Source organism: Sebastes fasciatus, chromosome 9, assembly GCF_043250625.1.
Source record: "Sebastes fasciatus isolate fSebFas1 chromosome 9, fSebFas1.pri, whole genome shotgun sequence".
NCBI lineage: Eukaryota > Metazoa > Chordata > Actinopteri > Perciformes > Sebastidae > Sebastes > Sebastes fasciatus.
In genome coordinates, this window is record NC_133803.1 from 16,187,954 (window position 1) to 16,257,856 (window position 69,903).

The 69,903-nt window shown below is 41.4% G+C and overlaps 6 protein-coding genes across 9 annotated transcripts in view; 3 read left to right on the forward strand and 3 right to left on the reverse strand.

Moving 5' to 3' along the window:
* Nucleotides 1–1,707, forward strand: part of mertka (c-mer proto-oncogene tyrosine kinase a) — a 16,628-nt gene extending 14,921 nt beyond the window's left edge. The window contains exons 18-19 of the mRNA XM_074646276.1: nt 1–79; nt 891–1,707. The exon at nt 1–79 is cut by the window's left edge and continues 58 nt beyond it. Coding sequence (XP_074502377.1) covers nt 1–79; nt 891–1,353 — 542 coding nt within the window. The 3' untranslated portion in view covers nt 1,354–1,707. The remainder of the gene's footprint in view (nt 80–890) is intronic.
* Nucleotides 1,708–3,362: 1,655 nt separating this feature from the next.
* tmem87b (transmembrane protein 87B) lies at nt 3,363–13,786 on the forward strand. Of its 2 annotated transcripts, none has more exons than XM_074646278.1 (19): nt 3,363–3,568; nt 5,452–5,512; nt 5,601–5,692; nt 5,777–5,911; nt 6,008–6,061; nt 6,283–6,454; nt 6,740–6,801; nt 7,176–7,359; nt 7,442–7,541; nt 7,644–7,737; nt 8,143–8,225; nt 9,648–9,745; nt 9,905–9,963; nt 10,057–10,160; nt 10,232–10,305; nt 10,418–10,491; nt 10,645–10,697; nt 10,803–10,833; nt 11,889–13,786. In XM_074646278.1, exons 1-19 carry the CDS (start codon nt 3,419–3,421, stop codon nt 11,928–11,930), a joined length of 1,722 nt encoding a protein of 573 aa, XP_074502379.1. In that variant the 5' UTR covers nt 3,363–3,418; the 3' UTR covers nt 11,931–13,786. The 2 variants fall into 2 exon arrangements, with proteins under 2 accessions (XP_074502379.1, XP_074502378.1); XM_074646277.1 differs by lacking the exon at nt 8,143–8,225 and adding an exon at nt 8,483–8,554 and having other exon boundaries at nt 3,364–3,568; nt 9,637–9,745.
* Nucleotides 13,787–16,724: 2,938 nt separating this feature from the next.
* On the reverse strand, nt 16,725–34,089 carry fbln7 (fibulin 7). Its single transcript, XM_074646279.1, has 8 exons — nt 33,740–34,089; nt 31,572–31,734; nt 23,233–23,409; nt 20,993–21,118; nt 20,707–20,844; nt 19,958–20,095; nt 19,398–19,536; nt 16,725–17,886 (listed from the first exon to the last, which is right to left on the reverse strand). The coding sequence occupies exons 1-8, from the start codon at nt 33,815–33,817 to the stop codon at nt 17,514–17,516; spliced, it is 1,332 nt and encodes a 443-aa protein (XP_074502380.1). The 5' UTR covers nt 33,818–34,089; the 3' UTR covers nt 16,725–17,513.
* Nucleotides 34,090–37,044: 2,955 nt separating this feature from the next.
* On the forward strand, nt 37,045–45,816 carry zc3h6 (zinc finger CCCH-type containing 6). 3 transcript variants are annotated; one of them, XM_074646282.1, is made up of 13 exons: nt 37,045–37,505; nt 39,974–40,184; nt 40,282–40,392; nt 40,484–40,715; nt 40,815–40,957; nt 41,850–41,978; nt 42,086–42,200; nt 42,303–42,412; nt 42,507–42,739; nt 42,822–43,228; nt 43,323–43,511; nt 44,107–45,222; nt 45,253–45,816. In XM_074646282.1, the coding sequence occupies exons 1-13, from the start codon at nt 37,417–37,419 to the stop codon at nt 45,666–45,668; spliced, it is 3,501 nt and encodes a 1,166-aa protein (XP_074502383.1). In that variant the 5' UTR covers nt 37,045–37,416; the 3' UTR covers nt 45,669–45,816. The 3 variants fall into 3 exon arrangements, with proteins under 3 accessions (XP_074502383.1, XP_074502381.1, XP_074502382.1); XM_074646280.1 differs by having other exon boundaries at nt 44,107–45,816; XM_074646281.1 differs by having other exon boundaries at nt 43,326–43,511; nt 44,107–45,816.
* Nucleotides 45,817–48,447: 2,631 nt separating this feature from the next.
* Nucleotides 48,448–55,464, reverse strand: LOC141774020 (uncharacterized). Its single transcript, XM_074646284.1, has 6 exons — nt 54,089–55,464; nt 49,884–53,117; nt 49,632–49,808; nt 49,371–49,543; nt 48,833–48,950; nt 48,448–48,703 (listed from the first exon to the last, which is right to left on the reverse strand). Exons 1-6 carry the CDS (start codon nt 54,311–54,313, stop codon nt 48,515–48,517), a joined length of 4,116 nt encoding a protein of 1,371 aa, XP_074502385.1. The 5' UTR covers nt 54,314–55,464; the 3' UTR covers nt 48,448–48,514.
* A 2,157-nt stretch (nt 55,465–57,621) lies between these two features.
* The window catches only part of itga9 (integrin, alpha 9), a 51,472-nt gene continuing 39,190 nt past the window's right edge, over nt 57,622–69,903 (reverse strand). Inside the window, exons 19-28 of the mRNA XM_074646285.1 lie at nt 68,334–68,420; nt 68,133–68,212; nt 67,838–67,921; nt 66,708–66,816; nt 66,482–66,589; nt 65,088–65,213; nt 64,795–64,914; nt 64,610–64,705; nt 60,756–60,875; nt 57,622–58,378 (exon numbers count right to left, since the gene is read on the reverse strand). Coding sequence (XP_074502386.1) covers nt 58,280–58,378; nt 60,756–60,875; nt 64,610–64,705; nt 64,795–64,914; nt 65,088–65,213; nt 66,482–66,589; nt 66,708–66,816; nt 67,838–67,921; nt 68,133–68,212; nt 68,334–68,420 — 1,029 coding nt within the window. The 3' untranslated portion in view covers nt 57,622–58,279. The remainder of the gene's footprint in view (nt 58,379–60,755; nt 60,876–64,609; nt 64,706–64,794; nt 64,915–65,087; nt 65,214–66,481; nt 66,590–66,707; nt 66,817–67,837; nt 67,922–68,132; nt 68,213–68,333; nt 68,421–69,903) is intronic.

Consider the following 69,903-nt stretch of genomic DNA (forward strand, 5'->3'; position numbering starts at 1 on the left):
GCATCCAGAACCATGAAATTTACGACTACCTTCTGGAAGGACAGAGACTGAAGCAGCCAGCAGACTGTTTGGATGCGCTGTGAGTGTCGTCTCTTCTTGACACAAGTGTTGACTTTGGGTTTGAGGGTGTTGGAGGCAGTGGTGGAAGAAGTACTCAGATCCTTTTTTTAAGAAATAATACAGTCTGAGAATACTCTGTTGAAAGTAAAAGTCCTGCATTCAATTTCGACTTGAGTAATAGTATTACCAGCAAAATGCACTTAAAGAATCAAAAGTAAAAGTACTCACTATGCAAAATGTTCCCTTTCAGTGTTTAATTATGGAGCCTCCAAGGTCTGCAAATATTGTATATTGTTTTAATCTTATGCACACAAGATAAATTATTGTGTGCTACAAGATAAAAAAATATATTTTGGGGGGACTTCAGGGACTCTCCCAGGGTTGTGGGCCTTTAATCCATAAAAATGCATTGTATTTAATAAGTCGATCATGTTTTATTTGTGAAATCAAAGTAACTAAAGCTGTAAAATAAATGAAGTGAAGTAAAAAGTACAATATTTACATCTGATATTTAGTGGAGTAGAAGTAAAGTATAAGTACCTCAAAATTGTACTTAAGTACTTGAGTAAATGTACTTATTATTACATTCCACCACTGGTTTGAGGTGACATGGCTAACATCCAGTCCAGCAAACAACGTAGTCTCAAAAAATTTTCTTTATTCACCACTGCCATGTGCAGTGAAAGTAAAAACTGAATCTACAACTTGCAAATGTGTTTTTCAAAGTTGTGGTTTTACTGATATGAATGTCTCTATCTCCAACAAAGTATCTTTAAAAAAGTATCAAGATTTATGAAATGAGTTATTTCCTTTTATTTACCTGCGTCTAGGTACGAGCTCATGTACAGCTGCTGGAGGGCCGATCCGCTGGACCGACCTGTCTTTCCCCAGCTGCGAGAAATGTTGGAAAAGCTCACAGAAAAGTTCCCGGAGTCTTTCAGCAAGGACGATATCATCTATATTAACACCAGCTTTCCTGAAGAGGACCTTGATGGAGAAACACTCGCACCTGCAGTCCATCCTCTGTTCAACTCGTCACCTTCCTGCAGCCATCAGGCGGCAGAAAATGCAGTGGTCACTGCGGACATACACGGGAGTCTAGAGGAGGATGAGGAGGACGAGGAGGACGATGATCGTTATGTGGTGGTGATCTCCACCGATCCTTCCCTGAGATCTCCTGCAGCGGACACTCCTCTTTTGTCAAGAGATGCTTTAAGTCAAGCAAGCAGAGACACGGCTACTGATGTGATGAGTGTGGATCGCAGCTCAAGTGACACTTCTTTGCTGCTGTAAAGATCGGTACCCAGCAGATCAAAACTGTAATAAAAACTGGTTCATCAGTACTAAACCGTATGCCTCATTGCACTGTGAGCACCTTGACATTTCCTGATGTGAACTTTCTGTCGTATTGTTATATAAGCAGTTTATGCTTCAGCCTACATGTCAGTGTTAGGAATGTTGTCAATGTTCCATAAGCTTAAGATACACTGAACTGTGAAATTGTTTTACTGTATTGACTTTTGTGTTGCAATGTAAATATAGAAATGTACAGAACATTTGTAAAGTGATCTTATATACTGTAAAAACAAATACATGATTCATAGATTTCTTCAAAACTCTATTAAAATGAAATACATTTTGCCAAGATTTGCAGATTTCCTCATATTTGTGACAGTGTTTATACAATCATGTAAATTAAATAATTAAAAAAGTTTAAAAAAAAGTAGCAGCTACAACAACAGGGAAAATATTTAATTCCAAGTATAAATATAAATCCCAACTAGAGACTGAACTAAAAACTAGGACCATACTATACTCAATGAGTGCCTAGTAATACGCAAGTGCAGGAGATGCTGTAAATTGTCTTGTATTTTTATAGCAAGGTGCTTCATTGGAATTTCATAGATCAGTATTGAGAATAACTATACAATGAATCTATATCTATATCTATGTAATGCACAATATGTATGGGTATATACATGTTAAGTATGTAGGTAGTAGCCTTTAGACCTTTTAAAGCTTGACAACATAAACTTTCTAAATGTGTCCCTTTGTATTTCCTGTTGCAGTAGCTGACAGGAAGTAATCTGGGACCAAGGTTATTGCCGTAGCAACAGAGTGGCAATGAAAAGGTCTATGAGTAAAGTAGACATAAGTAGCATTTTGTAGATACACTACAATAGAGTCAAAAGCACCATATCCCTCTGCAATTTAGTGGAGTAACATTGTCACAAAATCGGCATATTCGACTGCTATCAGGCCATTACATAGGTGTTATCAGTCGCTATAAGCACCACAGATGTGGGTCAGTAGGGGCCTACTACGCTTACTACATTGTAAAAGTGAAAATTAACCTTAAAAGCAAAACGTTCTAACAAAACTGAATGAAACGTCACGTTCTGAACACAAACAAAAAGGCTTTCCTTAGGTTTAGGCAAGAAAACTACAACTACTTTAGGTTTAGGCAACAACACTACAACTTCTTTAGGTTTTGGCAAGAAAAAACAGTTAGGGTTTGGCAACAAAACTACAACTTATTTTGGTTTAGGCAAGAAAAAACAGGTTTAGGCAATACAACTACAACTTCTTTAGGTTCAGGCAAGAACAAACAGGTTTAGGCAACAACACTACAACTTATTTAGGTTTTGGCAAGAAAAAACAGGTTTAGGCAACAACACTACAACTTATTTAGGTTTAGGCAAGAAAAAACAGTTAGGGTTAGGCAACAAAACTACAATTTATTTTGGTTTAGGCAAGAAAAAACAGGTTAAGGCAACAACACTACAACTTATTTTGGTTTAGGCAAGAAAAAACAGGTTTAGGCAATACAACTACAACTTCTTTAGGTTCAGGCAAGAACAAACAGGTTTAGGCAACAACACTACAACTTATTTAGGTTTAGGCAAGAAAAAACAGTTAGGGTTAGGCAACAAAACTACAATTTATTTTGGTTTAGGCAACAAAAAACAGGTTAAGGCAACAACACTACAACTTCTTTAGGTTTAGGCATAAAACAACAACAACACACGTATTGGATCTCAACCCAACAAAGCATCTGAACAGTGTTAGCAGAAGCTTTTGCTAACTTGGATAGTTCGGTAAAGTGTGAAAGATATTCACAGATTCAAACTTCCCGGATCAATAACTCACAAGAGAAACATAGTTATTTCATGCAAAATATCCATCTTCTCTTATAGTAACTAGGTTGTGAAGTTTAGCTGTTCACCCTTCTGTCTGCAGAAGTACAAAGGTGTTACTGAACAGGAAGCGTCACACTGATAGTCCTCCCCCTCCTCCTCCTCCTGTGGTCCACAGCTCCTCCTGCAGGAGGAAGAGTTGTTCACACCCCTACACCGACATGGCTGCTGCAGTCAGGATGAGGACGTGGAGCTGTCCCACCACAGCTGCTTTATACCCATGGACTGTCCTCTTTCTACTGCTACTCAGCACCATAACGTCGGTCTGTGCAGCGCCGGAGACCGGCCTGTGGGAGATCACAGTAGTCAATGTGAGTGATGATCTAAACCGGAAACACTGTTAATGACTGACACACATGCTAGCAGCTAGTGTTAGCAGCTACATTAGCCTTGTTGTTATGCTCTCTATCAGCTGTGTGTGTGTAGACAGCCGTGTAATCTGTCTTAGTTTAATAGTTAATGAACACTCTTGACTGTGACTTGCTGTCTTTAACAGATTAGGATAATAAAGTGTGTCTACCGAGAGAGCAATGTGTGTTGTTAAGCTAATTAGCATTAGCATTGTGGCTAACAAGCTGTTCAAGTTAGACAGCTGTCTGAAGACTCTCTGCTGTTTAGCTGAGATCCCCAGAGAAACCATCATATATATATATATATATAATATAATATATATATAATATATATTTATAATATATATTATATTATATTAATATATATTATATTTATAATATAAATATATATATAATATATATTTATAATATATATAATATAAATATATATATATAATATATTTATAATATATATATATATTAGCCATAATATATATATATATTTATAATATAAATATAAATATTATATATATAATATATATATATTATATTTATAATATATATATATAAATATTTATAATATATATATATTATGTATTATATTTATTATATTATTATTATTATTATTATTATATAATATATTTATAATATATATATATTAGCTATAATATATATATATTTGTCTTATGGTCCTTTATCACAGCCTCCAACACATCACTGCTGTAATATGGCTAGGTGATATAACACACCCTGATGGTTGATTTACAGTCTTGTAAAGTGGAGTCCCTCCTCTTGTTTACCAGTACAGTTACAGTTCCTAGACTTTATTTATTTATTTATTTATTTGCACATATATAAAACTGCACAAAATCCAGTCAATGGAAGAAAAAAAAATATCAAATGTGTCAGGAGAGGTCAAGAAGCCACAGGCTTATACAAAGGACTTCCCCCCAACCATAGGAGAAAAAAAGACAATGACAAAAAAGGAAGTAAGATCTAAACTAACATAATTTTAAAAATACAACAAAAGTTAAACAACAACAAGAAGTACACAAAATGCTTATGGTCCTTTTATCACCAACCTTTAACACATCACTGCTGTTATACAGCTAGGTGATATAACACACCCTAATGCTTGATTTACAGTGGAGTCCATCCTCTTGTTTATCAGTGTGTTACAGTTCCCAGACTCAATCCTAACTAGAAAAGCCTTGATCAATAATTTAAACAACTGAGACGTTTCAGATTCCCTCTGTTGTTGCATCTGTCTCTATATCTAGTTGCAGTATTAGGTGTGCTAAGAGGCCGGGATGCAATACCTGGAAGAGAGGTCACCAAATCTGTTACAGACCACATACAGACAGACATATATATATATAAAAAAAAAAGTTTGGAAACTTTCTCTGTTGTTACAATGCTAATTGACAATATATTTTACATCGTTGGAAAGCCTGTTTATTTACCTTCACAATGATGTCCAACTTGTAAGGATCATGCATTTGTGGGATGAGCAGCACAGCTGATTATGTGGGTAGCGCCCAAGAAAAATTTGCCAAAATTCTCTGCCAATGGTAAACAGTGTATTCTCCTGTTGGTGTTGACTCTTGTTTTGAGTTCTTTGGTGGATTGGATGATTGAACTCTCTATCAGTAACAAGAAACAAACAAGACATATTGGCAATTTTACACTTTATTAATTTAATACGGGGTCAGGAGCCTCAGTATCGGGTGGAAGATCCATACGCTGCCACAACAGCCTGGCACCTAAATGATGAATCAGTTCAAACCAATTATATATTGCTCTGGAAGAAAATATAATCCATTTGTTGCACTCCAGCTCACAAACTTTATTTATCCATCCCGCAGACTTCAAGACCACTGCTGTTAAAGAAATCCATGTATAAAGACACCAACATTGAAATGAAAGGTGAGACGTGGAAAATATGCTCATGATGACCCGTCACAAAATGTGTCCCTTGTTTTTTTTTATCATCACTTGTGTCTTCATCTTTTAGTTGTGCATTTTGGCTGTCCTGAGGCGGTGAACTTCACTATTCGCTGGTATTTAAAATACTACCCCTGTCACAATGAATTCAACAATATTGAAGTAAGTACAGACGTCATACAAATCTATCAGACAAGTCTATCTAGACTTGATTGTTTTCTGAGTTGTGACTGTCCTTGTCTGTAGGAAATGTATGGGAGAACACCGCTGAGTCGCGGAGAGGGCCTGGATCCAAATCCCCTCGGACAAGGAGAGTACATCGAACACAAACACGCTCCCATACCATGTATCAGTGGACGCAAACCCTTTCCAATGTTCCAAGTAGGTTTGTCACAGCATAGTTACACACACACACACACTTTGCATCATGGCATTTATTATCTATTACCATGCGGTAACTGTGTGTGTTTTTTTCAGAAAGCCAAGGCAGAGCCGCATACAGTCAAACCACCTGTTGAGGGTGCAGTGTCTGTAAGAAAACATAAATGCTCTTTGATTTTAATATAATAATGTAAGATAAAGTTAGCAAAGATTGAAGTATAATCTCCCAGAAAAGTAACAGAATAAACATAATTGGCCTGTATTCATTGTCTTTAACTATCAAAGTGTTTTGTTTATGTTTAAATGGTTTCCACATATAGTATTAAATGATTTTTGTAAAATAGTGATGAATCACTTTTGTTATACTGCAGGATGAAAAGGAAACCAGATGGATTACTGAGGAGTACAACAGTAGCAGCACCGCGAACAACAGTAATGTGAATATCCATGACAACGTCATAGCCACCACGTGGAAGGACGGGCCTTACCTGCTGGTTGTTAAGATTGTGGCCAGTAAACCGGAAGCCAACTGGAATTTAACGGGTGAGCTTTTTTTTAAACAGATAATTACATCATGAGCAACTAATATACTGTGTGACTGGCATGGAGGAACTTTAACACCCTGCATTATTACGCGTCATGGAAACGGTTGGTGGTGCATTACAGTGCAGAATTGACTTCCCTGATCAGCAACTGTCTCATAAATGCGAAGCTGTTTTTGCAGCCGACAACGAAGTGTCAGATTTCAAAACTTGTCACCACCACAAACAAATAATGTTAATGTGTTGTGCTCATTTATCTAAAGTCTGTTTTTTTTTGTTTTTCCAGTTAATGTGGTGATGAAAGGCAGCCATGGCTACATTTCTATCACAGAATGGCCTCTCATGATTGTAAGTAGATGATTTAAGGGATCGTTATAATGAAGGGTTGTATTTGACTGTTTTGGGGTTTTGTGGTTTTTAAATGACAGAGTCAAAAGATTTGTCCACTAATTTAAAGGGACAGTTCACCTAAAACCTAATAAAACATCCAGTTGGAGCTCTGTTCAGCCCAGTACAATCCACTCCAGGGAATTGAGCTGATTCATAAACTCAACAGCAACATTTGACTTTAGCGAATCACGCTGAAGCTGAAAGAGCAGACTGTACTATGAAGAAGAAAAAAAAAAAAAGTTTTTGGATGATCTGTTCTGTAATTTTCTTTTTCGGTCTCTAGCTAATGAAGAACAACTGCTCCCACATGTGTTTCCCTGTCTGTTTTGTAGTTCTACATGGTGATGTGCATAGTGTACATCCTGTACGCCCTGCTGTGGTTTATCTGGGCAGCGTGCTACTGGAAGGATCTGCTGAGGATCCAGTTCTGGATAGCGGGGGTCATATTTCTGGGGATGGTGGAGAAGGCCGTCTTCTGTGCCGAATATGAAAACACCAATACTAACGGCTCTGCTTGTGAGTGTCCACAGATCACCTTTTTCATGTGAGGTAGTAAGATGTTTTGTGAATATACGTTTTGTTTTTTTCCCCCCTTCAGCTCCAGGCTTGTTGATCTTTGCCGAGCTGGTCTCTGCCCTCAAAAGGACTTTGGCTCGATTGCTCGTCATCATCGTCAGCCTTGGCTACGGCATTGTAAAGTATGTCAACATATATTTGAACACACACAGGTACTTGTTTGTTGATACATTAATTATTATTTTTTTAAAACAAAATCATTTTCTTTGTTTCTATCGTGTTAGGCCTCGACTGGGGCAAGTGATGCACAGAGTTGTGGGGCTCGGCATCCTCTACTTTTCCTTTGCGAGCATTGAAGGTGTCCTGAGGATCACTGGGGTGAGTAAAAGATCAGTGCATGCAGATGTCAACAATAACAGATGACATACAGAAGTTAAAATTCAAATTGCTTATTTGATTTGATCAACAGTCATAAAACCCTCAAAGATATTAACAACAATTTGAATCGGAGGAAAGCAAACAAATCCTCAAAAAAATGTCTAACCTGCTAGTGTTATAACGACAAACAACTGTTCAATGATCAAAACGGAAGAATCTGATGATCAGTGAGTCGACTTACTGTTTCGCCACTGCTTGATTGTTTATATCCTGATGTTAAAGCTAATTAAGAATTAGCAGCACAGTATTAAAGCTCTGTGTTTTGTTGTCAGATTGTGTTTCTGAAGTAAAACTGACATCACAATTTGTGTATTTTCTTGATTTGTCCGGGGGCTAAAAATGAAGGGTCGAGACAATGGCCCCGCTCTCATTACAGCTATTGTTCTGGCTGTGCTTGACTCCTGCGCCATCTGGTTCATATCCTTCCAGTGTGCTCCTCAGCAGCACCATTAATCACTAGTTATTATACCCTCATGTGACAACAACGTGGACGTATTTGTTAATTAGAAGTGATTTTGACTTTTCTCGCCTTTTTGGGTTGGATGTTTTGGGATTTTTCTTCTTTGCACTTTGGTGAATGGTTCTATTTTTTTACTGGCCGTGCTGCCTTTTTATTTCCCATCCTATCCATATCTTTCTCCTCTTCCTCGTTTCCCTCTGGTCCTGCTCTGTCCTTCCCTTCCAGGCGAAAGACTCTGACTTGGCCCTGCTGGCCAACATTCCCCTGGCTCTGCTAGACTCCTCTCTATGCTGGTGGATATCCTTTTGTGCACCCACAACCTTCCCCTGTGTGGTTATCCCCTCTGCTCCTCCTCACCTCCTTCACACGAGACCAAATTAGAGCAGGAGAGGTTTATCTGCAACCGTCGTCTTCCTTTACCAGATAATAAGCAGTGAAAGAGCACTTGAAGTACAAGTTGGCAGAGAGACATACAGCAACATACGGCATTCATCATTCATTTGCTACTGAAATGTGTAACAACTCTTTTTGTTTCTGGTTGATGGTTTAACTGCTCTTATAATCCTCCATTCTCACTGCTTCTCTTCATGCAGAAGTGATTGATTTGCATGCCCACCCAACTTTACAGGTGGCCCTGTCTAAAAAATTCTATATACTGTATATGGGTACATTTTCTGCAACATCAATTTAGAAATTGTTAATGAAAAACTCCAGGAGTTGTTAAAGGGATAGTTCCCACTGTTGAAAAATGTGTATATATATGTGTGTATATATATATATATATATATATATATACTTCACAGTATACACAGTCATATCGCCGGACCCCTAGGTAGCACTTTGACAAAGACTTACATTTTTGAACAACTTATGTTGAATACACCTGTGAAGGTTGAAGGAATTCTATGAATTAGCCAATAAAATTAAAATAAAAGACGTGTAAATCAAATCCTATTTATATATATTTCAGTTGTCCACATTATAAGGTACACCTAGATAGGACTGGGTGGACTAGATAGTGGTATGTTTAGCCTGTTAACTTCCTGTTCGACCTTTTCTAAAGAAAAGGCCACATTTACACTGTTAACTTCCTGTTACACCGTATTCTTAAGAAAAAAGACTGTTACGAAACCTGAGTAACACCAGAGTGTCAGAATTGTGCAACATAGGGCTGTTTCTGACATCAACCACTTTCATTTGCTGAGTTACAGTGTGTAAGTGAAGTTACCACTTTGTTTTATTTACATGTGACTCAGTGTCTGGAGGAAAGACTTAGTATAGACTCTTATGTAGAAGTTGTAAGGGCCCATTGATTAAATTGTAATTTAGTTTCTATGTAATGTCTGCCACATGTTATGTATACCTTGACTGCCACTAACATCTTTGTCAGCCTGGCACAAACCATCAAGACTCTGAAGCTGAGGAGAAACCCCGTCAAGTTGTCTCTCTACAGGCACTTTACAAACACGCTCATATTTGCTGTCATTGGTAAGTGGTACGCTCGCAATCATAATACTACGCTCTCTGCCAGTGTTCATGAGTTATTTGTATTTTCATCCATATAAAACCTGTAAAAACAGAATTCGTCCAGATTCGTGGGAGTATCCCCAGAAAACAGAATAAAAGTTGTGCCCCTTTCTCCCTCAGCTTCCATCATTTTCATGGGTTGGATAGCAAAGAAATTCCGGCTAGCAGATTGCCAGTCTGTGAGTACGGTGTTGACACTTTCATCAGTAGTTTAGCGTTAAAAAAAGAAATGCAATTACATTATTGATAATTGGAGCTGTTTTTGTGTAAAGGATTGGATTGAGCTGTGGGTGGAAGATGCTTTCTGGAGGTTCTTGTTCTCCGTCATTCTGTTCGTCATCATGTTTTTATGGAGACCTTCTGCAAACAACCAAAGGCAAGTAGTACATTAGGACTGTTGACGTCAACAACATGAGCTGGACTGGACTTAATTTCACATGTCCACAGGTATGCTTTCACACCTCTCATGGATGACTCTGACGATGAGGAGATTGAGGAGTTCCTCGCCTCTACACACCTTGGTACGGTAACATTTTGGGAGCGCTTCTTTTAACCAGAACACTGCAAAACATCTGGAGTGTGTAATAGTGTTGTTATATTTATTTTTCTTTCCTGTGTTTTTTTTCTTCACAGCTGATGGCATAAAGTTGAGGGCAACGAAAAGTGAGACGAATGGCACCATGAAGCCTGCAGACACAAACCCGGCGGTCAGTAACACAACCGCACACTTGTTTTGGAGTATTTCTGTGTTGATTAGTGGAATTCAGTGTGGAAATGCAGCCGTACAAGTGTGACATGTTTCAGCAGATGGCAGTATTTACTTTTTTTCCTATCCTCTTTTTTTTTTTTAACTTGTCCAGGAGGAAGACTTGAAGTGGGTGGAGGATAACATTCCTAGCTCTCTTACTGATGTGTAAGCATCCTATCACATTAATATGTATTAATCCTGCAAGGTGTTTTCATAGAAGACATTTGTGATTCTAACAGAGTCTCTCTTTGTTCCTGTTTGTCACTGCAGAGCGCTACCAATCCTGCTCGACTCAGATGAGGTATGAATTACTTACTAAATTACTTGCTACTTATTTCTTTAACCAGAGACAGCTGTTCTAGATATGTGGAGATGAGTAACAGTAAGAGGGAAACAGTAAGAGGGAAAGCGTTGCTTGATAATGTGAGGGGCTCATTGTGGAGTTACTGTATTAGCAACAATATGGTGAATGACTTCAGGACACAGTGACAGGACCCATGGTGAATTCTTTTGGGGCTTTTAGGCGCATTTGTTTATTCATACATACCTACATTGAAATCAAGCACCTACTAACTGACTGCTCGCTAAACCCCTCCCCCAAACAGGGATTGTCCAATCATAGCTTAGCAACCGTAACTAGGCACAGCAGGTATGTCACGCTTTGGATTTCTTCACATGTGAAACGGTGTGCATGGCGCTGTAGTGAGAGCAATGCTCTGCATTTAAAGAGTAACTGCAACCAGTCTAACAATTACGCTTTCCCTGCCAACTAGTGGTGACAGCATGATTTGATCACAGCCACAGCGTTGTAGCACTTCCGGTTCCCTCGGCTGGAAGTCAACAGGTTTTTTGAATGGGTTTTTGGTTAGATGCCGGAAATAAGGTCTGTGATTAACACAAGCTTAAGAGATTTAAAAAATATGTCAGCCCTGCACCACTCTATAGTACCACGCGATATGACAACTGGGTGCGATCATGAGTACATGTAGGTAGCTAGCTACAGCTAATAAAATCTACCAATGGTCGACAGTCGCTGGTTAGAAATGAGAAGCCTGCTTTTGTCTACCTCTGTCTGAAATTAGGAACCCATTGTTTAAAAGAATTACTAAGATTTTTGGGTGGTACAGTTGCCACTGTTTGTGTGAACTGCACATGTGCTCTGCCACAATGGAAAGCTTGAGGAGGCGTAGAAGCAGTAACTATGGGGAGGTGAGGCTCAGTGAAACAGTTCATTGCGTCTGAATAATAGCATGCAATAACATTGGTTTTCAGGAGGTTTCTGTCTGAAACTGAAAAGTAAATCTTGATAGCCTGGACAAAAATGTTTAGTTTGTATTTTGCACGTTATTTTTGCAGGAAATCATGACGACCAGATACGAGATGTCCAAGCTGGAGTGAGGCAAAACCTTTCCAGCGATGGAGGGAAAACATAGCAGCTGTCCCTGACTCTGCGTCTGCAGCAGGGTCTTCTCCAGGAAGGATTTCCAGTAGGGGTGGTGGTGGAGAAGTGCCATTTAGTTTGTCAGGGCACCTTCCCGTACGGCTTCTACTTCGCAGGGTGGTGCAGGTTCACAGTTTATGGGGAGCTCTGCTCATTTCCTTAACGTCTTAAGAGCAAAGGACTCTATCGGAGGTAAACTGTCTTTTCACTGACCAACTGGTTCACTATTTCATTGATTATGATCAGTTTTGAGCCTTTCTTTCCAAAGAGAATGTTTCATTTTATATTAAGTGCTGTATTTATTTCTGTTTATGTTCATGTGAATTTATTTTATCAGAGAATTAAGAACAGTGGGCCTCATGCATGAACATACTCTCAAATAAAGTGTCTTTTTTTGCGGGCATCTAGATGTTATTGGTTGGTTGTAATAAAATAAGATGCTTATTTATGATGGGGAAAATGATCAGTAATTAACACCAAGAATGATTTATCTAAGTTATTTTTTGCAGCCAGGGGAGGGACAGAAAATTTGACTTCCATGTGTTCATTAATTCCAACAGAATCTTTTCTTTATATATAAATGTATGATTGTCCATTTCGGTTAACAGTATGTATTTTTCATGTGACTGCACGTCTGAAGCACACTTCTTTTTTTCGTTTTTTGCCAACATTAAAATCTGAAAATTCAAACACACTGACTTTGAATAGAACATTTGCTCTTAATGCACTTTGAAGATTACAGCTTTGCCTACATGTAGTTTCTTGTATGAGGCCTAATCTGTTCAGGTTATTGAAATCAATATGTAGGAAAGTGTCGCTCATGTCTCCGGCATCCTCAGTATTGGTGTGAATGAGAGTGAGGGGGATGAAGAAGCACAAACGATTTGAATTTCAATGTAAATGGGTTAGAACTGGGGGGTTTGCAGTCGTGTTTTGAATCTGCTGTATGTGTGTGGGGGTGGGCAGGTTTTTGTGTCTTCTGAAATAAGGAGCAATATACTGTATGTCAATATGGAGTTAAATAATGTCATTATTTATTTGTGTTTCAAAGTGTACTTATAAGTTGTTAAAAGTGTGTCCGCCCATGTTTACTCTCAAGTGTGTTTACAATGCGTGCTTCCATTTATTTAATGCACAGCTCGTTTCTTATTGCTTTGCATTGTTTTGCTTTCTTTGCTGATAAAAAGTCATTGTGATGGTTTCACAGACACCTTCATAATATTCATGTTCTGTTAAATAAGTCTTTTTTTTTCTTCTGAAAACGGCTGTCCCGGTGTGTTTTTTTTGTCTGTTGGAACACTGTCATTGTCTTCATGTGTGATGTCTTGAGTAAATGTAACAGCAGGACCATCCCATATTATGACACATTATTATACAGTTGTGTGGTTAGCATAAGCAAACGCTGATCACTTGGGTTTAGAATGTCACTGTTCCGTTTTTGTATTGGTTGGAAACCTGGAATGATTGTGCTTATGATGGCACGCTGTCCTCCTGTTATATAAAACTGCAGACACCTGCAGTGGACCTTGATTATTTGTACAGATGGGTATTGGCTGATTCCTGTTATTGCATAATTCCACAGGTGGAGAGGAGAGGTGTCTGGATAATATGACTCCTCTTATTTTTTTATTTTTTCATAGGTGTCACGATGACCTGGGCTTAAACTTTTTCGAACCAGCAGTTTTCGTCTCTTTCTTCCTTCTCAGGAAGTGTGTACACTTAAGATTAAATATTAATCGAAAACAGGAGAATGTTTTTTTTTTCCTCGTCTATGATTTTCAGTATTCATTTGGTAATAAAAATACATATTTTACTACGGTTGTGATTTTGCTGCGTTAGTTGAAATCTCTTTTTACTAAATACCAAGAGGAAATAGGAGAAGAAACTGGTGAGTGAATGGCCTATTGTGAGGAAAATGGTGATGAATGATAATGAAATGCAGACTGAAATCCTGAAAGGAGAGTTTGAAAGAAGCCCAGTGGATGAAAATATAAACCCTGAAGTTTTCTCTCAAGTCATTAGCCCTCAGTAGGCTTGTGGCCAAGAAGGCTGAAACAAACAACCCAATGTATTTGTCGTGTTGACATTACAATTTGTTTTATGGAGTCCAAACTGGTTAACCCTTTTGAAATTAGAGTGCCATTTACAGTATCCAACATGGACATCATTTTATACCAGGTGTTGGGCTTGTTTGTACCATTTTCCATTAAAGAAAATGCTAAGAAGTAGGCCTCTGTTGCAGTATTTGGGTCTAAAATACCTCAGCTGCAACTATTCAATTATGAAATCACCAATAAAACCATCATGATCTCTCTGTGGAGCCAAACAGGAAAAACATGGCCTCATTTTGAGAAAAGCCCCGTTGGCCCCAGAGCCAGAGAGACCTGGTTCCTCCATCTGAGCAACCTGCTACAGCAATTCATTCATTTTTACAACACTTTTCTTGTCGATCCATCATACACAGTACGCTTTGTGCCGATAATAAGACTGCATCAGTGATATTTGTCTCAATCATAAAAAACGTCATTATTTTATGGCCTGTTATGGCAGATTATAGGCCACTTCAAAGTCAGAGACAAAATATGTGAGTGCTTTCCTATACACTCACATATTCCTGCATTTCTTCCAAACGTTTATCCCACGTGAAAGATGATCCACAGGCGACCTCTCCCCTCTCCTGGATCATGAAAGTACAGCAAAATTCCTCTAAAGTGCCTTTCATTCTGCATTAACCCACCAGCAACGCACGTGCCTCTTTTCTGTTTTGATGGAGATCCATAGATTTATAGAGTTTCTGCTGTTTCACTTCAAAATGACTTATGGATTTAGGAGGATTTAAGAGGATACTGTATACTAGGGGTGTAGGAAATTAAGAGTATCCCGATATTATGTTTTGTGATACTGTATTGATTCTCAAAAAGACTATCAATTTTTATATAATATGCAAAGATTAATTTGCAAAGAGATGCACCCTCTCAAAATAGTGCTATGATACAGGGACTGTGATAAATGCACATGCAGATCCCACTGATCTGATTACATAAAAAAAGTAAATTTTTGTTAGTCAAAATCACAATACATGGCCTTGCTTAACCCCTGCATCATGATACATATATCACCAGATTATTGCCAATACACAGCCCTACTGTATATTGTATAGTAGCTTATGAATTTGCTTGAACTTAATTGTGCCCATTTCAACCAGCAGTTCAGCAATGACAATTACCAATGCACAGGAAACTTGCATTGGTTAAGGGGAACAGATAGATCCAACACCAAAGACAGAGGACGCTGAATTTAACAGTACGGCATCACTTCTTAAAGGGGAACTATGCCCATTTTCAAAATTCAAACATGTTATTCCTATGGTCTAAGACAGTCCAAAAATAAATAATAAAATATTAGTAAACATGAACAACTCTCTCCCAAATCCAAAAAGTAGAGTGCTAAAACTCAAATTTGTGATGTCATAGGGTATAAAGTGAGGAGCTGCTCCATAGACTATGAATAGGGAGAGATGTTATAGATGACGCTGAGAGCACTACAACAGAATAAAGCTCATTTGGGCACAATGGAGCAGCTCCAGACGTTATACCCCATGACATCACAAGTTTGAGACTTACTTCTTCTGGTCTCTGGCTTTGAGAGGGAGTAGCTCATGTTCACAAATATTGGTTGAACTTTACTAGGCCATGGAAATAACATATTGGAATTCTTAATTTGGGTGTTGTTCCCCTTTAAAGTGTCAAAACCACATTATAAGCTTCATCTAATTTGTATTTACTGCATGCCACTGTGTCCTTGTGTGTATCTAATGTATTATTTTGTCCATCCCCTATGAATTTTGCATTAAAATCACCATAAGCACTAAGAGTAAGACACAACAGAGCACCAAATTCACCATGTGTCTGTGACTCTGACGTAAAACCAGTGTAAACCCCTCTGTGCTGGCTTTGCCTCAAGGCCCTTACTGTATATTTTCTATCATTACTCTCCAGCAAATGGCTTGTGTTATGCAGCTCAGCAGCTCTCTGCAAATTGTCTCTGGCAATACGTCCTTCCGCCTGAGAATGGAGGAAACATGTGAACATCAAACAGCCCGAGCACAAGCGCTGGAAACAAAGGCTGCAATGTGAGCCCTGCTGGTACGGTTACTGAAGGAAATTACGCCTGCCATTAAGGCACGTTGTCGTTTTTCAGAGCAGTGTGTACCGTTGTCGGGGCATGTGTTTTGATTCTCACCATCCACTCCCTCCTGGAAGCATGCAGCTCCTCTGGCTCATTTCATTGCAATAAAGTAAACCCCTGGATGGAGACGTGAGAGGAGGACAGAGTGAAGAGAACACATGTGGTGAACATTAGTCTCTTCTTTCTCTAACAAGTAGACACACTGAGATATGTTTTCATAATGTGACAGTTGCTGTTCCTTGAATTGAAGTCAAATAGAAATACTGTTAAACTCCTTTTGTTTTTGAGACATGTGGGAAATGCTGCTTTGACTTGTATCGTCTGTGAACTTCTGCCCCAGGGGTTATATTATAAAACACACATTCCTCCTCTCTAACCTTTCATCCATTCAGCCAGAGAACCTTTTAGCCATCCAGCGTTCATTCATCAACTATGCGTTGGTTTGAATTTCGCTCATTAAAATGCACTCATAAAGGATGTACTGTAGAATGAAAACAAGCACCGCCACAAGGACATTTAATAGCACGCTGCTCAACGTCAAGTGAGGTAATTCTAACAAATACTGAAATGTTAGACCGACTTTATTTCAGTTATGTATAGAGACAATTAAAATTCCAGATAAATTGTGTAGTGCATTTGCAAGCTTGCCAAATCGTCTTTGATTTTTAGAATATAATGATTTCTGGGTAACATACAGAATATGAGTAATAGAAGAAATATGCCCAGGTACATCTTTTTTTTAAAAAAAACTCCCTTAGTATAGCAGATGGTGCCTTAAACAAGGCAAGCTAGTACAAAAAACAAAACAAATATACAGTATATGATTGAAGATAAACATTGCGTACACTATGTTACAATGTAAAAACCAGCAATAATATTTCCAATAAATTAGAGCCACAAGGGCCCTAATGTCTTATAGGGATTTATCATCAAAGCGAGGGCAGTGCATCAGCCCCGGGGCCGGACCCTGAGCTACAGACGTGATCTACAATGGACATAAAAATACAAACATAAAGCAACAGAAATGACAAAAACAGCCATCCCTTCCGACCCATTCATGCCTTGTTTAGCTATCATGCATTCAAACACGCTCAGTCAACCATCAGTCAAAGCTCATACTGACACTACTTAAAGAAGCATCTATGATGTGTTTTGCCGTATATTATTAATAATATAACTGTTAAATATTGGCTTGTCACTCTTTTGGTAATTTGGCCAATGAACAAAATGCTGGCCTGCCTCAGACAAATGAATTTCCGATAGGGGATGAAGAAACTGTATCAGTAAACTCAGTGCCCATTCTTCCTCTTCACCTTTCTGTCTCTAATCTTCCTCCTTCAGCCAGCTCGCCCTCAGAAGTTGTGAGGTGAAACCAGGATGTTAACCCTGGCCACATGCTTGGCCTGAAAGGTGCGCTCGCTGTACTCGGACATGTCCACGTCGACGCTGATCTCCTGCGGCCCGCGCAGCTGCTGGACCAGTATCAGCTCGCCGGTCTGCCTGTCTGAACGCTGCATGACGAAGATGCCCCGGGAGTTTCCGCCCACTATGCCGAAGCGCAGGCTGTCCGGCCCGGTGCGCCCAGGGGCGGCGGCGGTCGCCATGCGGAAAAGCGTTGCGGGAGTCTTCAGGTTGGAGCTCAGAGACAGGTAGTGGAAGGACACGGTCTTGGGAGCCAGGTGGCAGGAGCGGCTGTCCATGGGGCAGGGGTTTCTCTCACACTGACTGCAGGACAGAAATGCAGCAAATATTAAGCACAACGTGGTACATGTTTTCCATTCTCTGTGTGTTTTGTCACTGAGAAAACAATTACATAATTAATCCATCCCTGTGGGAAAGTGTTTAGAACTGGTTCTTTGTGACTTAAGAGAAGTGACACACATGCATACAGTACATATGAGGTCATGTGCCCTGAAGTCTTGGAATCGTAGCAAGCTGTGAACTTTTTTCTGTGCAGTACTTCCAAACTTCCATCTCTGTTCACTACAATCTCAAAACCTGCATAACATTTTTATGTAGCATGACATGGAGACACAGCTACTGCCTTACTCGATTCCCTGTTTTCCCAAACATTTATTCATCCCCTTTGCTTGGCAGCGGAGCAGTATTTCACCACATTGATGGTTCAGTAGAAGCAAACAGAGTTTTGTTTCAGGCTCTTAAATGAGGCAGCTTGCTGATGACGGGCAACTAGGGAGATGGAAGCTGTAATGTCTCCAAACATTTGGCCGGGACACAGACGCTCTACATGATTTTTAAGAAGAAAAAAACGTCATCTAGCTAAATTCTGCTGAGCATGCATGTTCTTTGTCAGGAACGATTTGCTTCACTGTGTTACAGCTAAAACCACAACTCTTATGTTTTATTGTCATCATTTCTATTGGTTATGAAAACATTGTGCTCATTAAAGTAAGATCGGGGAGCGTCTGGTGGCATCATCACTACAACAACGTCAGAATCTCGACCAGTCAGACGATCAGGTTTTAAACAAGAGTTAACAGTTTAGCCAGATTATCTAAACCACTTTATTTGATGGTAAATCTGAAAAGTGAGTGCACCCAAAATGTTTGTAATAATCTCTCGTTGCACAGGAATACTGTGAGCACACAACTACAGCAATTACAGAAGGTCAAAGCAGAAGCAGGAGGTTGGTTAGTAAACTATGATGGATGTTTATAGCGGTTGTAGTAATGGTAATCATCTGCAGCCTTTGATTTCTTCTCCAAAAAAAGTTTGGTTAACTTGGCAGTTAGTGGCGTTGCAGCGTCGCCAGATCTCAGCAGTTACCATGCCGAGCTGAACGTTATTTCTACCAATAGCAATGATGGCCAAAACTAAGTCCCAAATTGTATGAAACGTGAATTTCCCTTTACGTAGTTCTGCTGGAGAACACTGAGGCTGCAACACCTTGCTCACCTCTTCAATGACAGTTTATACATGTATTTTAATTGCGCATGCTGGTTCACTGGCATGGATTACTGGCACACCTGAACACAGCAATGATCCATTATATTTCAGTTTTTCTTGCTATTCAAAGTGTAAATGTTCGCCAGGAGCCCATTACTGTCTCACAGTTGGGTCTGATTTATAATGCACAGGGTCATTTAAAAGTTGATGACAATTTCCTGCTGGCACGTGGAAGATGTGATCCTGGTTTATGTTTTTTCTACAGCTTTTCACTGACAAAACAAATGACTAAGAAAGCAAAATGGTCACATTGGGGTGTATCCGCTTACAAGGGAGATGTCTTGACGTAGCTGATGTTGCCATGAGAACGGGGACACTCTGGGTTGACACACTGAAAGCCTCCCCCCGTGTTGATACACGTTGTCCCTCGGCTACAGTTGTGCTGCTGGCTTAAACATTCGTCCACATCTGGAAGACAAAACAGCGGAGGCATGTAAGAATGAGAAGCGGGGAGAGAAACTTGCCAGACTGACTCGCTGCTTCCTGGTTACCACAGTCTGAGCAGGGGGTGCTGTGCTGTGATTGTTTATTTGGCTTTTTTAGTTTAGTCTCTCAAAACGCCTCATGTACCAACGATCCCTTCTGCTGGGAAAGGGTGAGGTCACTCATTCCACTGGCAAGCATTGTAAGCTCCAGGGGTGCAAATGAAAGTGGTAACGGGGTTTGGGGCCGACAGACACCTCTGCGGAAACAAAAAAGCTCCGCCGCTAAAGGCCCCTCGTCTTTTTTAAGTCACAGGTATTCCTCTCTGGAGCTGCATACCCTGGGAAGATCTGCAGCCAGGGCTCTGTGAATGAGCCTTTGTCCTCTGTTCCCTCTTGTCACTCACCCTCGCAGCTCCGCCCGTCTGGGAGCAACTTGTAGCCGCTGGGGCAAGAGCAGTGGTATGAGCCCGGGACATTCACGCACTCGTGGACGCACAGCTTCCTTCCTTGGTCCAGCTGGTAAAATTCACACTCATTTACATCTGTCAAGAGACAGACAAAGAAATGTTAAACATGCATCACATGACCAGGCAATTGTGCACGTAAGAGTAACTAGGAAGGAGGAGATGTTTGGGATATATATAATTATATACCTCATACAATTTACAGCACACTCTAAGGAATCAGTTTTGTTTCTGTCTCAGGTTTTCGTCTGTATTTAGGTCCCTTAGTTTAGCCTTTTTAGCAATCTCGGAACCCATCGGCTATCGGTCTGACAATGGATAAGCTAGAAAATGCTCATTTCAAAATGTTACTCAACCAATTACATCTTAAAAGCAACTGAACTGTGACCTAAATGGATGCTAATCAGCTTGCGGCCTCTCGAGAGGATTATTTTGTTTGTCACAGACTGGCTCCACAGATTACTCTCATTTGTAACCATATTAATCACCAGAGGAGTAAAAGATTTGGGTATTCTGGATCTTTTCAGCTGGTAAGTCCCTATATCGTCTGCTATTTGTCCTGCCGAGACGTCGTTGAGCAGGGCACCAGCTCCAGGGAGCTGCTCTGTAGCTGACCTTGCATCCCCATGAGGAGCAAAAGGAGAATTTCCCAACAGGGATCAATTAAGTAGCACGTAATTACAGCTCACCCTGACAGATACTGTTGTCAGAGGTGCCACTCATGTGGAAGCCTGCATCGCAGCTGCAGTGTTGGGCTTGGTTCACTTGGGCACAGCGAGGTCTCCGGCTGAATGCTGGATCATTCATAACACTCCACTCGGGTGGTGCTGCATTAGGGGAGAAAATATTGAAGTTGAAGACCTGTGCTAACATTTGATCTCGAGCTGAACACATTGTAAACATGTACAGTATCTCAGTCTTGTCTTGACTGACATGCAAATACGAACTAAACGAAGAGTCATTTGTGGTACCGACCTGTCTGTGTTTGGTGCTGACAGTGAGAGCCACTCCAGTTCTGGGGGCAGGTGCATTTGTACTGGTTGACACCATCCACACAGGTACCTCCGTTTTGGCAGGGATTACTTGCACACTCACTTATATCTGTATAGGAGAGAATTATCACTGTGGTCAGCTTGTTGAGAAAGCTTCCTCTGAACCTCTTGTCAAGTTTTCTACCTTTGACACTGTTTTCACAGTTATAATCTGTGAAAATACCTTATATAATATTTGCCTTAGGTTGAAGGTGTCTATGTATGCAGCTGTGTAAAGCGGTGGAAGGTTTATCCAGCTATCTTTACAACCAGTGTGCTTCTGTCAACCTTGACAAAATAAAGAAGACTAGGTGCTTTAAACGGGTTTCAGAATAAAATATACAGAACAATTCAACACAATGGTTGATTGACATCATCTGCAGCGCAATTTATCAAACAGCATAAGGAAAAGTGATGGTACAGGCCGTACAGGCCACACAGACCTACCCCACTCTAACAGACTAAGCTCAAAGAGCAAACAGAAAATGGTGAGCGAATCATGCAGATAGGTTCACGTGGTATCTTCTGCCAATTCACACGCCTCTACACAGCTAGACCAAGCAACATAATAAAGCTCTCACTACCTCTCACAATGAGACAATGAGTCAGCATCTGAAAATTGCCAACCAGGAGTAGATATAGGCTTCACACACCTGATCCTCATCAGGAACATTTAGGCTTCCACAGCTGCCCCTCCTCAGAGATAATGAACACAACCAGCCCAGAGAGTGGCAACTGGCCCTCACTATACTTAAGAATGAGAAACTGGTAATGTCATAGCCTACTATGTTTTACTCCTATCTTTATAGCATTGTGAAACACATAGAACAAAGGCAGAAATGCCTTTTGTTGTTTTGAACATGTGAACATTTTTCCTTTCTGCAAAACAAACACTTGCCAAGTACCTCACTTCTCAATAACTTCCCATAAAAGATTCTCAGGTTTGCAGCAATTCCACTCACGTTTTCATGCATACTTCATTCAAACTTCTTTACAAGTGATTTTATGGCTTCCACCCACCTGAGCATGTGCAAATTGGTAAAAGGTAGGAAAAATAGTACATCATGCCTTATGATCTTTGTTTCTGTAGTTGGCTCTGACTGTTGTGCAGATGTTCAAATTATGAAGCAGTCTCTGCTCTCTGAGCCCACAGTATACTGGATGACAACCAATCCCTTTAATGTTTATTTGGCTTCCCCAGGGGCCACCACAGGACCATAACATGAAAAGGCCCACTTCACTCTGCTAGATATTTTTAAACTCTTCTTTACTTTAAAGTTTTCACACTCTGTCAATACTGCTTCTTAAGCATGACTAAATTTAGACCTCTTATGCCGGGGCTGAAAAACATGAACAGGGATAATACTGTGCAGAGTCGAGCCTTCTTGTGTTGTTTTAACCATGAATGTCAATAAACGTATGCACATGTTCAACTGAGCGCACCACTTGGAATTTTTGGAAGAGTGCCACCAGCACAGGCTGAGGGGGCAATCAATAGCATGCTTAGCATACTTCTGTGCTATCAGACCGTGGTGTGGGTATAATGTCTGGACCTAACCCTGTCCAGAGGGACCGCTGTCAAAGAAGCAGGGAAACATGAGCAAGAGAGGTAGGGTTTATCTTACAGTAGCCCAACCACTGTTGTTCACGAGGAGTAGAAACCTGGAGGATAAGGCACCCCACAGTGGAATGCAGTACAGGTGTTTTTTCTGTGTTCAGAGACATTTAATGCCATTTTAACGAGGGCTTCATTCAGTACGCCGAGGAGCTCCAGCCACTCTAAAGAATGCCTCTTTTCTTTGCCTGTTATCTGTGTGCGTGTGTGTGTGTGTGTGTTTGGCTTCTGGGCTGCTGTCTCTTTCAGCCTGGCATTCAGACACCGCTGAGCCAAGGTCGCCTTAAATTGGTGTGGGGATTTCTGCTCAACAGTGAATAAATGCACAGACATAGTGGTTCCCGGCCCAAAACATTCCACCAAATCAGAAAAGTAGTGGATGTGTGTTTGTTTGTGGAGAAAGAAAAAGCACCTAATCCTGTGATGAAACTATGTTTTCATCACAGACTAGCTGAGGTGAGACTGCATTCCTCACCTGAATCAAATGTAACACTGGTCTCACACATGGCTAATAAAGTAGGATTTGTGGCAAGGGGAATAGGCCTGGAATTCCTGTATCTCTTGCTCACCTTTACAGATGGCACTGACGCCGGTCCAGGTGCCGTTGTCCCGGCAGACACGCATGGCGGAGCCGACGAGATGGTAGCCCTGGGAACAAGTGAAATGGACCTCATGTCCAACGAAATACTTTGAGCCAAACTTGGTTCCGTGAGCGGGGGCTTCCAGGGAGGGGCAGGTGGCGGGAGCTGTGGGAGAGAGAAAGAGAGAACACGAGAGGAAGGCTGGTCACATGTGGAGTAAGCCTCCAGACATCCTCTGGCATTCTCTGCCTGGGGATATACACGTGTCACTGGGCAGCGCAGAGGCTTCAGAGGAGAGGAAGGTTCAAATGCCTCATTTATAGGCAACCAGCACAACACCGGCCATTTCTATGAGTCACAATTTCACCAGCAGCCAAAAGTTATACTATGTTGCATGCTCTGGAAAGTTTAAGGCTTGTATAACTGTGATGGTCACAGCCACACAGGGTAATATCATTCCGATTCACACTCTCTCATCTCATTAGTTTACTACCTACACAGGTTCATTTAATTTGCAGCCAACTATACCTTTACAATTAACATCACTTATTTGTGTTTAACCTTATATAGTTTAGATTCACACATTAACACTGTGAGGTTACACATATTATTATTTGTTATATTAATCATTTGTTTCTTTGTTTGAGTTGGCTGTTGGGGGAGCTGACTTCCTGGTGGAGATAGAGGCGTGGCTGAGGACTCAAACCAAGTGCTGCCATGAGGACTCAAACTGGGCCAAACCAAGTGCTGCAATGTTATGGGGGGGATTTGGTTGTAATTAGTTCTGCTTGGTATTTAATTATATTTTGTGTCCATCTTGTTTACCCCTTTGTGTTCTATTTTGGTTTGGCTAAGCCCTATATATATCTGCCCTCATGGTTCATTGGGGAGGTTAGTTTTGTTCAGTTAACATCTGGTTTAATAGTGGGAATAAGTATTGTTATATTACTTTAACCTCTTTTTTGTTAGACCTAGGTATTCAATTATTGTTTAATAATGTTTTGTTATTTTTTGGCTGAATAAAAAGCCCAAATTAGTTCAACAACTCCTGTTTCCTCGTTGCTTCACTGCTTGGTCCCTTACAATTGGTGGCAGTGGTGGGATCATCCAGTGGAGGTCACAGGATTTTTTTTTGTGGTTCTTTTTGATTTTTTTTTGGGAAGAAGGAAAAGGAGAATGCCTCATGGAGGAAGGAGATGAGGAAACCTGCGAGACAAAGAGATGTCCAGGAGATGCAAAATGGTGAGGAGGAAGAAAATGGAGCTTCTGGAGGGATAGAAGACACTGAGGCTGAAGGTAAGGAGCCAACCTTGTCGGACGTGGTTGCCATTCTTCAGGCTCATATGGGGCAGCAGGAGGCCCGTGTGGCTAAGCAAGATGAGGTAACTGCAAGACAGGAACAGCGTTTTCAAGCACTCCAACAGCAGTTTCAGCTTTTGCAGTTAGAAGTTCAGGCCCAAACACCTCCATTACCAGATGCTTCGATAGCAGACTCTGAGGAAGCTGATGGCCCATCCCCCGTACACCATTCTCAGGCCAAAGCTGAGCCCAGTCCCCAACAACCAATCACCATGACTGCCAATCAAGACAGGGCCTCAGCAGGTGAGCTTTGTGCACACCATGTGCCCAGGTTGGAAAGATTAAATGATAATGATGACATTGAACATTTTCTTGTTGCATTTGAGCGCATTGCTGTAGCATGCCGGTGGCAGAAATCAGACTGGGTTTTTCACTTAATACCATTGCTGACAGGCAAAGCTAGAGGTGCATATGGACATTGATGACTCCCTTGACTATGACCATGTAAAATCTGCCATTTTGTCTAAATATGACATTAACCCTGAGACCTACAGGCAAAGGTTCCGCTCCCTAGAGGTCAACCCTGATGAGAGCCCCAAGGAGTTGTATGCAAGGCTCAAGGAGCTTTATGGAAAGTGGATCCAGCCAAAAGGTAAAACTATCCAAGAAATTGGTGAAATGATCATATTGGAACAATATTTAAGAATGCTGTCCCCTGAGCTCCAGGTTTGGATCCGAGAGCATGACCCAGGTTCGACAATGGAGGCTGCTAAGCTGGCTGATGTCTTTGTGGCTGCCCGGAAGAAAGGACAATCATGGAGCTACAACACATGGAGCACAAAGGACAGCCACAGACCAGTACAATCAAGGGGGTAAGACTCCCATGTGGGAGAACCAGCCAGCTAGCAGACCATTTAAACCTACTGTGAAAAAGCCAATCTGTTATCTCTGTGGACTAGAAGGCCATACAAAACCCATGTGCCCTAACAATTCAGCTAAAATGACGCAAATGTGCTGTGTACCACGCCCTCATGTTGAACCGGAGCTTAAAAATGACCAGTCTGGTAAAATGATCAACATAGAAGTTAATGGAACAACTATCAAGGCCCTACTTGATTCTGGGAGTGATCAGACACTTGTGCACAGGAAGTTTGTACCACCCAACATTATCAACACCAGAGACACCATTCCAATCTGTTGTGTGCATGGAGATGAGAAGGGCTATTCAACAGCTGACATGTACTTAAAAATAGAGGGGCAAACTTACCTCTTGAACATTGGGGTTGCTGATAACTTGCCTTATTCTGCTGTGCTAGGACGAGACCTTCCAGTGCTCTTTGATTTGTTGGAGCAAGATGAAAGCCGAAAATGTAATGCTGCGGTTACAAGAGCACAGGCAACCAAATGCACTGAGCACTCCGAGACTCAAGGCCCTGCCTTTTTTCAACGATGAGTTGGAGACAATACAAGTGAAGTCTGGGAAAACCCGGAGACAAAAGAAGCAGGAGAAATTCCAACACACAGTGGTGAAACCACTAACAAACACTGAGCCGGAATTATCTTTAGGGTTTCAGATACCAGCCAATATCACTGACATGCAGAAAGCTGATCCATGTTTAGTGTCTCTTTTTCAGAGAGTGAAGGAGAGAGAACCCGGAACTGAGCTGGACTTCAACAGAGATGAGTATATTCTGCAGAATGGCATACTCTACCGTCAACAGGGGTCAGTGTTGCAGCTAGTGGTTCCCCAAGCAGCTAGAGCCACTGTACTCGCCTTGGGGCACTCAGTTCCCTGGGCTGGCCACCTAGGTAAGCATAAAACCACAGCTCGCATCAAACAGCATTTCCACTGGCCTGGACCACGCAAAGAGGTTGCACAATTCTGTAAAAGTTGCCCTCAGTGCCAAATAACATCTGTTAAAACTCCCTCCAGAGCTCCACTTCAACCGCTGCCCATCATTGGCACCCCCTTCGAGCGCCTTGGGATGGACATTGTCGGCCCTGTTGAGAGAAGCAAGGGGGGGAACCGTTATATGCTGGTCATAACAGATTACGCTACAAAGTACCCTGAAGTTTTTCCATTGAAATCCATAAAAGCAAAATCAGTAGCTTTCTGTTTGGTGCAGTTCTTTTCCAGAGTAGGCTTTCCTTGTGAGATATTGACTGATCAGGGAACTAACTTCATGTCCACTCTGCTGAAACAGGTGTATCAGTTACTTGGCATTAGGAGCCTGAGGACCACGCCGTATCATCCCCAAACTGATGGACTGACGGAGCGCTTCAATCAGACCCTGAAGCAGATGCTTCGGAAGTTTGTGAACAGTACTGGTACGGACTGGGATCAGTGGCTGCCATACCTCCTCTTCGCATACAGGGAAGTACCCCAAGCCTCCACTGGCTTCTCTCCATTTGAACTTTTGTATGGACATGAAGTACGAGGGCCTCTCTCACTGCTGAGAGAGATTTGGGAGGGAGACCAGGGGAGGATGAAATCTGTTAACATTATATCCTATGTTGTCCAGATGAGAGACCGATTGGAGAAAATGGGTGAGCTTGCCCAATCACACATGGCGGAGGCCCAAAAACAGCAGAAGTCCTGGTACGATCAGTCAGCCCGACAGAGATCCTTCAATCCAGGAAAAAAAGTGCTAGTGCTCCTCCCCAGTGATAACCACAAGCTGTTAGCAAAGTGGCAGGGACCATTTGAGATCCTGAAGAAACTGGGGCCCACCACATATCAGGTATCAACCCCAGGGCGGCCACGCTCAAGTAGGGTACTGCATATAAATCTCTTGAAGGAGTGGGTGCAGCGACCTGAAAGGAAAGCAGAAGTGATGCTCATCAGAGATGTGCTAGAGGAAGTGGAGGAGCAATACCTGCCTGCGGCGGAAGCTGCATTGGACCATGACCTCAGCCACCTCTCGCAGGACAAACAGCTTCAGGTGAGGGCAATCTGTAATTCTGAAGTTTTTCAGGAGAATCCTGGGAGGACAAATATTGTTGAACATGATATTGTTGTTAGAGATGGTTCTTCTGTGAGACGACTAAGTTACAGGATTCCAGAACGCCTGCTGGCCTCACTGAAAAAGGAGGTGGACCTGATGCTGTCCCTGGGGATCATTGAGACTTCAAAAAGTGAGTGGTGTAACCCAGTGGTCCTGGTGCCGAAGAAGGATGGAAGCCTACGGTTCTGCATTGACTTCAGGTACCTGAATTCAATTTCTCAGTTTGATTGCTATCCAACACCAAGAATTGATGATTTACTTGAACGGCTTGGAAAAGCGAAATACTTGACCACCTTAGATCTGTGCAAAGGTTACTGGCAGGTTCCACTCACAGGACGATCCAGGGAGCTGACAGCCTTCAGGACACGATGGGGTCTCTTCCAGTTCACAGTCCTGCCATTTGGGTTGCATGGGGCACCAGCAACCTTCCAGAGGCTCATGGACCAGGTACTTTGTGATTTCTCTGGTTTTGTTGCAGCATATCTGGATGACATTGTCATTTACAGTACCACCTGGGAGGAGCATATGGAACATCTGCGTGCTGTCTTAGATGGTCTCCACTCTGCGGGTCTGACCATAAATCCATCAAAATGCACCTTCGCTACCGCAGAGACGGAGTACCTGGGCTATGTCATTGGAAATGGGGTGATACGGCCGCAGGTCAACAAGATCCACGCCATCGAGTCATGTCCTTTGCCACAAACAAGGAAGCAGCTACGATCCTTTCTGGGAATGGCAGGCTTCTATCACCGCTTCATACCACAATTCTCTGCCAGGGCAGCTCTACTCACAGACCTGACTAGATCCCAGTGTCCCAATCAGATCCAGTGGCCCGAGGAGGCAGTGGCAGCTTTCCACGACATCCAGCAATCATTAAGTAAGAAACCCGTTCTGTACAGCCCAAACTTTGATGAACATTTTATTCTGCAAACGGATGCTTCCGACAGGGGTCTCGGGGCTGTGCTGCTCCAGGGACCACCAGGCGACCGTCATCCAGTTGCCTTCATCAGCCGGAAACTGTTCCCCAGGGAGGTTCGATATTCGACGGTGGAAAAGGAGGCACTGGCCATCAAGTGGGCCCTCGACTCATTCCGGTACTACCTCCTGGGGAGAGAATTCACCCTGGAGACAGATCACAAGGCGCTTCAGTGGATGGAGAGGATGAGGGATACAAATGGAAGGATTACCCGGTGGTACCTGGCTCTACAACCATTCCGCTTCAGCGTGCAGCACATCCCAGGCAAGGACAACCTCACAGCTGACTACCTCTCTCGCTGTTCCAGCGAGGGTCCTGAAGGGGGGGAGTGTGTGATGGTCACAGCCACACAGGGTAATATCATTCCGATTCACACTCTCTCATCTCATTAGTTTACTACCTACACAGGTTCATTTAATTTGCAGCCAACTATACCTTTACAATTAACATCACTTATTTGTGTTTAACCTTATATAGTTTAGATTCACACATTAACACTGTGAGGTTACACATATTATTATTTGTTATATTAATCATTTGTTTCTTTGTTTGAGTTGGCTGTTGGGGGAGCTGACTTCCTGGTGGAGATAGAGGCGTGGCTGAGGACTCAAACCAAGTGCTGCCATGAGGACTCAAACTGGGCCAAACCAAGTGCTGCAATGTTATGGGGGGGATTTGGTTGTAATTAGTTCTGCTTGGTATTTAATTATATTTTGTGTCCATCTTGTTTACCCCTTTGTGTTCTATTTTGGTTTGGCTAAGCCCTATATATATCTGCCCTCATGGTTCATTGGGGAGGTTAGTTTTGTTCAGTTAACATCTGGTTTAATAGTGGGAATAAGTATTGTTATATTACTTTAACCTCTTTTTTTGTTAGACCTAGGTATTCAATTATTGTTTAATAATGTTTTGTTATTTTTTGGCTGAATAAAAAGCCCAAATTAGTTCAACAACTCCTGTTTCCTCGTTGCTTCACTGCTTGGTCCCTTACAATAACATAGAACGTAATTACATTACATAACATTGTGAATGTATTTCATGTTTGACTTTAATGACAATTTCTGCTTCAACCCACTAGGAGAAAATGTTTCCTATTCTTTCAACCTCAAGTGAAAACCACTGTCAAAACAAACAATTTATAATGTATGTCCGGCTTGTGTTTGTAGTATAATGAAAAGCCCCTTGTGTCTTTTTCTGACCACTTTGAGTATGATGTCACAGGGGTATGAAAGATAACTGTGTGTAATGTGTGTTTTGCATGCATTGTATAGGAAAGCATGTACTGTAGAATAGGCTAACCAAGCTTGAACAATGTTATTTGGATGACATTATCATCATAGTTCACTAATTCATTTATTGTAACTATATCTGAATCGAAATGTATTTCATTTTTATTGAAATGTGGATTTGGATATTTTGTTCCTGATCTGAGCATTTAAAGCTAGCGGTGGAATAATTTCACTTTTGTCTTTTCATTTTGTTGAGCCTTTATTGGTGTAAATGTAAAACATCAGCTTCCTCCTGTCCTGCCAAGTACTCTCCAGAGTTATGGACTGCACTCGTCCATCACTAACAAATTGGCCCCAGTGTCTGCTGCCAAACAACACAATTCCACAAATCCACTTCCCCTGTCAAGTACCCAGCTCTGTAACTGAGATGGCCTTGCACTGTTGGATGAATATATAATCCCATAATAGAAGAAGCCATATCTGGCTCTCTATTGTCAAAAGAAAACAACTGAAGATCAACTTCAAACAATTGAATGTTCCCAAAATGTTGTAAATTTGATACTTTGGATCTTCTGTTGCCTTTAAAGAAACAATCATTCACTGAGTTACTGAACAAAACCTCAGTCATAACATGCATGTGAAACTTTATGGATTGCCAATTAAATAGTGACTCATTCAGTGAAACTCTTTCTGTGAAAATAAATGTGTAGAATAATCCAAATCCAATTTATAGTTACAGCCAACCATATACTGTGTGTTTACATGATCAGTGGAGTGAATATAGACATCTATTCTGTATTTTTAGCAGCCTATCATCATGGTATGTTGATTTTAAAGCATACACCTAAAGAATGTGTATTAAGTCATGACTATAAAATCAAATTCGTACAGTTACTCATCATAAAATAATATCAGAATGGCATTCACCTGATAATTAAAAATCAACAATTAGTCAACTTTAAATCACCTGATTAATTTGAGTCAATAGTTAATCAGTTGGATTAAATTGTAAACTTGAAGAATTCTACAATAGCCGTTTTTAAGACACAAACAGACACACACACAAACACAAACATGGCATAAATACTAAATACCTAAAATAAATCAAAGTATTTGTTCCCGTCTTATGCCATATGGTCAAATAAGCAGAAGATGGTAGACTAAAAAAAAAAAAAAAAAAATCATGCTTCCTTAGCTTTTAAACAAACACTAACTTCTTCATTCATTCATTTATTTACCTGAGCAGTTAGACATATGCTTAAAATGATATCTTTACCAAATTCCATTATCCAGTTTATTGTAAAATGGAAGAATGTAACAATTTCTGTTTTACAGTATAAAAATGAATTCATACATACAGGATGTGTGTAACATTATGGCGACATTATGTACATCCATGCATAGCTCTGCCACACCTCAACCTGTGTAGAGGTCTCATCAGCCAGGACAAGTGAGTGAGCTGGATTTAATAATCATCAACTACTGTATGTAATAACAAGCTGATGAAGATTATGATTGAAGAGACAGAGAAGATATTTTGACAAGTGACAGTGGGGAAAGCACAGATGTAAATTATGAATGATGGCTGAATTCCATTTAGCTGCCTCAGTCTCAGGATTTTTTGGTATTGCACGCTGCCATGACTTACTGGGACACTTGAATAGAACAGAGCCATTCATGTTATTGGTTACACCTGTGCTTTTCCTGCTATGACAAGTCAAAATGTCTGATGAGAGAAGGGCCTTTAAAGATGAAAATAATGACGGGGGATATGATGACTACGGTGGTGGTGTGCGTTGTTATCTGCTTGTTACTCACCAGCTGACTGGTCAGCTTGAGGTAACTTGGAGACGGAGTTCTGAAGTGTTGCCAGCTTTGACTTCATGATCCTGAGGCCCTCCGTAAATCGCATCTCCTGACCTTTCAGAAACTTCTCCATTTGACGAAGCACCCCCACCACCTGGTGCTTATCCATGCACGTCTGCGAACAAAGCACGAGCACTATGAGCAGAATATAAACGAGCCTTGGCAAAAACATTTCAAAATGCAATGACTTTCCAACAAGAACGCAAGCGCAGGAATAAAGGTTACCTCACTTTAACGGTCATAAAATACAGAACATGAGCTGTGAATAAACATTAATGTGCAGCTGTGGAGCGTGATGTAATTGAAACTAAACCTATTGGTGGGCACATGGTTGTTATGGATACAAAGAGTTTTTCATTGATATTAAAATACATTATGTAACACGTTTTTACTGTACTTACATGATGCAGCCACCATGATTTATTTTATTCTAAACTCTATTTGCTCTCCACTATTTTCCATTAGACCTCATTGCACTCACATGTGAGACAGTATAGGCCCAGCATCTCTCTTCTTCTCTCCCTCACCCCGTCCCACGTACTATCAAAACTATCTAGTGGCAGACACAGCTGGACAAAAGCTGTCTGGCAGATGTCAGTGGGACATAAGTCCAAAACGCTGTTCCTCTGTATATTTTGTATGGCCGTAGGAAGGAAGGCACATGCTCGTTGGATAATCCTGAATGGGCAGACTCAAAATAGCATGGGTGCCACTAGCAGTTACTTGAGGGAGAAAGCTTGTCAAGCCAATACAAAGTTCCTCAGACAAAGTGCCTCTAATCCTTTCAAGAGGGTTTATTAATCACATGCTCATTGGAACAATTTCTCTGTGCAGCATACCTTAAATTCCTGCACTGGCATTTGGAGGGCCCTGTACAATAACAACTAGCTTTAATACATTAAAATTCAACATGCACATAGTTTGGACCTGTGCAGTAAGTGCTCCTTTCACCTGCCTCAGGCAAAGGGGAAATGCCAACAGCTGACAAGACATGAGAGGATTCATTTCCGGATGCTACGAGGAAAGTTTTTTGGGAAAGCCAAAGGTTTCGTGTAACTTCTCCAGTGGAAACTACAGACTGTGATCACAAACCTTGCAAAACACACAATAAGCTGGATAAAGTACTAAATCAGAATAAAACACAATTATATTATTGGTTGGGGTTAAGATATTAAAGGTGCTATTGATAACATTGATAACATTCAGCCAGTAGATGTCACATCCTCCCTCTTCCGTTCCATTGCATTTACTTCACAACATGTGGTTGCCATGCACTTATGGTGCCTTCAAAGGGTTAGGGTTAGGGCAAAGGAGGCTCTCGGGAAGTGACGACGTAAATTACTGCTCAGTGCGGATAGATATTACTGTTTATTCACACAAAATGTTGAACGATAGTACACCTGTTGAGTATGTAGTGCATAGTATGCGATTTCGGACAAAGCCTAACTGACGACCCAGAGATACCACGTGATACCAACGTCGTTATACTATTGGCCCACAAGCCTTGTTAGAAGTGGGAACAAACATCAGATATGAACAACAGAGATAAACATAACATAACAACGCACTTTTATTCCTTGGCTTTTGGCTCGGCATGAGAGTTGACTATTTTAATCTTTTTTTCCTTTCCTATTGGTCTTAATGCTTTTATTATTTTAATGTCCTGTTGGTTTTAAGTTGGTCTCAGTGTTTTATTGTGTTGTTTTTATGTATAATTGTACAGCACTTTGGTCAACTTTTGTTGTTTTTAAATGTGCTTTATAAATAAATTTGGATTGGATGGTTTGGATTGGAACATTCATTTTTGGACCCACCGATTTTTTTTAAAAATGATTAATTCACAATCATAATACCATACTTTTATTCGGCACCTTTCTAAAAGCTCTGTGGATGTATTATTATTATTATTTCATTTTTTTTAAACATTCTTCTAAATAAAAATGTTATCAATAAGACCTTTAAAATTGATTATTTTTCGTCAAATTTATATTTCCCTAATATGGTTGGCTCAGATTTTGAGATTTGATATACTGTAGGTCCTAACACACTTTATTAAGCCTAGTTTGCTCAGATCTTGATTTGTGGCATAAACTAATGTAAATAAAGTGAATTGCTCTTACCTGAACGGCAGCATGACCACCCTGGATAACTGTCAAACAGAGCAAAAGCAAACACCTGCGTTGAAAAGACAGAGCCATCTCTGAGAGTTCAGTAATAATAAAGTAATACTGCTCCCTGTTGTTGATGTTCTCCAAGATTTAGAAAGCTTCTTTTTTTTATAGTGCTTCGATAAAATCCCCCCAAATAGTTATCTCTTATGAAGGTCCGTCCCCGGGTTTGAGGAGTTTGGAGGATGCTCATCAGGTGTCTGAGGACAGAGATGCGCTCCCGTCTCTTTATCTGAGCTCTGGAGAGTTCAGCCTCTTAGCTCTGCACGCCACCTTGGTTTCCTGCAGCAGGAATCCCTCCCACACACATACTCCCTAACATGTTTTTTCTCTTATACATCTCTCTGTTACTGTCATGGGAAGTTCACATCAATATAAAAGTGTGCAATCTAGCACACGAATATGGCCTTTATTATGTTTGTTTACTCGGCCATTAGGGGTGAAAATGTTTGTTTCTATTTCCTTACAAACTCCACGGCCTATCGAAAGAGGTTAGGACACAGGTCTTAAACAGTTGGGTACTGCGCATGCGCAATGTAACAAGAGCTGCGTTACTATTGGCTCAATTATGGTGAGTGCAGACTGCGCATATCTCGTATGCGTAGATGACTTCTCCTCTTTTAACCATCCTTGACAAACTCAAGGGGTCTCTTCAGAATAAATTGAATATTATGACGTCCAACTGCTAACTGATAGCTAATGCTAAGTAAAAAAGTTAGTAGTGCAAAGTACAAAGTACAAAATAAATATACCAGATATAAAAATACAAGGAGATGAAGAAAACTGTTAAAAGTGAATATAGTGCAGAAGAGACTGTTAAAAAGTGAACATAGTGCAGAAGAGACTTAAAAGTGAATATAGTGCAGAAGAGACTGTTAAAAGTGAACATAGTGCAGAAGAGACTGTTAAAAAGTGAACATGGTGCAGAAGAGACTGTTAAAAGTGAGTATAGTGCAGAAGAGACTGTTAAAAGTGAATATAGTGCAGAAGACTGTTAAAAGTGAATATAGTGCAGAAGACTGTTAAAAGTGAACATGGTGCAGAAGAGACTTAAAAGTGAATATAGTGCAGAAGAGACTGTTAAAAAGTGAACATAGTGCAGAAGAGACTTAAAAGTGAATATAGTGCAGAAGAGACTGTTAAAAAGTGAACATAGTGCAGAAGAGACTTAAAAGTGAATATAGTGCAGAAGAGACTGTTAAAAGTGAACATAGTGCAGAAGAGACTTAAAAGTGAATATAGTGCAGAAGAGACTGTTAAAAGTGAACATGGTGCAGAAGAGACTTAAAAGTGAATATAGTGCAGAAGAGACTGTTAAAAAGTGAACATAGTGCAGAAGAGACTTAAAAGTGAATATAGTGCAGAAGAGACTGTTAAAAGTGAACATGGTGCAGAAGAGACTGTTAAAAAGTGAACATAGTGCAGAAGAGACTTAAAAGTGAATATAGTGCAGAAGAGACTGTTAAAAGTGAACATAGTGCAGAAGACTGTTAAAAGTGAATATAGTGCAAAAGAGACTGTTAAAAAGTGAACATAGTGCAGAAGAGACTTAAAAGTGAATATAGTGCAAAAGAGACAGTTAAAAGTGAATATAGTGTAAAAGAGACTGTTAAAAGTGAATATAGTGCAGAAGACTGTTAAAAGTGAGCATAGTGCATTATTATCCGTCCTGCAGACCTGATAGCTAATGCTAACCGTTAGTTGATAGCTAATGCTAATCGTTAGCTGATAACTAACTAATGCTAACCGTTAAGGCTACATTATTGTGTAGAAGTACATTATAAGGAACAACACTCATTTTGAGCCTATTGTTAGTGGTATTAAATATTTTACTCACTTACGTATGGAAAGCCGTTTGTTAGTCACTGTTTTTCAGCAACTAGTGGACTTTTTTGTCCCTTACTAGTTAACTAGTAAACATTTTGAGCTGCACTAGTTAACTAGTAAGGTCGAAAGGCTTTAACTAGTTAACTAGTGGACATTTTGGTCCTCACTAATTAACTAGTGCAGAAAATTGTAGGTCACTAGTTAACTAGTAAGGGCCAAAATGTCCACTAGTGACACTAGTTGTTGTCTTTTTGACCTTACTAGTTAACTAGTGCAGCTCAAAATGTTCACTAGTTAACTAGTGAAGGTCTTTTTGACCTTACTAGTTAACTAGTGAAGCTCAAAATGTTCACTGGTTAACTAGTGAAGGTCTTTTTGACCTTACTAGTTAACTAGTGAAGCTCAAAATGTTCACTGGTTAACTAGTGAATGTCTTTTTGACCTTACTAGTTAACTAGTGCAGCTCAAAATGTTCACTGGTTAACTAGTGAAGGTCTTTTTGACCTTACTAGTTAACTAGTGCAGCTCAAAATGTTCACTGGTTAACTAGTGAAGGTCTTTTTGACCTTACTAGTTAACTAGTGAAGCTCAAAATGTTCACTGGTTAACTAGTGAAGGTCTTTTTGACCTTACTAGTTAACTAGTGAAGCTCAAAATGTTCACTAGTTAACTAGTGAAGGTCTTTTTCACCTTACTAGTTAACTAGTGGCTCTTTTTGGCCCTCACTAGTTAACTAGTGCAGGAAATTGTAGGTGACTAGTTAACTAGTGAGGTGAATATGTCCTTTACTAGTTAACATGTCAAAGCTTTTGCAGCTTACTAGTTATCTAGTAAGACTGTGGGCGTTACTAGTTCGGTCCAGAGGTCCACTAGTGTGTCAAAAAGCTGACTAGTTGGGACTTTGGTCCTACTAGTGTTGTGCACAGTCTCACTAGTAAGGCTTCTGTTGGAACTAGTTGGATAAAAGTGCCACTAGTTGCTGAAAAACAGTGACTAGTAAGAGTTTTTGTCCAACTAGTAAGACAAAATGTCCAACTAGTGCTGACAAAGACCGAACTAGTGACGTCTGATATCAAAGATATGGAATAAATGCTCAAACGGCTCTCCATATTTCCATAGTAACGGAACGATGTTACCGTTGCACAAAGCAGGTATTTATAGTGTCTTTGTCTCGTGGAGTCAGAGCTACACCTGCTGGGCAACGACAGCAACTGCAACGAGCGCGTGAAGCCGATCTCACCCAACGGGTCATATTGACAAAGGACAAAACTGTGTGCGTCATACACACTTCATAGTGTTGCAGATGTTGAAAAAAAACAACTGACATTGCTTTTAACCAATCAGAATTAAGGCTCTTGTTTTCACTAACCAATCACTGAGGGGGATTTGTTACAATCAAGTTCGGTAGCCCCGCAGAGGACTATATATATATATAAACGGTTGGAGGAATATATGATCTAGGAATGTAGCTGCAGCAGAAAAACCTCAGAAGCCATTTGAGATGAAGTCCACTGGTTGAGAAAAGAAAAGCCCTCATGAAGATGCTGAAATCAACGAACATGGTTACATTTCTGTCTCCCGTCTCCTCTATTTCACCATGGCAGCTGTCAACCGACGGGGACATTAGCAAAGCGGGGTATCAAGCAGAGTTAAAACGTCATTGATTATGATGATGAAAGAGGAGGAAGAGAGAGAGTGTGTTGTTTACTATGTAACACCGTGAGTCTTTTTCTCCAGCGTCTCTCACAACCCAACGACTGAGTTAACTTCACAGAGAAAGGAGGCAGCTCCAGCTTTTCCAAATGGCTTCTGTGAGCCTTGTTTCCAGTCCCCCAGCCCCTGTTGTTCTTGACAAAAACACCACAGACTCTGAGCTTGCAGGGGATGAAAGGTCGAGTAACATTCTTATGCTTAATACGCATCATCTGTGCCTTTCAGTGCTGTGGGGGTCTACATGCTTGTGTTACTGTATTATTATTATTCTAACCATGAAATTGCAGGGTATATAGGGTCCCCCCTACAACAAAAATCGTTTGCATGCTTTTGGTGCAGTTGCAGTCCAAATAAATAGTCTTAGATTTCCCATCACTTGATCATTTTTCATGCAAGATAGCGGCATCGTTTGTGTTGTTGTGGTGGTGGTGGTGCTTGGGGATGAATTCATGGCTTCATTGTTGCCATCTGCAGGAGACTATGCAAATGACTCTGGTGTGAAATGCCACCACGCCCATCATCCTCGTACTGGAGGCTACTACTCCTCCTACTGGGCACCTGGCAGTACTGCTGAGAGAGACTGGGTTCACACAGGGGGGGTTGAGAGATTATAATGCTTCTGGTGGACACAGGCCATGTCCTTGTGGTTGGTTTGTAATCCTTACAGGGGGCTGTCAGACCATGTAAACAAAGAGGCACATGCAGGTGTCAAATCAAAGATTTCACCAGGTGATTTCACTGTTCAAGCAAAGAAGAAGATGTAGTGTTTGGTTGGAACAAAAGCAGGTGTATTCTCAGCTGTTGAAGGCCCTGTTTCACACTTTACAAGCCTCACTTTGTGCATATGTTTTTCCACGTACATGGATAGTTTACTGCTTCTGCTGGATACAGGCCATGTCCTTGTGATTGGTTTGTAGTCCTTACAGGGGCTGTCAGACCATGTGAAACAAAGAGGGACATGAAGGTGTCAAATCAAAGATTTCACCAGGTGATTTCACTGTCTAACACAAGTTCAAGCAAAGAAGAAGAAACAGATGGTGTAGTGTTTGGTTGGAACAAAAGCAGGTGTATTCTCAGCTGTTGAAGGCCCTGTTTTACACCTTACCAGCCTCACTCTGTGCATGTTTTTCCACGTACATGGATAGTCTACTGCTTCTTAAAATGGGTCTGAAAAGTCATGACGTATTCCCAATAGGGACTTCAGATATGATTGTAAGTGCTCAGTAAGGATGATTGTGGTTTTATTGCACCTTGTGGTGTTCCTGTAATTACGGTATCAATGAGAGATTATAATGCTTCTGCTGGATACAGGCCCATGCCTGTGTCCTTCTGATTGGTTTGTAGTCCTTACAGGGGCTGTCAGACCATGTGAAACAAAGAAGGACATGCAGGTGTCAAATCAGAGATTTCACCAGGTGATTTCACTGTTTAACAAGTTCAAGTAAAGAAGAAGAAACAGCTGGTGTAGTGTTTGGTTGGAACAAAAGCAGGTGTATTCTCAGCTGTTGAAGGCTGACTTGCAGTCCCTGTTTTACACCCTACAAGCCTCACTCTGTATATATGTTTTTCCACGTACATGGATAGTCTACTGCTTTTAGTTCTTAAAATGGGTCTGAAAAGTCATGACGTATTCCCAATAGGGACTTCAGATATGATTGTAAGTGCTCAAGTAAGGATGATTGTGGTTTTATTGTGGTGTTCCTGTAATTACGGTTTCACTGGAATATACATTTTTCTATATACGTTGAATAGTTATGCTGGGATATTATAAAAAAATACAATAAAGTAGAGTTAAAGATATCTCACTGCTGTGCAAATTGAAAGTAAAATATGTGTTGTGCAAATTTGAGTAGAATGTGCTTTGTGCATTGCCACTCACTCTTATACCATCATGGGGTCGTGGTTGCAGCAAAGTAATAGTAAGAAAAGCCCAAACTCTGCCAAAATTATGCTCACTTACTGATCAGAACAGTAATAGACGTTATTGTCTTTAAACATTAACTTCACTGTGTTCCACTGCCCAGCATTGGACACACTGCAAAGATTTCCTGCCTATTAGATATTTACATTCCTTGTTATTATTCCTTTGGGACGCTCCTACAGGAGTGCTCAGGCCTCTCAGCCAGATAGCTTTTGTTGACATTCCATCAAAATGTTTGCTTTTTTGCTATTTAAATAAGAATTGTTTACCTTTATATAACAGTAATAACGGACCTCTGTCATAAATATATATATGTGACGCATCTCTGACTCCAGGTTGTCGTTAAATATATGAACTAACGTTTCCATGGATGTTACTCAACCTGAGGTTGAATATAATTTGGCTTTCATGAAATAAATTCTCACTGGTTCACAGGAAATCAACTGTTAGCTTTGAGTTATTGACCGGATGCTTTAGCACAGGAAAGGCTTAGGGCGTATTGGAAACTGTCTGGAATGATATTTAGTACTTTGCTCCAAATGAAGGGAAAAGACATTATGACAGTTTTATTGTAATTTAATTTCCATCTCTTATTAAATCACTACAGCAGGTGATTCTGGATTATGGTTTCGCTCGTGATGTGAAAAACATTTGAGTTATGCCTGAGGCTGAGAAATACAGTGTATAAACCCTTATACTTATAATGACTGTTTTCCTGTTTTTAGAGAGGATGGTGAACTGGAAGATGGAGAAATAGACGACGAAGGGATTGGAATTGAAGAGGAAAACAAAGAGGCTCCAGAGGTGAATGAAGACAAAGAGAAGGAAAAGGAAAAAGAAAAAGTTAAAGAGAAGACTCACAGGCACTCCAGGAAAAGATACAAGAAGACCAGAGAGAAGAGGAGGTCCAAAAGGAGGAGGCGTGACAGACAGAAGGTAAGATGCTTTAATACTTGAGTGAAGGCATGAATGTGAACAACTTTTAATAACTCAAAATGAATTTGAATGTTTTTCCTTTGTTCCCTCTCCTCAGCACCACTCCCCTTCCAGCAGCTCCAGCTCGGACAGTTATGACTCTGACTACGACCGACCAGAAAGGCCTAAAAACCGGAAGAGCCAGGGATCTGATGGCCCGTCCTCTCAGGTGAGTTTACCACCGCTGGCATGCTGACGGTAAACATTCATAAAAGGCATCATTGTGTGACATTTTTCTCTTTGGTCGGTTGACTCGCCAGCATGGACGGGAGTCAAAGGGAGGCCACGGCAACTCACAGAAGTCCCCGCCGCACAAGAGCAGCGATTTTGACAAATACAGCGACTACAGTGATGACAAATACGACTACGATGAAGAGGAGGAGGATTACGAAGATGACATGTCCGAGTATCCAAAAGAATCAATATCCCAGAGTCGGGGAAAGGGACGCCACGTGAAGAGAGGAAGCATGAGAGGGATGAAACAGCAGCAGTGTATGAATGCTTTTTCAAATTCATCATTCATGTAGTAATTTATCTAGAATTACTGTGAATGATAACGTTTGTTGTGTTTTATGTTTGATCATTTTTCAGTTGGGCAAAGAGGAAGAGGCAGAGGGAGCGGACCAGGAAGAGGACGGGGGATGCTCTACAAGAACAAGAAGCTGAAGGGCAAACCCTGGGGAGGACGCGGGCGAGGTCGAGGAGGAGACCAGGGCATGGACGACATGGTACCGGTAAGTGTGCCCCGGAAAATTCAGCCGTATTTCTTTATATTATTTTAGTAGAATATAATACTCTACTACCTGAGCCACAGCTGCCCCCCTAATAATTACATTACTATTATATTAGTCATGGAGAATCAAGCTAAAGTATTGTATATACTTTTAGTGTCTACAAAACAATTTAATATGTGTAGCAGTTGGTGATATAGAAGAAAGGAACTGAACCCAAACCCAGACAGTAGAGGAGGCAGCAGAATGAGTTCATTGATTTATTGTGAAAATGGCTTACACGCTTTGGACACAAGTCAAAATGCAGGTAATGGCAGCCAGGTAACATGTAGCAGTAGCAGGTAGACAACAAGAAATCCAAAACACCGGGAACACTAAACACTGGAAAAACAAAACCACTACGAAGAACAGGCTGGAAAACTAAGCACAAGGTACGAAGACAAACTAGCAATGAAACAGGGGAAACACACAGACTAAATACACAAGCAGAGCAGGGTGATTAGGCACAGGTGGACCAAATCAGGGCAAAAGTAAAAAAAAAACTACAAAATAAAACAGGAAACGGTCTAAATATATAATAATTTGTTATTCATTCATTCATTCATATAAATGCATACATGAGACAAGGAAAAACACAGCAAATGGAAAACCTCGAACAAAACCTCTAGATAGCTGATGACATAAAACCAAAGCCAGATAAACAAATAAAACTAAAAGATTATAATGCCAGATAGTCTAAACTAGCTCTGGACACAGAGATGAATATTACAATATGCATTTTTTTTTTTAGAAACCTGAACAACAATTAAAAGTAAAAAAGGTCAGTCTTGTATTTAGTTTCAGCTTTTGACTGTCCTGTTCAGCTTTGTATGTTGTTGTTTATTTTGTGTCACAGGAAGGAAAAAACTCTTCCGGTTTTCAGAAGAAACGGCCAATAATGAGCAAAGAGTTCATCAATCAGCACACAGTCGAACACAACGGCAGATACATCTGCAAGTATTTCCTGGAGGGTCGATGCATCAAGGTATAGTAGTGCTAATGTTGTTTTACTTGCTTTAACAATGTACACTGAAATATTTTTAAAAGCATAAACACTTTCCTACCTGAAAGATTTGTTTTGTCTTCATACAGGGAGAACAGTGCAAGTTTGAACATGAGCTCGTCGTACCCGATAAGAAAAAGGAACTTTGTAAATTTTACCTCCAAGGATACTGCAGTAAAGGAGATAATTGCATTTACATGCACAATATCCTTCACTAATGACAACAAGTGTTTTTAAGTACATTTGTGTAATTGCATCGCATTATTACCTTTTTAATTAGTCTTGTTCCTTAACCTGTGATTGCACATGAATACCCGTGCAAGTTCTTTCATACCGGAGCCAAATGTTATCAAGGGGACAACTGCAAATTCTCCCACGAGGCTTTGTGCGACGTGACCAAAGAGTTGCTCGATAAGGTAAAAGAAAAAGTGTTTTTTCAACTCTTCTATGCCAAAGAGATTCTCTGCTCTAATGGTCAACAACTGTTTAATTTCTGACTTCATTTATCAGATCATTAACACTGAGGAGGAGAACGCCCGCGAGGATGAGATGGAGCTGGAGGATCTGAGAAAGCAGGGTATCGCCCCGCTTCCGAAGCCTCCTCCTGGGGTGGGGTTGCTTCCCACTCCTGGTCAGAGCAGTCCTACAGACGGGGCGTCTGGCCAAGCGGGGAAGAAGATCCCCTCCCTGTTTGAAATCAAGGTTCAACCGACTGTAGACTTGGCACAAAAAATTGCTCTGAGGTAACCAAAATCATCTGTAATCAAACTCAAACCAAACTCTAAAGAGCGTCCTCTCACCCTAATTGTGCACATTATTTTTCAGCGGATCCAACTTCTCCCAGAATCAAGGTGAAGACACCGATGAGTTCGGTGGAGGCTCGGAGGACACGCAGAGTGGAGGTATGGTGCCTTCAGGGCCCTCTGGTCCTCCTATTCCTCCCCCTGGATCACCACCTCCCATGGGTCACCTCGTCGGACCGCCCATGCCACAGAGCCCCCCAGGACATCACCCACCACACGGGTTTCCAATGCCGCCACCAATCCCCCCCCCTGGTCATCCCCCACCCTTCCTTGGAAACCGACCCAATATGAACATGCAGATGCCTCCCTTCCCTCCTGTACCAGATCTACAGATGCTGCAGAATCTCTTCCCTTTTCCATCGATGGGTCAGAACCCGGTAGAGTTCTTCAGCAGCTTCCTCCGAAACCAGGCCATGGCTCCACAAGGAGGTCAGGTTTTATATTAATATCATTATCCAATAGGCTAATTATCTTTTAACCGTTTAACTGAAATTGCAAAATTGTTGTTTTATTTTCAATGTAGTAGACCCTGGTGTGGCCTTCATGCAGAACCTCCAGCAGCAGGTGGGTGCAGAGTCACAGCTGCAGTCTTTACCACCAGCAGTACAGAAGGCCATCTTTTTACACCTGACACGGCAGCAACAAGAGTCACATCCAAAGGGAAATGAGCCACAGAGAGCAGAGGGACAGGATGATAACAATGCAAACAGAGGTAAGTGCCCATGGGCATGAAGCTGAATTAATTTAGATAAAATAAAACCTAAAATCCCCTCAGAAATGGAGTAAATAGACTTGTATTACCAAGGAAAATGATCCAAACACCTCAGTAAACAAACATGCTCTGAGAGAACAAGCATTTAAATATGATTTCAGGGCTCTCAACTAACTTTTGACACCATCCTCCTGGAACCGTCCCGAAATATAACCTAAGCCATCCCGAAATGAATACAGACCGTCCCAAATTTAAAATCTTTGTTTTTCTGCATTATCGTTAGTTAATCATTCAAAGTGATGTTTAACATAAATCTAACATCAAAAGTTATTTGTTTAAATTTGTTCATAAATTTATAATTGATCCAAAATGGGTTTTTTTTTATTTAAAAAGTAATCTTATTGTTTGTTTTTTTATTTATAGTTTGCATGTTTGTTTTGATTTTGATGTCAACAATGTAGCTAAGTTAAATTAAAATATTTTGTATGTGTAAAAAGTAGCATTTGGTCAAGGATAACAAGATATTTTGCATATGGGCCCCAAAAAAGCTAGATGACATCCTTAAGCCCTGATGGTCTAATCTTTTCTTTAACAGATGAAACTACAAACTGGTACTCAAGCGATGAGGAGGATGGAAGCTGTGTTACCTCCATCCTTAAATCTCTCAAGAAGCACAGCGAGATGCAGCAGTCCCAATCCAAGCCCCACCAGGCCGCCCCATTGGCTCCAGCGCTGGGTGACCCTCGGCTCGGGAAGGAGAGGGCCACGCCCAGCGACCCCCGCGTGAAGATGGACCCGCGACAGCGACCCCCGGATGTGAAAAAGGAGCCCGACGGAGCTGCAGACCCACGGTTCTCCAGAGACCCCAGGAAGATGAGACCGATGGAGCCGAGTTCCTACCGCCAGCCGAGCCACTCTGTTCCTAAGAAGCTTCCTACAGGAGATGAGGATGATGAAGGAGAGCGGGAACTCAGGGACAAAGCAGTTCTCATCCCTCTAGAGGCCGGACCCAATATGGTGCTGCGCGACCCTCGTTGCCAGTTAAAGCAGTTTAGCCACATCCGGGTGGACATCCTGCTCCAGCAGCCAGCCTTCGCTCAGACAGTGGTGTGGGGCCCTGAGGACCTCATCCCTTCCCTGGTGCCCAAACAGGAACTCTCCATCAACCTGCCTCTCCCTCCCCTAATAGCAGACGCTCAGATGAACCGAACAAGCCTGCCTGACCACCCCCCCGTCTCCAGCCCTCCGTCGATCGACCCCAGACTGGTAGCTGCACGTTTGAAGGAACGTATGAGTCGATTACCCTCCGGATCTTTAGAGTCTCGATCCTCCGCTGAAAGACCCATAGATCCGCGTCAGCAGAAGACTCTGGACCCCAGACTCAAGCGTACATTAAGCCTGGACTCCAAGCTGCTGGGTCAGAAAGTGCCCTCCTCTGGGGGAGGAGTTGTGGACCCCAGGCTGCAGAAGGCCACTGCTAGCTCCTCTCCTCACGTTGTCCAAACGAAACCAGAGCCTGAGAAGCTGCCACCTTACGCCCCTCGTCTGGCATCCTCTGGTGGAGGGCTAGAGAGCCCCACCACAATCCTCGGGGGCATCAGTCTGTACGATCCTCGCGCTCAAACCGAGCAGGCTCAGAAGGAGCAAGCAGAGCCTCCAAAAAAGATTCTGAAACTCCTCGCTAAGAAAGACAATACGCCACCGCTCGCTGCTAAGAAAGACAATACGCCACCGCTCTCACCAACCCAACGAAGTGGCTCTTCCGAAGAGGCCAAAAGCACAGACGCTGCCTCAGATCAGCCTCCGCTTTCCAGTTCTCCCACCGTGCCTCCCGCCTCACCCGTCAAACCCCCCGCAGTTCATAACCTCCCCATCCAGGCACTGGCCGGGCTGATCCGACCCCAGTACACTGACCCCAGGCAGGCCAAACCGGGAGGACAGGGCTCTACAGGAGCACAAGAAGAGGCAGAGGACAAGAAGCAAGGGGAGAAGAAGCAAGGGGAGAAGAAGCAAGAGGAGAAGAAGCAAGAGGACAAGAAGGAGCAGGAGAAGGAGCAAGAAGAACCAAAAAAGGACGATCCAGACGAGGCAGACGACAGGACGCTTAAAGACGTTTTCAAGACTTTTGATCCCACTGCTTCCCCTTTCTGCCAGTAAAACACCCCGGTGTGGAAACGTATAACAGTCACAGAAGATTTGTATTTTGATGAGGTCTATTAATCTTTATTTAGCTTTACATGAACCTATTTATTTCTGTATATAAACGATCCTGTATAGAATCACATACTATCTAGTGCACCACACAGTTGTCAGTATGGAGATGATGCTATTGTGCACAGACACAAGTGTATAGTTACTTTTGACATAATCAGATTAATGCTGTGTTTTTAAAAGTGTGTCTGTTAAAGCCACACAGGTGTTTTCAGTTAATCCTGACTGTGTGGGCGTGTTTAGACTGTAATTGATTGACACTTTCTCCTGTTAGCTTTGTTGCACCTGTTAGGGCGGGACAAATTACACCTGTATCATTTCTTATTGGTAGATGGAGATTTGTGACCTCATAAATCCCCATCAAAGCTCCTGAGCTGAGGTCTACTCAGCCAGAATGACTGAAAACGCCTGTTTAGGTGTACCTTTTTATCATTGTGTAATTTTCATGTACGTTTTAAACAATCAGAAAAAATAATATTATGTTAACTTGTATAGCTTTCAGTAAGGACTGACCCATATGGGTTCATTCCAGGCATTACACCCTGTACAATAGATCATCCACTCACTCTTCATGCAGAGAGATGAGGCTAAATAATCGATCAAACAACAACTGTAAGAACTCCCTTGATATTTTTTGTATTTCTTTATTTATTTCAAGACACTTTTTTTTATATTATGATATATTTCACTGTTTATGCTCACTTTTATGATGAGGGATTTTTTTCAACAGATGTTTTCTTGAATATTTACTCTCTTTTTTTACCACACACCCTGATATGATTTTGTGATTTAAGTAACCTATTTGAAATTTCTTTGGAATTACTGCCAAATTACATGTTATAAACATTATTTAATAATTATATGCTAAAATAGCATATATTTGCTGGAAATGTATCAAATAAATTACCAGCTATTGGGAAATAGCGGAATATAATTATTAATATATTTAATTATTATAATAATGTTTATAATAAAGTAATTTTCTATACATTTTGAGGTAAATATTGGGGTAATTTGGCAGTATTTCCAAAGAGATTTCAAATAGGTTACTTGCGAATTATCACCTAATTACCATGACATTTTCAGACCTGTAAAATGTAGTGTTACCTTTTTCATTTTATAAATGCTTTGAGGATGTAAAGTTACTGTTACAGGCTTTTCTAACTTGTTAACCTAGCAGTAATGACACTTAATTGAGTAAATTAATGTCATTCCTCACACACTCACAGCTGTCAAGCTTGTAAATAGCAGGTAAACGTTTTTTCTTGTTTTCGACTGAATAAAAAATAGTTTACTATACAAAGAGAGAAAATATTATCTTGGTCACATTGCATTGATATAATATAAATATGACCTTTATGACTTTATGTTTCATGTTGAATTTAGTTGGAGTTGACTGTAGATGAGCTCATATGGGGTTATGTGTCTTACAGAGGGTGAATGTTGTGGGTTTAAGGTGGCATAATGCATAAAGCAGTTTGTATTATTGGACAGTTGTGTCTCTGTTAAGGTGAGCCGTGTTGGACTAAAACTAAGCTATGTACTTTTTTTTTAATCGTTTTCATAATTCACTTTGTAAATGCCTATTTCGTATCACGTGTACAGTCTGTTTTTGAGTGTTTTAATGAATAATGCTTTATTTTTTCCCGTCAGTTTGGTGGTTATGGTTGTGATAATACTGTATGACATTTTAATGACACATTATGCCCGTCACATTTCAGTGATTTTATTATGAATGGCTGAAATAAAGAGATAAAACATTTATTTCAGAATCACACGTCGAGTTGCGTTGTCTCATTTTAGTAACATGTCCAGCATTATATCACATTACAGCGTCAATACAAAATATTTGATTGTCATCCACCTTGCTGAAGTGGCCTTGGGTGTGACAGTCTGTTAATAGCTCCTTATAAGAATTGAGTGGTTTTCATGTTATTATATCAAATAGAAAACAAAAATGTATCTGTGTTAGGCTCCTTTTTTATTTATTTAAAAAAATAATAAATAAATAAAATAAAAAGATTGTTGTAAAATAACTTTGTATATACAAACTAAACTAAATGAATTCAAAGAAATGGTGGTTAAAGTTATAGGCAATGAAGACTCATAAAAACAAGGGTATACTGTAAAAAAAAAGGTGTAAAATAACGGACATTTTCCGGCAGCAGGGGTGCCAGAAAATGTCTGTTAAAAAACAGAAAGATACTGTCCGTTAATTAACATAAATAAACTGTAAAAAAAAACAGTAATTATCTTTATATAATTAGCCTTTATTACTGTAATTTTACAAGAAATATTTTACTTTTAACATATATTTATTGTTAGAATAGTCATACACCGTAAATCTAAGACCATTTACATATAAATCACAAATTAAACATTTAATTTTACGTTGCAAAAGCCCAAATTTACATTAACTCAGAAGTTTTGCAAAAAAAATCTGTTTTTTTTTACAATAATATTTTTAGAATTCCATGAAATCCTTTTCTTCTAACATAAATTATTTGTTAAAATAGAGTCATAAACCTCTAAAAAACAGAATAATTATCTTTAAAAATGATCAAGAAAAGCTTAAATACAGATAGTTACGATTGTGATTACAAAAATACTGTAAATCTAAGACCATTTACATATAAATCACAAATGAAACATGTAATTTTTAAAAAAAAATCTGTCATTTTGAAATACAGACAAAACATTTTTTACAGTGTATATACAGTAAGTCTAACTGGTGATGATTCACATCTTCTTAGGCTTCTTGAGAAACAACTTGTGTTTTGATGGGGTAGCCGTCACTTGTAGCCAACTGGCGGGGCAAGACTGGGTGCTACTGGGTGGGATGAGGTCTTCCTCAAACCCAGCTCATCAGTCTCTGGGTTGGAGGTCTGCTGGGCTCGATGGATCTCCAGTTTCCTCCTCCACTGGAAGCACAAGGCCGTAGCCTCCGCACCGTCTGAGTTTGGCTCCGGCTGCTTCAAACCCTGGAACAAGAGAGTAATGGTGCAGCTTTAACAGCCGAGGAGATAACTCACTTCTGCATCTTATCTAGCTATATAATACACGGAGAAGACCTCATATCATTCCAGATTAGTGTGTGATGTTAGATTTACTGTGATGCAGGCTGTCTCTGCAGCGTGGACCCCACGCAGGACCGTCTGGAGTAGATTTTGTGCGTTCTTCACCAGGATCTCATCAGACGATTTGCACCCAGGTGTTACAGCGTTGACACTGAGGAAACATGAAGAAATACTGTTTCTTTACCCTACTTCAGCATTCATTTCCTGTGGAGCTGCAAAGATCAATTAGTTGTCAACTATTAAATTAATCTCCAACTATTTTGATAATCGATTAATCGGATAAAGTCAAATTTCTCTGATTCCAAAATTCAGATTCTTAACTGTGAATATTTTCTGGTTTCTTTACTCGTCTATGACAGTAAACTGAATATCTTTGAGTAGTGGACAAAACAAGACATTTCAGGACGTCATCTTGGGCTTTAGTAAACACTGATCGTCATTTTTCACCATTTTCTGACATTTTATCGTCCAAACAACTAATCGATTACTCAACAATGAAAATAACAGTTAGTTGCAGCTGTATTTTCTAGCTTAGTTTTCAGCGTGTGATTTCTGTCTCCTCTCTTCTGACCTGGAGATGATGTTGAGCTGGTTGGTGATGGTGAGAATCTGCTCGACTATGAGGGAGAGTTCAACCGTACACTGTTTATCCAGGCAGTGGTTGGCGATGACTCTGATGAACTGAGTCACCGACTGGCAGTTTGAGATCACATCTTTGGCAGCAGTGACAAAAGCCTCTTTATTCTGGAATAAAAAAGGAATGATTGTGGATGAGGGTTGCCTGTGAAATATCAAGATCAAGGCAGAAAAAGTGCCCTCTGGTGGTCGTTACCGGTATCGGGCCTTTCTTCCTCAGGTACTGAGTCATGTAGCACAATGTGTCGGCCATCTTCCTGGTCACCTGGACAATTCTGTTGTCTTTAGGATCCCAGCTGTCGCTTTCTTGTTTTAGAAAAAGGGACGTGTAGGTCAGCGAAGGAGCCTCTTTGTATGCGCCAAACACACCGTCCTATAGAGAAACATACGGTGTGATTTATTGTGACATAAAAGAGCTTTAAAATCGTGTTAATCATGAGATACATACATATTTCTCCATGTTTCCGGGTCCATATTTGGCTGCCACGTTCATATTTGGTTCTGCAGCATCTACACTGCCTTTCTGCCAAGGTGTCATTGTCATGTCAGAGGGAAACTCCACTTCTTTGACTTTAAATGGGACTGGAGCCAACACGTCTTTAACATCCTCAGGTGCTTTTCCCTGTAGACCGGCGATGATGTGCTCTTTAGCCTCTTGGTGAATCCCGTCCTGCTTCCTGACCTCCTCCACCACATAGTGAGCTTTGGCCGCCCAGCACTGAATGTGCACGTCCAGACTGAGCGTGTCACAGATGTAGCGAGTCTCCACCACGAGCCTCGCCCTGCTGATTATATCAGAGATCTGAAAAGACAGCCGGTCGTTGATGGACCTCAGGTTAGAGCGGGCACGCGGGTCGCGGACGTAGTTCAAGCAGGCCTCGACTCTTTCGGTCGCAGGTTTTACATTTTCGAAAAGCTTTTGAGCTGCGTCGTCAAATTTTCGCTCCGGGTCTTCTGCGTTCTCCCTAAAGTGTTTGGCAGCGAAATGAGCGACGCTGACAATGTTTCGAAGTGCTGCGTCATAATCCTTATTCGCTTTGCTTAAATGACCACAAAGCACTCTGATTTTAATCAAAAGATGTCTCTGAAAGAATTCAGATTTTGCAAGTTGCATGACGCTTGGTGTTAAGTCGAGCTCTTCGGCAGCTCTGAGATAAGCATCAGTCAGGGTTCTCAGTTCATCCTGTTGTCCTGTTAGCTGTTTGGATTTATAAGCACTTCTACAGTTTAGGCTGGTCAGCCTCGCCGCCTCTTGGATTCGAAGCGAGTTCTCCGACAACGTCGATAGTTGTTTCTGAGGGTTCAGCTGGTTCACAGCAGCTGACGTTCCCAACATCTTATCAAGAGAATTCAGCAAAACCTGAATAGAAAGGCCCCAGAGGATGCAGAGTCCCTCTAGTTGATCCACCTGTCCTCGCAGGGAGGTGGAAAACTCTACCAGATACTTGGTGTTGTTCTGGGCTTTGTTCAGCTTGTTGTGTAAAACGCTGAATGTTTCTTGACCGTCGCTTTGCGAGGTTAAATCAGACGACGTCAAGAGCTGGACCACGTCAGCACACAAAGTCATCACTTCGTTTAGTCGCTGCGTAACAGTGGCTGCTGTTGTTCCTCGCAGCTCGGTGTAAACAGCATGATACCAGCTCCCGGCTACTGGCAGTAAAACCTTTCGGGTGTTGTTAATAAGGTCGGTGAACTGCGTGCTGTGTTTGTAGACGCTCTCCGTGCTCATCGCCGAGCTCATCGCCGTCTCTTGAGCGGTCTGGACGAGCAGCGGCGTCAGCGACACCAGCTCCGCTCTGAAACTCTCCAACGTCTGACAATCGACCGCGTCGACAACGGCCAGGGCTTCCTTCGCGGCTTGGGCGTAACAGTTCGACAGCTCGAGAACGCCAGTGCAGGCCTGGTTGAGCGCTGTGACATCTTTGCCTTTAGTCACAGTCACAACTTCATACAAGAGGGGCAAAAGGTCAAATTCGAGAGGCTTGTGGATCAGTTTGGGCTCAGCGGAGACAGCTGGGATGTATAAATCACCCGTGTCATATTTATGAGTCGGTTCTGCTTCTATGGTTTCCTCATCTGAGCGCTCCTCCTCATGTTCAGTTTGTGAATCCCTCTCCATAACCTCCAAAACAGGAGAGCCTCTTATCATCAACTCACAGGTGTCTCTGGTTGGCACACGTGAGATTTCAGGCTGACGCGCCCCCTCTCGCAGCGGGCTCAGGAGATGTGGATGCTGCTGGCCGTCCAGTCCCTTTCTGAGCACTTTCAGATGCTGAATAGCCATGGCCACATTATCCGAAAAAGCAGAATAAACCTCCACATTAAGACTGGAACCTGAAAGCATGTCTCTGACCGACTCGCCCACTTTGGTTCGAGACGACTGAACCTGTTTCAGCAGCACCAGGAGGCCGTTCCTGTAGATGGGGTCATCGCTTTTATCCAAGTGCCTCCTCACCGAGTGAACCGCCAGCTTCATGTGACAAATAAGGTTCGCCGCGTGTTCATTAAACAGTTTATAGCTTTGCTCTCTGTACGCCGCGTCACACCCGCGCCGATCGTCGACCACCTCGTCAATAGCGATACTGGTGAACTCCCTCACGTCCATTACATCGCTGAGAGCATCCTGAAGCTGACCGGTCTCCTCCTCCCACTGTTGACACACCTCGTGAAGCTCCTGAATAGTTTGCGTCGAATTATCCGCCAGCTCCAGCGACAGAGGCGCGATCCGAGCTCTGAGTCTCGCGAGGCACACTCGCGAGTTCTCCACGTTCTCCAAACTTTTCACGTCAACAGCAACGGCTGAGGTAAAATTCGCCACTTGGATTATTCCGTCCGTGGAAGATATGAAGTCCTCAACTAGTGGCTGAATAAAGCTCAGATCCGTCTCTGTGGTTGAATGTGCAACCAGGATCTGTCTCGTCACACTGAAAAGCTCCTCGACTGTAGAAGACGCTGTAAGAAATGTGTCCAAGACTTGATAAAGAACGGCGCTCATCAAGGTTTCGTCGAGCATTTGTATTTGCTGCGCCAACAACGTGCACATCTTCTCAATGCTCTGATCCTCGGAGGTCTTTAAAATCCTTCTTATATCTGACCAGAACTGTAGGATGTGACGACAATGACCCACCACTCGTTGTTGAAGCTCTCTACGAGAAGAGTTTGCCACCACCATACAGTGAAACACAAGATCTCTCACCACGCTGTCAAAGCCGCTGCCTCCGATAGAGGAGGAACTAGCGAGTAGCTGCAAAAGACTGTTCCTCCTCTCTGTGTAATACCCACAAGCACCCAGTGATCCAACGTGGCGTTCACTTTTCAGGGTCGTAACAATGTCGCTCACTGTGCTCTGCACCTTGTCCAGGATGTATCTCTTGGCCGCCTGCGCCTGCTCGCTCGTAGGGTGTTTGATGGTCGTGCACGTGGCCGTGTGCAGCATGGAGATGCACCTCCTCAGGGTCTCCAGGGAATCGAGGAGCTGTTTGGTTTGTCTGGGGTCCTGTAAGGCGTTCGCTCTCTCCGCCGTCAGACTGTTGAGGAGAAGCAGAGCCTCTGAAAACACCTGGAAAGATTTGAGTAGAGACTTGATGTCTGAGGCGGCGCCGAGCTCAGAGAGGCGCTCCAGGACTCCATCAGCGGCAGATACAACTCTCCTGACAGCAGCGTCGTCGTCCACTAGCAGAACCTGAGAGCAGAGAGTCAGATAAGGGTGCTTGTTACTGCTTGTTTCTTATCTTTTTTCAGCCATGCTAGTGTGTGTCTGTGGAGGGCAATGTCGGCCTGTGAGTCCATCATTTTGACTGAAATATCTATAAACTTCTGTTTGATTTCGTTCAACATTGTTAAAGTAGCCAACAAAATAATTAGCACACAGCAGCTTTCTTTAGCAGTTATCTATGACAGACAGCAGTGGAGCAATTCCTTCTTCTCCCTTCTGGGGAGAGCTTAAATGTTCCTTTGTTCCAAGTGCAATGAATGTGCTTAATTTGCACTGAACCTTGACTTAACTGCACTGCTCAGCAGCACTTTAACCATTATAATGGTTTTAATGGACAGATGCATCTTTTTTGTTTCTTTGCTGTAACTGTTGTGATTAATGTCCCATGTCCTCTTGTATGTTGTGTTTTTGCCCTCTACTGTAAGCCAAAATTTCCCTTGAGGGATAATAAAGATGAAATGAATTTAACAACTGTTGGATATATTGACATGAAATGTGGTACAAACATTCATGGTCACTGACCACTGACATTACAGATATCAGTCAGTATGTAACATTGGAAAAAGTTCATTGTCCTCACAAATTAACACAATTTAAAATGTTATTTCTAACACTGGAAGTTTAGGCCAAGGATCAGGGATGAATAACTGAGATAGAAAAGAGATATTTCAGGTGTAAAATGTAAAGCAGATAGCGGTTTGGCCTCTTGTGTTAAATGGGCTATAGTGTTCACATTTAAGAAAACCTCTGTGGAAGTAGATGCAGCTGTGGAAGATGAATCTATTCTTTGCTTTTAACCAGTCAGTATCTGCAGCCATCCCTTCTTCCCTACCTCTGTTTATGTTCAAACTTGTAATATCTAACATACTTGCAGAAAAGGTTTTATACCTATGCTTGCAGACACCTTTTAAACCAGGAGAAGATAAATCCTACTTTACTTTGACTACTCCCAGGAAGACGTTCTGTGTAGCAGTGATGAGCTCCTCTCTGTGCTCAGTCAAACTGGGCTGGATGCTGAGTTTCTGGGCTGCCAGCAGCACATGTTGTCCAGACACAGTGACCGACTCCAACAGGGACGACATCTCCATGTGCAAAACTTCATCCTCTGTGTCACCAATTAGCCTGGAAGTTAAAGAGAGACTGGTGTTAATGTGATAATACATTCTTTAGCTCAGTGAACTCCACACTATATGCACCTGGAGGCCACTGTTGCCATGTTGTCAGTAGCTCTAGCCACAGTCTGAGCTGCTGCCTCCAGCTGGATGAACTGCTCTGGTTCTTCTGCTCCGTCACACAGCAGCACCAAGTGGCACAGGTGACCTGCGATTGGGGCGACCACCTGCTCCACCGCCGCCGTCCTGATCAGCCCATGATCAAATAGAGAGGACATAGTTAGCAGTGGGATTCTCTCCGGTCAAAAGAAAGCGAGCTGTATTCACTGTGGTGGCTGTATTAATAATTCATTGTGTTCCACAGAGGAGCTTCAGTGTTTCATAGCAACTGGGGTCACCTGACCAAACACACACTGTGACCTCACCAAGTATAAAGAGTGATGCCTTTCTTGACATACTGAGCAATCCATGGATATGTACAGCAGAGTTGTTATTCCATTTTTGTGCATTTTATTTGGCTTCCGTAATGTAAATACGTTTCTGATCTGTGTTGGCTATAACGCTTATTTTTTTCATCAAAGCCTAGAAGAAAATTTCAAAAGCCCAATTCACTATTGTGTTTTGTGTGATTTGAATAAATATCTGAGATTTCCATGTTGTTGTTTTTTGTATTTATGGTGATATAACTATACATTCATGTGACATCAATGTAGCGTACATATTCTGATAGCCCAGTTTGTCTTGAAAAATGTGATGTAAATAACATGGTTGTGTATCACAGTGTTGAGGTTATAGATGCATTATTATAAAAGGAGACCAGGCGCACCAAAAATAGGAAAAATGGCTTACCAACATGAAGTGTCTTAATATGAAGTCAGTCTTGCCTGAGATATAAATAAAGGTAGTATAATTGATTCAAATTATATTTAAAAAAAAAAAAGTTTAACTTTTTAATTAGTATAGAAAACATTGAATTGCTTAAAAGTGTTAAAAAGTGGCCCACTTTTGCTGAATCCATCCAGAGTAAAATGTCAGAAAAAAAGTGAAAAATGCTTGTCACAATTTAAAATGTTTCCTATTTCCCCAAGATTACATCATAAAAGTGTTAATTTTATCTAGTGATGGAATGTAACTAAGTACATTTACTCAAGTAAGGAGCCATTCTGCACACTGAGTACTTCTACTTTTGATACTTTAAGTACAATTTGCTGATAATTCTTCTCTACTTTTACTTAAGTAACATTTTCAATTCAGAACTTTTACTTGAAATGGAGTATTTTTAGACTGTGGTATTTCTTCTTCCACCTATAATTTTATCCAAACAAAACCCACTGACAATTCATTTACAATGATGTAACAGTGAAAGGCAGTGAATCCTCATATTTAAGAAGCTAGAACTAGAGAGTGTTTGGCATTTTTGCTTGATAAATAACAAATTGATAATCAAAATTGTCACTTATTAATTTACTGTATAGGATGTACATACATACTGTAAATAAATAAGCAATGAAATGTTAGACCTTCATAATAAAAATGCTGTTTTTGCACAAAAAAAAATTATGTTAAAGCAAATATTACTGCATATACTGTACCTCCTAAAGAGTTTTCAAAGAACTTTGAATATGTAGTTGTTCATGGAGAGTTTTGTCTGTACACTTAGAGCAAAGCAGCCAGCAGAGAGCACCACACACCAACCAACAACCACACTGGACTCACGTTGACAAAAAACAGCATCCAGAGCCACGAAGTTTCACTCTAAAATTTATCAACAGATAAATATACAGCTCCAACATGACTTTAAACATCAAACATACAGCACACTATAATGGAAATGGTATTCAGTGACAGTAGTATACTCGGAACAAAAACCCCAAATAACGGTGTGATTAACAAACATACAAACGCAATATAACCATCACAGTTCAAATTTAGCAATAAAAATGTCAAGTGTCGGTTTCTCTGCATACAGACGGATGCAGAGGGAAGACGTGAATGTGTACAGTATATGCCGTCATGCCAGTGGACTTAAATGGTAAAATAAAGGTTCAATAAAAGATTCATACAGAACAAAATAGAGAGCCAAGCGATCATAGTGAGCCATAAAGTGTCTTAGCACTGAAACATATTAAAATATAGTTTTTGTTCTTTGGAATTGCACGTTTAAATCTGACTCAGGTCTACTGCAAAATATCTGTCTTCATATAATTATCACCAAATTTTCATTGATAAATTCTTCAAATTTTTTTTTTTTTAATGCATTATTTACTTTTTTTCTTCATGTTATTTAGCGATTAATGCTCTACAAATGTATAAAATAGTTAATATTCGTATTTCTTTAGGGACATTTAATATAAAATGCGTTCTGCAAACTTTCACTCACAATTAAACCCGGCTTTAAAAAAGACTCTCAACAACATGTGGGGTAAACATCTGAGTACTGAGGAGCTGTGAGCTTTAATAGTGGCAGATTTGTCGGGGAGCTGACATTCCTCAATGTTGACTTAAAATGAGCTTTTTCCCATGAGCCCCAAAGAGCTCGTTTATGTGTAGTGATTGAGTGCAGCACATTCCCACCTATTTTTGGGGCATTACTCATTGCCATGGGCCCCCGTTAAATGACTGTAGGTGGACTCCCATCACACACTTTCATCTGGCCGTGGAGAGTAATGCATCTCATATTTCACGCTAAAACCTGATGCCTAATAACATAATAGTAAAATTAAATATGGTCTGTTTAGGGTGAAGTCTGGAAAGGGTTTGGGAATAAATCACATCAGGTCTCGTGTCGTGACGCATAGTGAATCACACCTTACAGTCTTCACTTGAACATGGAAACTTTTGGGGGTCCATCTAAACAGTCAGCTGCATACCTGAGCAATCATTCATGCAAAAGCAGCTTCAGATAACTCTCTCTATACTCCTGCACATTGCACTTTCAAAACATGTGTTCATTCAAAGCATTGCAAGAGATTCAAATTTAAATCTGACAAAATCTCGTTGTTACATCCCATTTTTATCACCTACAAACCACCGGTTAAAAAGCCAGACCATAACTAAAGGAATGCTTGTGGAAAAGCTTGAAATGTGAATAATGGTATCATTCACAGCCGCTGCATTTCAGGCATGGATAATAAAGGAAACATGGCAAATAAAGTGTTAATAGAGAACTCCACAGTGCGGTTTGATTACCACATCCTGAACTAGATGCTAATGACCTCATGGAGCGCTTTTACTGGGCCCTCAGCGCCTCTGGGACAACTCTAGCGGATGACGTGAAGACTCAACGTTGTGTGCGTTGGTCCGAAACTCCGAATTAGCTCCGGCTGATTATCTGTGTGAGGGAGGGGCAGTCAGATGTGTAAAACAGATATATTCATAAGCCGGAAATAGTACAGAAAAGATACAATCTTTCACTCCCAGGAAGAACTGAATATACAAACGACTCCAATCATATACTGTACAGGACATATCTTTGGCATAAGAAGTAAAGCTATGGAGCCAAGGCATTCAGTCTTATCAAACATCAGTGCTTTTGGGAAAACATTCTGTAGGTACAGTATGTTTATAATGGCCTTCAAACCCCCATCTCTTCTCGAAGCCCAGTTTTTATACAATATGGCTTAAAGTGTATGTATAAAAATAAATTTGCTATGTAACACAGCCCTGAGGGTTTTGTTGTCCACCAGTACTCATGCCGTCGCCCCACATCCCCGTACGGATGTGGTTCTCCATCAACAGCTCCGCTCTCCGTCGAGATTAGCTGAATTTCCACAGCAAGTGTCCTCTGGCAAGCCACACTGTCACCTCAGAAGCCTGTTTCCTGGACCCCCCCACTCCCACCCGCAAAAAAACTATCAAGTCTCCAAAAAATATGGAGAATATTCTTCTCTTCCACATATGGAAGACTGAAGGGCCTGGTGCCACTGGGGCGGCTGGGCTGCGAGACCACGTGCTATTGGATCCTTCCTGACCCAATCCCTAATCTCATTGGCTCCTGTGGGACCCCCACCACGAGTCTCAGTGGTTCTTTTCCATCCAGTCCCAGCTTTCATCGCTGTCCTTCCTGTTCTTTTCAGCCTCGATGATCTCTCTGTAGCGCCGACGGAAGAATCCCATCTGTCAGAGAACGAGAGGAAGAACAATTGAAGTGGTTTGTAAGTTAGTGCGGTGTATCTGTGGTCAGATCTGACTACAGGAATGAAAAACCACATACTGTATACTTAACATATATCACCGCTGACCATTTTCCAAAGCATATCACAACTTTTTAAGGTAGATTTCCCTCTCTTGAGGTAGTAATTTAAAAAAAACTTACTTTATATTGATATTATCACGTCATATTAGCATTTAGTGACTTATTGGAAAATATGTCAACTTTTAAAGGAACAATTCAAAATGGAAATACACTTATTTACTCTCTTGAAGAGAGGTACGGCACGTGTCCACAGGAGTTGTCCTTTCCACGCTTCCCATTCATTGTCTATGTAAGCAGCCGTGCCATTCATTCTAGTAGTGTGGCGGCGTAATTCGAGAGACGGACCGTCACGTCGCCCGCTCCTCATTTTCATAAAGTTGCGGTCTAACTTCTTTATAGAAATCAGGGGCGTCCTACATGACTCGCCACCTTTGGAAAACTACCGAGAAACTACACACATTTTGGTGAACTATTTTCGTGGTATAAAAGAAGAAAGTCTCCAAATGAGCCGCCAAGTTGGTTTTGGTTTAAAAGCTGGGAGCCAACGAGGGAAAGCGTTTGTCCAATCAGGTGCCTGGTGTCTAGTGGCAGCCCATCAAGCGTCAAATGCAGGGAAGCGAGGCGATCCCTCACGTCCAAAAACGCCCCTGAGACGTACCCTTGGATTGATATGTCTGCACAGTAAATATGAAGCTACAGCTAGCAGCTGGTTAGCTGATTAGAACAGAATGTGGTGTTACTGGGGGTTACACCGTTATATCTCAGCTGTGAGCAGTACTGTAACCCTGACATATTCCTTTACCAACAGATATGTTGATGGTAACTTGCTGATAATTAAAAACAGTGTTGTCAACATAGTTAGAGAGCACTAACAACTATTAGTATTAGTTAGTATTTTTCAGCTGTAAAATGTCCTGCTCTTGGTTCTATTAACTACGTTTAAGGGATTGAAGGAAAATGTTTGCTATTGTTATGCATTTATGCTAAAAAGATATTGTTTGATCCAGTTTATCATTTGATTTTTCTACTTTTTAATATAAATATTGGTATCAGTCTCTGTCTCTGTGTATTGAACACTGATCTTTGTGTTGTAATGCAGTCACTAAAAGGGACTACATGTTGGTGCCTTCAGGGGCGGGCTCAGCTGCAGAAGAGCAACATTTTTAATGCAAAAAAAAAAAAGTGATTTTCAACATTTTCTTGCTTGTCATCTGGATTTGATTTTACACAGCTTGTAAGTGCAGTGTTATTCATCAGTCTCTTCTTTCAGCTGCATTATTACAATAATAACACCATTTTAACATGATAATAATAATAGCTCAAATCTTGAGTTCACCATGATGGATTATAATACATCTTATCTGTAAGTTCTCCTGCAGTGAAACAAATGGAAAATGATGGATGTTTTGGGGGGGTAGGAAATCAATTTGAAACATCATGGAATGGTATGCTTTGAAAAATGGCCGGCAGTACTGTAAAGTATACACAATTTGACGTTAATAAGCTAAACCGCCGGCATGGATGGAAGCAAATCAAGCACTTTTCTCATTTTCTCATTTTCTTCTGTAGAAATGTGTTGTTTCTTTAGGAAAGTAATACTGTATTCTAATTTACATTCAACGACTAAGTGTAATGTATATGAGATATGAATGGATGGAGCGAGCAGCAGATTCTTGGTGCGTATCTAAACAAAGCCACACGGGGATGATGCCTCTCTCACTACGACTCCATTCATTTATCTGCGTTTGACTACTAAAGTTTATTGATACAGACCTGTACTCTCCTCAGGCATTTCCTGAAAAGAGCAATACAGGACATGTGCTGCTCTTGTAAGTGGGGTTTATTTTGGCAAGGTCCGAGGACCGGGATGGTGTGGGGGGGGAGGACCCACATTCCAAGGTTTCGTTGTGGTATTCCCGGTGGAAAATGAAGCAGTGAAAAAGAAAAGGAGTTTTGTGCTAACAGGGCCTCTGGACATCAGTGTAATTGCCATTTCCCTTTCAGATTCTTCTTTCATGTGAATGGTATGGTGTGAATTATTGTCCGGTCTGATTTGTCCTTTTCATGGTTGTTAAAGGCCCAACGCGAGCTCTTCCCCCACGTCCTCCCCCACCTCCAGCTGTCTCTGCACAACTGGATACTGTGTTGACACTTGGACGCAGCGCTTCTGGCTGTGACACACGCAACTTTGTGACAACTGCCTCTTATTTACTTAATAAACATGCTAGAAAATCAAGCAGTTTTGAGACAAATGCTGTAAACTGGTAAAATCACAGTCTGTGTTTGTGTGTTGGTTACCTTCCAGAGTAGCACAGCTAACAGCAAAAAGATGAGGATTCCCACCAGCAGACTGATGGCGATGATCCAACCGACGACGTAACCCCTCGGCTCCTGACTGTGGAGAGCCTCGAACACCAGCTGGAACACAACAACACTTCAGTCAGTCGGTGAGTCACACTCAGATACAACACGAGCGCAAGAGTAATCATTAGGTCATGTGCTGCTAATGATGCAATGCAGTGCAACAGTAACAACCAAGAACATCTTGTTTCAGTCGCTTTAGCTGTGCGAGTCTTGACTGGATTCAAGAGGAGCTACATGTAAACCTAAAAACAGCATGAAACTGGACTCTAATGGAGTTTATTGTATATAGAACACACATTCAATTAATCAGTCATACAAAAGAAAAACACAAAAGCTGTTGAAATTAATGTGGATTCAGAATCTGTTTATACTAGACGCTATCGTGTTTCAAGCGACTAGGGCTGTCATGGACCAAAGAAATTTTTAGTCGCCTAATACTAATAACATTTTGTCGACTAATCGATTAGTGGATTTAATGAACAGATCAGAATCACACAAAAGCACCACTTTAAAACTTCTGTTTACCAGAGATGTGCTCATACGTTTCTTGGAAATAAGTCATTCAGCATGAAAGAAGCATAAAAAAGTGACTAATCGACTAAAGAAATCTTAGTTGACAAAGACCAATACTACCTAATTTTTCACACAGATTGTGATTATGGTAAACATTATAACCGTATTATAACACGCTCAGCATGTTATCATTGTGAGCATGTTAACATGCTGACATTAGCTTTAGTACAGCCTAAAAAAGCCGCTAGCATGGCTGTAGACTCTATTGTCTTGGAGTTCATCAATGGCTACAACTGTCTAACAAGATCTTGCCTTTTATGTTCTTATCACTTGTATGAATGAGATCATAGAACTAGTCAGTAAGCTTGACCATCACTGTTTCATAATGCACTGCTCTACAGTATGTGTGTAATGCCAACAAGTGTTCATTTTATTAGGTCAGCGCAATTCAAAATAATATATCATCCACTCCCTTTTTCAGTTCGGAGCGTCATGCCTATAAACTCATAGCATGAGGCAGATTCTGAGAGTTATCTTGGGAGGCAACTCTTAAAAAATAGCCCGGTTCCACAATAAATAAAAGAGCTATTTAGGCTGTTTCCCATGACACGAGTGAACACTGACCTGCTGGGTAATCTGTCACTGACAGCAAACTCAGTTCACTTAACCCAGTCCACACTTTAACGCTTAAAGTCCCAGTGAAACGGAAGTTTAGCTTCTGTAACTGTGACTATTCCCAGTGAAACAAAATATTTGAGCGGTGTACAGTTACAAGAGGGATTTAAATCAATTCCTTCACATTTGATTGGACTGCTAAAAAGTCGGCGCGTGTAGCGCGTTGCGGAGCCTCCACCCTTGTTGATGGATGGATGTCATGATATTATTTGTTGTAATTGGTTGGTACTATCTTATGTAAGCATATGTCATATTTTGTTTGATGATTGATGTTGATATAAAAATACAAATTTTTTTTTTTTGTTGCATATATTGTTAAATAGGTGCATAATATGGCAGGGCTGTGATCTTAAAGGGTTCAAAAAGGCATTTTTAATTTCATCTTGACTTTAACTAAAAATGGAGGGAAGCAGTATCCGCTGACAAAAACACAATTATTTTAAATCACTTTCTAGCACCAGTGCTTTGGTTTTTATTTGATTTTCTAACAATTACCATTACTTGTGTTTGTGTCACAGTAAAATAACCATTTTGACCTTCTACTTTGAAGCTCTTTGATACTTCTGTATACGATTCATTTCCAACAAAATTACACTGATCGCTCGAATAGATTTGCGCTGAATAAACAGTGGTTTGACTTGAGTGAAATATTGCATTACTCTGCACCACAGCTAAGCCTGCTCTAATGTCAGCATCCAGGCCTTACATGGAAAATTCACTGGTATCATGAACTATAATGGGTTTATTTACTAATGATCTTAAACAAAGGCAAATATTGTGTAATCTCCCAAATGTCAGATAATCTTGCGTAATTTGTTTCTGCAAACAATGGTGGGACAATTTCAGGAATGACTGAGGAATTCACTGCTTGAGTGTGTGCAGTGCTGCTTTGAGCACAAATGTGGCATGAGACGCCAACTGTGAGCCAAGACAAAACCAAGCAGACAACTGGAGATTAATCTTTCTGTTGAATAATTTCCCACATTAACACCTCCCCCGTTACTCTCAGGAATCTAACTGTTGTTATGCATGCCAAGGCGATGGCGTGTACAGAAAAGATGAAAGCTCTACTGGTCGTTGCACTCCAACTTTCCCAATTTAACTTGTGCAATCAGTTAATTCTAGGAATGTGTAATTGAATGTGAAGCGCATTCCACTCAGCTCTGCAAAGCTAAGTTTGTAACTTGCGTACTCACAACAGAATCCTATAGATTTACGTCAGTTTGTTTACATGTCACGGGAGATTAAAAAGTGAGCTTATCGTTCTGCTGACAACCAGGCGGCTTGCTGTGAGCGACACAACCAGGGACCACAAATCATACTCTGCAGTGTGTACTTAGCCAGCACGGATCCTGAGGGAGAAGGTAACTGTGTTTACTAAAACATAGCGGGCAATGAGCACATTCAGTAAGTGCTGAAAGAGCGGCATGGTATGGACGTATTCATAGCAGGTCAGAATTTTCCGAGCAGGTCTGAAGCTCAGGGTCAGCAGGGCTGTGGCCCCGGTCAGCACCCTAATCACCTGAGAGATCCCACTGCGAGCATGCTGGGTGCTCAGTATAATCATCACATCTGATCTGGTGGGCCATTCAATCACTCAGCAAACAGTAGTGGGGGGGAGGGTCTGTCCTTGAGCACAGCTGAGGACCCCGAAAAGAAGGCGCCAATAGAAGCGCCACCATACAGTGTATACCCACAGTCCCCAGCTGTTCTCGTGGATCACATCAGCGGCTAAAGGATAGTCTAACCACAGCACGATGGGCTGTGCATCTAAAGATAAAAATATATATATGCATATTGATATATTTTTGTCAGCATAGCCATGTAGTGAGTTCCCTGTCCTTCAAACCAGAAAGCCTGGATTCAAGCCTCAGTTAACATCTGCTAATATATGGAGGTGAAGTTATTCATTTTAGTGCAAAGGCTACCGAAAGCTTTACATCTGTCCAAAGGACTATTTTACTTTCCGCCCAAGGACGTCACAACATCTGGTTGAAAGGTCAGCAAAACTGATACAGAGAACTCAAGCAGTAAAGCTACTGTGAGGGATTTACGGTGCTGGAAAAAGTTTAGTTTAGTCAGTGAAGTCATCATCATCGTCATTGCAGTGCGCAGGTTTTGGTTGCTTAGTAACGGAGGGCGTGACAGGAGCGCAACCTGCCAAGCACCTTGGATAAAAGGATGAAAGCAGCACGGCTGGAGTTTTCCACACGTTTTTAGGCACTACATGTGAACGGCCCCTAAAGCTGTAAAACCAAAACAATGAGCTGAGAGACCCTAACGTTGATTTCACACCAGGCAGTAGCGAAGTGCGGCTCGCTGCAATAATTACATTTTTCTGCAGCCGGGAGGCGTATTCATGTGTTTCAGTTGGGAAGAAGTTCTTTGAAACATAGGTCAACACGTCACAACTCGAGTAGTTTTCAAACAATAAAACCCAACCTCTGGTACTCTGAAGCTGTGAGACATCACCTGATCGTGATGTTCAATGTAGTTATTTTGTGTGCTGTAATTTATCTTTTTTGCATTCTGTCAAAGATTGCTAAAGTATTCTAATAAATGTAGGTAGATGGTGAATTAACAGTTCGTAATGTACTCACAGAAATGTCCTCTGGCAGGCCGTTTGGCACCTCCACTGCCCTGTCATTTACTTGCACACTGCCCCTCGTCACAAACTGGATCACAGAGGAACTATCCTGTGAGTTGAGAGAGGGTGGATTACTGTTACTATTACAATTACAACAACCTGCGACTAAATTTAACAAGCTTGTAACAAGTTTCTTACCCTCTTGAGAATTTCAGTGTTGAGTAGAAGTTTCATATCTATGCTCAGAGCTTCTTCTTTTAATTGTGGGCCCAGACTGCAGGAGATTGTCATACAGGCTCTTCCAGGCCGATCACAGTCCTTTTAAAAATAGACAGAAGAAACAGAGAGTGGGAGAGAGCAGGAGAAAGAAGGATGTGTGATAAACAGATGTTGCACTGACTAAAAACAGAACAAAAACGGAAACCCTCACAGGGGGTGACTGTCAGTGACCTCTGAAATGTCAAAGTGCAACACGAGGGCGGCGTATTTACCAAGACTTTGCGTCCTGATTTGGTGAAAAAGGCAAATATGGAGTGGAAGATGTTGTCTCTGTCCTGGGGGACGGTGCACGGTGTCGGGTTCCTGTGAAGGGTGCAGTTCCCTCGGCCCTCTGCCACCTGAAACAGGACAGTGATAAAGGAAAAAAGTTGATTTAAAATACAATATGTGTCATTATTGCGGAGGAAGGCAGGAGTTTTGTCATGTTTATGTTGCAAAGATTTGGGATTTGACAGCAAAAATGTACACACAAGCACTTTTGTCACCTAAACTGGCCCGATCCCACTATTGTTATGAGTCTCCGGGACAGGAAGTTCTCCCCAATAAGAGGCTGGTACCCCTCCCAGACAGATTTCCCATATGGAGTGATTTAGAGGTGTCTGCTTTACTGCCCAGTCCCCAGGGAACACTTCCCCTTTCCCCTCTCCTCAGTCCGACCTGAAGCTCTGGAGGTGGAAATCTCCTCTGGCCTTTCCTCATTGTCCGCTCTGTTGCCACCCAGCATGTGTGAACTTTTATTGCTGTGCTTTCTCATGTCCTGTGTTTCTGCTGTCGTTGCTGGTGTGAAGATTCATAGCATGCACTAACTTTAACCCTCCCGAGGACAGAAATATCACGTTAAATAATGACGATTGCGGGATTTTGTGCAGAAAATCTAGCACATATGGAGCAACAGTCGGGAACTTGTATATCATGTCTGAATAAATGGAGGTCTGTGTAAAATGTAAGAATATCTGGCTATAAAATATAAGTGTGCAACTGTCCGGTGTGCCACAGGCTAGACGCAGTGTTAACAGAGTTAATGGTGTGTGTTTCCAGGCTGGGGATGGTACTGGGCAGTAGCCAGCTCTGCAGGTGTCCCATTCCCGTTTCGTGCAAGCTGTCTGATCCCCTAAAAGTGATTCCAGATGGGCTCAAGGAGGGTGGGATACAGTCAACCCCGTCTGCCCATTCACAGTAAATACAATTAACAGCTTGAGCTCCCCCATGATCTACCTATATGAAAGGAGCAATGCAAGGGTTAAGAAAACATTTAAACCCAGTGGGAGTATTGTGTTTCTTTATCTAAATGCAAAATGTTGTGAAACTAAATGGTCGGCTAGCTTCAGTAGCAACGTCAACACCTTGGCTCAGGTTTTCACTGGCCCGGTGGTACCTCACACTAAGCAAATTGGCCATGCCACGACAAAAAGACCACCAGTTTAGCAGCTTTCTGTACATAAACGTGTCCTCTGAGGTGGATATGGGCATCTGTGCCATGAAGAGAAGCAGAAGTCCGACAGGCGGGATAAATGAGCGAAAAATGTGGCTGCCTGCAGGTGAACAAACTAATAAATAATGATTTGGCGTGGATAAATAACGTAGATAGACTGCTGTTGGCATCCACCTGAGTTTCAACGATGTGGAACATGTCAGCTCCGCTGCCAGCCAGCCGGTTGGGTATCCTGATGTCCACAATGGAGCCAGGCAGCCTGCTGGGCCCCTTGTTTATGGCCTGGAACCACATCATACAGAGACGGGGAAAGATGGAGACAAAGGAGAAGAGAAGTGAATATATAAAGAAACGTAAAAAAAATAATGAAAATTCCATATATGGTCTCTGCTAACAGTACCTGGAAAGTGATATTGAGAGGCTGAAAGTTGCACTCCATGTCTTCCAACTGGACGAAGCGCGAGGCATCGATGTAGTTTCCATACACAAAGGAGCTCGGCGTCACCACACTGCAGACAACGGTGTTCAGGAGAGAGATAGAAGATGATGCATTAACATTACCTAACAGAAAAATAGCCTCGTAAAAATCTCTGGCTTCAGTCACGTTAACTGACGTCATATTAGCTGGACAGTTTTCCTTAGCAGTCAGACGTGTCCAGCTTTGCTCTGAAGCCTCCCTTCACATTAAAGACAGCACACAGCCGCTTTATCAGATGTCAGACCTCTGGTGGATTTGGGCTGTTTTACATCTTCTCTGTGAAGCAGAGCTATGATAAAGCCTTCAGAGATAAGGCTTTTCAAGTTGACAAGCTCCATACTGACAAAAGCACTCCCACTCTTCCCAACAGCCGACAGATGGGAAACCAGTTCAAGCTGGTTTCACCTTTAAGTTTGTAAAAATGTAACTACACTGTTATGGATTGTCTTGTTCTTGCCAAGGTTATAATAGTTTCGAATTTTCAATTTTTATTTCATTTAGTTGTGACTTTTCGATTTCAATTTTGTTTAGTTTTAGTTAGTTTTCAGAGTGTGTTTGCTAGTTTTAGTTTAGTTTCAGTTTTTCATAGGGGTTTACGTTTACTTTTTACATATTTAGTTTTGACTTTATAGTAGTTTTAGTTTTTGTTAGGGCCATGTATAATGTCTCAGAAGTATGTAGCTACATATATATGCAAAATACACGGACACTGTATAAGAATAGCTATAATGTTTAATGTTTAATTTTTGCGCTACTTTGGCTTCGATGTGAAGCAATTGCGTTATCGTGTCATCTCCACCTGGAATGTCAAGTTCGTTCATTTTCTGTGGTTCAACATCGCGAGAGTTGACGGAAATTAATGCCGTCTCCTTTTTTCCGGGAGTGATATATTAGTGCTTAAAAAACTAAAACTGAAATTAATTTCCATTCATTTTTACTTTATTTTGAATAAATATCGTTTTAGTATTGTTTTTTATTCAGTTTCAGCTTACTAAAAATATTTTTCACTGCTTTTTTTTGTTTTAGTTTACCATAATGACCCTGGTTCTTACCCAGTAATAGTCGTGTCGGTCTCATGAACCAGAGGGATGGACAGATCCAAATAGTTGTCAGAGAGTTTGTGCTCGGGATTGGCGCTGCAACAAACAAGGAACAATAAAGTTATTCAGTCATTTTGTATATAAATTCAGGTACTGTATACAGGATTAAATTCTACAAATACCAACGGAAAGCGTATTTACTCTACGGGGCATAAAATCAAAATCAGTAAAATTAGCTTTTTAATTCACACAGGAAATAAAACATAACTATTGTTAGGTATGCACTAAAATGACTCTTAATTCTTACCTTTTTGCTTGAACTAAGAACTGCAATGTGTCATTTTCCCCCGAGAGCTGACTGGTGTCAAAAATCACTGCAAAATGATACTGGAGAGAAACAGATGGAATAAATCAGAGGTTCTGCACACCAATGCATTGTGCTTTCCTGAGAATACAACTGCATGCAGTTTTGACATTGTGCAATCGGTTCTCTCTTGGTTTGAGCTACCTTAGTCTGCGCTCTCATGAAGGGAAATCCCACGCTGCATCTGAGGAAGTCCAAATCAACAAGTTCACAGGAAATACCCTTCTCTTCCTGCAAAAAGACAGATAGACAGAGAGTGAGTGGAGGAGATAAAAGACAGACAGACTGGAGACAGAGTGGGTGACACACGGAGATGCAGGACACAAAGAGGAAGACGAAGTAGACAAGACGCAGACTGCGATGGAACGAGGATGGCGCAATCAGTTTTGATAAGTTACCAGGCAAAAAGCAATGGCTTTGGGGGGTAAAATAAATGCAAATATCAAAGATAACGTAATTTACTACATATGCATGACAAAAAGCAACAGTAGAACCTCTACAGCAGCTTTAAAAACACACACCTGCCAACATTTACAGTAAGATCAAAGTTTATTGTTAGAAACAGATGTAAAAGAATAGGTTCTCATATCTTATTGAAGCTCTAAATCAGGTTAAACGAAGAATGTACAATGCAGTGATGGCACACACACACGCATCTTAGCGGGTGGGTAATTGGACAACCTCCAGGCTGTGTGTTTGGAAGCTTGTCTAAACACTATGGAGCTTCACCGGCTGCGCTGTGTAAACACTCGGGCCTTGACCCTACGAGGAGTAAGAATTCTTTTAGCGCGAGTTCACTGAGAGGCTGTCGGCTGAGCTCGTGTGCTGGGAGCATGAAAGACAGCTTCACGGCTTCACGACTTTAACGTTAAAAAGAACGAGACAGACTAGCGCTCCTGGAACATTCAGCAGGGGGGGCTTAAGGTAAGTCATACAAAACGTCTGAATGCGTTTGCAGTTTGGGCCTGTGTTTATTACAGGCTTTCAAAAAGAGGTGTGAAGGTTGTCTCTGCTGACATATTTAAAGGTAGACATCCATCCACAGTATCATCCACACTACCATTCCCCTTATTCAGCAGATTCCCAGTGTAAATCCAGGGCGTGGCTCTTCCCTCCATCTTCATTAAGTCAGCTTAAATAAGCAGCGCTGCCCTTCGTATGGAGACGATGGCGAGCCCTTTAGGGGGGGGGGGGACCCCAGCGCAACTGGCAATGATGGAATTTCCTCTATTTCCTGTATTCCTTCATGCTGCTGTGCAAACACCGCCTGTCCCACGGGACTGGGCAGGATTGGGGAAGTCAGCCTGTTTACCCATCATCCACCTGGCAGCCCTTGAGAGAGAGAGCAGAGCACTCGGACATATGGCCTCCATGGGGAGGAGAGTGACAAAGTCTGTTTGTTCAGCACTTCTTCACTTTCTCTCTCTTGTCTTTCTCTGTCAGGAACAAATACACGCAGGGATTTTAACAAATGGCAGGCCCACTAAATATCACCGGGATTGTTTACCCTGCGTTAGTGTCGGCTGAAGCCTCTAGCGGAGAACTATGTCAGTGTGGATGACAACACACAGGAGGCTCATTTCTGTGTCTCTTCATGTCTCCATCCACTTCGGTGTTTGTACATTTGGCTCCACTGCAGTCTACCTTTTCCAAGCCAGTGTCATTGTCTACTTTCCACTTTCCACATACGTAGGTATGAAGATCAAGATCTACA

What these genes read in the sequence shown, in the direction of transcription:
- LOC141774020 (XM_074646284.1), bottom strand. Translation starts at nt 54,313, where the DNA reads ATGTATTATCACATTAACACCAGTCTCTCTTTAACTTCCAGGCTAATT. An exon ending in CCGGAAACATGGAGAAATAT is followed by an intron (nt 49,809 to 49,883) that starts GTATGTATCTCA and finishes GTTTCTCTATAG; the next exon opens with GACGGTGTGTTTGGCGCATA. An exon ending in CAGAGACAGCCTGCATCACA is followed by an intron (nt 48,704 to 48,832) that starts GTAAATCTAACA and finishes CTCTTGTTCCAG; the next exon opens with GGTTTGAAGCAGCCGGAGCC.
- zc3h6 (XM_074646280.1), top strand. Translation starts at nt 37,417, where the DNA reads ATGGCTTCTGTGAGCCTTGTTTCCAGTCCCCCAGCCCCTGTTGTTCTT. An exon ending in GAGCTTGCAGGGGATGAAAG is followed by an intron (nt 37,506 to 39,973) that starts GTCGAGTAACAT and finishes TCCTGTTTTTAG; the next exon opens with AGAGGATGGTGAACTGGAAG. An exon ending in AGGGATGAAACAGCAGCAGT is followed by an intron (nt 40,716 to 40,814) that starts GTATGAATGCTT and finishes ATCATTTTTCAG; the next exon opens with TTGGGCAAAGAGGAAGAGGC.
- fbln7 (XM_074646279.1), bottom strand. Translation starts at nt 33,817, where the DNA reads ATGGCTCTGTCTTTTCAACGCAGGTGTTTGCTTTTGCTCTGTTTGACA. An exon ending in TCAGCACCAAACACAGACAG is followed by an intron (nt 20,845 to 20,992) that starts GTCGGTACCACA and finishes CCCCTAATGCAG; the next exon opens with CACCACCCGAGTGGAGTGTT. An exon ending in AGACGGGCGGAGCTGCGAGG is followed by an intron (nt 19,537 to 19,957) that starts GTGAGTGACAAG and finishes TTTGTCTTCCAG; the next exon opens with ATGTGGACGAATGTTTAAGC.
- tmem87b (XM_074646278.1), top strand. Translation starts at nt 3,419, where the DNA reads ATGGCTGCTGCAGTCAGGATGAGGACGTGGAGCTGTCCCACCACAGCT. An exon ending in CCTTCTGCAAACAACCAAAG is followed by an intron (nt 10,161 to 10,231) that starts GCAAGTAGTACA and finishes ACATGTCCACAG; the next exon opens with GTATGCTTTCACACCTCTCA. An exon ending in CCTAGCTCTCTTACTGATGT is followed by an intron (nt 10,698 to 10,802) that starts GTAAGCATCCTA and finishes TTGTCACTGCAG; the next exon opens with AGCGCTACCAATCCTGCTCG.